The 63,645-nt window shown below is 42.0% G+C and overlaps 1 protein-coding gene across 1 annotated transcript; it reads right to left on the reverse strand.

Annotated features, from left to right (window-relative positions):
• Positions 1-15,736: 15,736 nt before the first annotated feature.
• Positions 15,737-45,323, reverse strand: LOC147629401 (uncharacterized). The gene is made up of 13 exons (XM_086812660.1): positions 45,017-45,323; positions 44,049-44,214; positions 43,863-43,943; positions 43,694-43,776; positions 43,494-43,609; positions 43,262-43,381; positions 43,021-43,133; positions 42,638-42,935; positions 16,980-17,060; positions 16,834-16,884; positions 16,638-16,715; positions 16,443-16,520; positions 15,737-16,341 (listed from the first exon to the last, which is right to left on the reverse strand). Exons 1-13 carry the CDS (start codon positions 45,024-45,026, stop codon positions 16,294-16,296), a joined length of 1,323 nt encoding a protein of 440 aa, XP_086668786.1. The 5' UTR covers positions 45,027-45,323; the 3' UTR covers positions 15,737-16,293.
• Positions 45,324-63,645: the final 18,322 nt, after the last annotated feature.

Below are 63,645 nucleotides of genomic sequence, written 5' to 3' on the forward strand. Positions count from 1 at the left end.
CAGTAATTTCAGCAAACCTTCTTTCCAAGAGCATGGCAACCATCCAACTTGCCCAACAATGATTTACCATAAGTAGAATTGACTATTTAAAAATATTCCAAAACGTTTGAAAGAACACTATCAATCCGTCCCAGCCTAGGGTCTTCCATTTACCTAGACCTTTTATAGCATCATCCAACTCTCCATCTGTGAAGGGATCATCCATGTTGTTAGCCTCCTGCCGTGTGATGATAGGCATAACCTGTAAGAAAATTTCTCGTGCATCAAAAGGCTCCGTGGAAAGTGCTAGAGGGGAAACAAACATACAGGAGAAGTATTCATGTTAAGCACCTACAAGCTGAGTTTTCATGCATGTCGAAATATCATCCGTTCTTTTGAGTCTTGCAATGCATTGTTTTTGTCTAGCCTTTGAAAATAGAATTTTTTTTCTAGAAAGAGACTTCTACTAAGTATGAAAAAGACATAAAACAATCACAGCTACTATAAGCACCTACAAGCTAAGTTTTCGTGCATGTTGAAATATCATCCATTCTTTTGACTCTTGCAATGCATTGTTTTTGTCTAGCCTTTGAAAAAAGACTTTTTTTTTCAGAAAGAGACTTCTATCAAGTATGAAAAAGACATAAAACAATCACAGCTATAAGCCAGAAAAGAATAGAATCACCCCAATATGTAAGGTGATTTCAACCACTGAGGAGTATCATAATGCCATGAAAGACGTATGGTACTAGAGGAAAAGAAGATGCCATGGTCCCACTCTCGCATAAATATCACACGCTTTACCTGCGCCGGCAGAATGAGAGGGCCCCTGAATACGAGCCCAAATAACCATAAGAGTATGGATGATATCACCCCATATAATAGTACTAATGCACTGAGACCCAAAAATCTGGACACCCTCAATAGCCTCCGTGCATCTAGCTCTCCAGATCTGCCATGCTGTAAAACTGGCAACAATCTCCAAACTGGTGTCAATCCTCTGTCTAGGGGGTGTATAATCAGAGTGAGGGACCTCCTGCAATAAACCATGCTGGGCAATACCTTTACTAATGAAAATAACAGAATCTGTACCATTACCCTCATAAAAAAGCTGCGGATTCGACTAGGAGAGCCAAGCAACTTCCGCCCAAGTCACATGCATGGCTCGCCACTCAATTTTCCCATAAGTTGGGCTACAAAACCCCAAATCTGTTGTACAGTGCTGCATCCCCATAAAAAAATGTTGTACAAGCTCAGAATCTGCCGCACACCTAGGGTAGGAAGGTGCTACACCGAAAACCAATCTCCACTACGATTGGTGGGGAGACCACCATGTAAGAATAACCAAAAAAAAAATGAGAGATCTGACTCCTGTATGAGTGCCAAAGTCTATGCCAATATTTGCGCTGTATCACTGGAGAAATATCATAGCTCTCCCAATGAGGCCTAAGAGTAGGGATCCTATGCATCTGTCGAGTGAGGAGAAGCCTAGCATTCCGAACGGTGAAACTAAAAAAAGGAAGGCTTTTCAAAGGATCGAAGGCATCAATCCACTCCCACTCTCCTGGATCCCACTGAAGATATCTGATAGGACTACCACCATATAACCACAAACACAAGAGCCATGAGTCACTATTTGAGGAGAAGGGCCAATGAACTAATGCTTCCCCGAACGACCAACAATCCTCACTAGACTAAGCCTAGTATCTAGGATGATCTCCTCCATACTACATCTCCTCAATCTCCCTCCAGGTATGATAGAGTAAATGATGCAATCTATAGCCTCCTGGCCTAGGAGAGCAATGACCTATAGAGGTATGCCTATCCTCAAAAAAACTTCCAGCCAACTCGGATGATAGTCTCCACATGAAAGGTCCCAAAGAGCCACTCATGCGGAATACTTGCATCAATCTAATGATCAATACGAATGCAAGAGCCCCTAAGATGCTGAATGGATGTAGCTCTCCGATCCTCCGAAAGACTCTTAAATGTCTTCAAAGCAAGAACTGTGTATGCACATCTCTCCCATCTTGACCATTGCATATAACGAGATGCACCAACAAGTGATCAACCGGCCTCATCCCTGATGAGCTCGTTCCACGTAATAGGTTGTCACTCAGCCTCATCCAAATACCTAGGAAGCCTTTGTCGCAAAAAAGATCTTGTGCTTCTCCATGCTCTGACAATGGCTGCAATAAGAGGGGAAGACGGTGCCCTGATATCAGCCGCCGCTGTGTGAACAAAAATCATGTGCTGAGCATCCAGTCTCTCTTGAACCGGGGGTGTACATCCAAAAATCTGAGACAAGAAAAAATCCTTCCAAGGCTCAGTGCCTGGTAGAAAACATCTGACCACAAGTTTGCAGAGCAATGCCCTGCACTGAACATCCGGATCCATAATATTCAAGCCCCCCTCTCGTTTGTGCTGAATAAATGTGAGCCAAGCTACCCTTACACGAGTGTCTTAGGTGCCATCCAAACCCGACCAAAGGAAATTACAGATCAATCTCCGCAATTGACCAATGCACGCATGAGAGAAGCACCAACAAGAGGCAATAAACTGAGGCAATCAATACCTGATTAGCCACCAAAGCTCTGGAAGCTAAATCTAATCTCCTGGAGCTTCTTCCGGATAAACATAAGTACCAGAGCAAACTAATGTGCAAGAGAAATATCAATACCAACCTGGCATCCCAAATATCTAGCAGTGCATCCTACTGATCCAAGTAAAACCAAGCTCTGCACCCCAAGCAACTCTTGGTGAATCACTAACCCAAAAACCAACAGATCTGTGCCAATTAATGAGTGCCCTTGCTGCCAAACAGAACTCCTCTAGTGCTACCTGGAAGGAACATAAGCATATATGTGAAGACTCCAAGAACATGGTCATGTCATCAGCTAACTGAGTCAACCAATTCCTCTTTACTATGAAGAGGCAACCTCAATCCAGAAATACCAGTGCAGTGGAGCAGAGAAAGATGCTTATGGCCTCTACAACTATGATATATAATAATGGGGCTAAAGGGCAACCCTGCCGTACTGAGTGAGAAATCTAAAACTGCTCTCCTCTATCACCACAAGTTTGAAAAAAAACTTTGACGAGCAGCCTTTCAAGTAATGGCTTCTATCTTGCTCTAATTTGCCATTTATTAAGCTTCATCATTATGGCAAAGGAAAATTTGAGCTTGTGTTAAGAGCTATTGTCATCATTATTCAGCTCTCTAAAATGACTAATTTCAGTGTACTCTTGCACTACAATTTTGGCTTGTTCTACTTGTCTTCTATTCTCTCCTAGATACCATCTACCGTAGTCATGTATCATAGCCTGCATTTGCTGTACAAAACTAAACCAAGCAATATCTATGTCCTCTTGCATATGCATGACAAGGGGATGTGCAATTGTACAAATTAGCAAAATGGTCAAGTGACAAATAGCTGCTGTTGTTAATCATCATAAGTAACCTTCTGTGAGGTAACAGACAATCATTTGTCAGTCATGCCAAAGTACAAGCCAAGCTATACCGGCGAATGACCAGAGAGGTGCAATGTGTGATCAATCCACATTATGTGTATGCATCATACTGAACAGCATTGAGAAGATACTGTCTGTCTAATACATCGCACCACAAGCTAATGACCATCCGGATCATTGTAAGCCAGTATAGGCTATAACTCATGCTTAACCATTATAAGAGTGCCAGAAAAATCTTGGGTTTCCGCATAGAAAATATGATATCCAGAGCATTATGAATTTTTTGGACCCAAAGAGGGTCTCTTGGATTAACTTTTGATTAGGAATGGACCAATAGGAAGAGGGCTGGGTGCACATTTTTGACTCTTTGACCCTAGGGGGCCTAGGCTTTGGTTTGTTAATGGGGCCTAATTACTATTCTTGTCCCCCTACCTCTTGGGCCCAAACTTAGAGGTCCCCCCACCTAGAATCGCACAGATTAAAAACCCTAAAAATTTAAAAAATTTAAATTTTTTTCCAAAAGTGTCTTTTCCCTCTCAAACTTCTCCCCAACATACTCTAGGTTTGGAAAGCTCATTTTGAACCTCTTTCTTTCTCTTCTAAGCTCTCCATTGCTGCAGAAACTCCATACCTCTCAAGCTCCCTCAGTCTCAAGCTCCCTCTCCCTCTTTCTTCCTTTTCTAAGCTCTCCATTGCTGTGTAGAAAAACTCTATCCCTCTTTAGTCTACTCTAGGTTCAAGAAGCCTATTCTCAAACTCTAACCATCTTTTAAGCTTTCCATTGCTGCGTTGAATACCCTGAACTTTCTCTCCTCTCCACTCCTCTGTTGTAAAACAAGCTTTTCTTTTCCCTTCTTCTTTTTTCTTACCACCATGGCCTCTTCCAATAATGTGAGAAGACCTAGGGAGAAGATGGAAGAGCTTGTGCTGCATAACACAAGAGATGAGAATGGAGTTTGGGCTCCAACAAGATTCAGGGTTGGGACTTGGGTCTACATGCAGCCAAGCTCTAAGGGACCATATCAAGTGCGTCAATTGGGGAATATGCTACATCATTGGAAGGGGTGGCTACAAGGCTTCAAGCATACTAAGAAAGAAGGACTGGTTAACAACATGTGTATACCCTTGGAGACCTGTACATTCAAGGCCAACGACCAAGGTTTCCTTAAAATTGTGAGTGTAATATAAACACAGCTTTAACAACATGCTAATATTGGATTTTTTGTTTCAATTTTTCTTATGATTCTCCATTTTCTTGTCTCTATCTGCAGATATTTTTCCCTCTAATTATGTTGTGAGGAACAACCACTCCAAAGCCTCACTGGAGTTTTCTATGCTATGCCTGCATCCATTGGAGAGGCAATGTTTGTATCTCAAAGCCCAAGTGATCTTGTATACAGAACAATAGCTTTTTTTTTTCTTACTCATATTTTGTAGATAAAAAACCAGGTTTATTTGGCAAGCTAGAAGAGATCCCTAACCCCCCTCTTAACAATCTCGAATGGCCCAAACCTGATGCTTGGACCATCTTATGCTTAAAGTTTAAGATGGTAAGTGATATCAAGACATCACTCAAGTTTTCAAAGGCATCTAGGTCAATAGGGCTGAATTGGTTTTTTCCTTTACATGTTTTTGTGCACATGTTCAATTCTATGCTAATGAACCAAACAAAAACAATGTATATTTGTAAGGAGGTACGGTTTGACCTCATTCAAGGATTACTAGGAGAGGGTTGGGAGGTTAATGAGGGGTCACATCAAGGTGATGTGTACGAGTGCAATGTAGTAGATTCTACAATGTCTTTCAAGTTCTTGAAGGCACGCTCTATTTTATACATGCATTTGCACTACCAAAGATGGATGCAAAAGCATGGGACATGGATCACTTCAAGCCTCAGAAGAAGAAATTGTGCCTATTGAGGTAGCTGTGATGATGTAAAATGGATGGATTAAGCGAGTGGTAGTAGCAAGCAAGCATTGGAGCCTAGCAGACCTGCGTCAACACTTTAGCATCATGGGCTTTGACAATGTGGAAGAGTCAAGTTTCAAGTTGATGAGAAGAAAGGTATATCTGATTCCACTACATGTCTAGAATTAACCCTTACACTTTCTGGTTATTGTGCCACTTTCTATATTTTTACAGATTGGGAAGCATAAGGAGGGGACAACCATGGTCTGCAAATGGGGGACCTTGAATTTTCAGTAGCAAGGTGCATAGCCCTACCAACACATAGTCGGCATGTGGAAGAGCTTGAAGATGAACTGGGTATATGGGAAAACAACCTATGTTCTGATGCACGTGAGGGGCAAGAGTTTCAGGATCGAGGTGAAGGCAATGATGACGAGCTTTCAAGTCAACAAGGAGATGGAGATCAACATGAAGTAAATGTCACAAGAGGTAAAAAATGAAGACATTATAACAATTTTAGATTAGATGACATGCTTGTAATTTTGTAGCAAGCTCTTTGTTAACCAATCTTTATTTAATTGAAATCTTAATATTTTTACAAACTGTGATTTTTTTGTCTAGCGGTCTAGTGTGAAAAGGCCAAACTTTAAATTTTAACTATAAATAGCCAAAGGTGTCTTCTTTCTCATTTTCACGCAATAGAAACCAAGCACGAGCTCACACTATCTCTTTGCATTTACATGGCTACCCACTTTGACAACTTCTATGAGTTCCACTCCACCACCCCGTGGGCCCGAGTAAGAGCGAGCTCTTTGTCATGTTCGCTCGTGTAGTCGACTTTGAAAAGTCGCTCGCTCTTACATCCCAACATTATGAGACACAGATTGCATACATGGAGCAATACTTGGCTCCCCACTCCATCTCCTTTTCCCATTGCCCCAATGATTGATGGGTGCCTGTTGAGCTGCTTAAGTACATTCAACAATATGCCTGCCCCTACATCTAGCGCCTTGAACGCTTCATCGACATCTGCATCCCCGCAGGAGCTTACTGTACCTTCAATTAAGCAGGAGGTGAAGGGGTTGGGAAAGGGCAATTTAGGAACTAGGTTCCTCTCGTGGCTCGCCACTTTTGCGTACCTCATCAGCGACGATGAGGATTCAGATGAGGAGGTAGAGATGCCTGCATTGCAGTTGGTAGGGTATTTGAGGGATGACAAGGAAGTGAAGGCACTGCACTAGGTACGAGTGCTGGTGTGGAAGAGCAGCTTGCATCAGAGCACTTTTTCCAGAGGGTGCACAATCTGCAGCTGAACAGCCCATTGTAGTAGACGATGTGGGGCCATCTTCCCCACACGAGGAGAGCAAGGTGCTGCCAGACTTGAGATCATTGATATCTCTTGAGCACCATTGTGGTGGAAGATTGTGGTGGAAGGTGAAGAATACTTATTTCTTCATGACCTTAAAAAGGCAGCTGGCTTGAGAATGGATGAATGCTTGGACATTTATATGCACGTGATGTGAGGTGGACCTTGATACGTCCAACCACCTTGGTCCTCACCTAGATAGTGTTATATTACCCCTTGGAGAATCTATCTCGCAGAGCAGAGACAATTGCTTTGGTCAAGGAAACTGTGGTTAAGATCGCGGAGCAAGCCCTAGTTCTAGAGGAGGAATTCACAACCTTACAAGACACGCTAGAGGCATAATTAGTATACTCAACTTCATTATAAATGCATTAGAAATGATCCTGAGTGGCTAGAGGAGAAGTGCTAGAATAGTGCAAATTTTGAGCCTGCACTGCCGTTGTATGGAGAGCCTAAATTCGCACTATTCTGGCATAGCTTCCCCAGTCTTCCAGGAGCAATTCTGATGCATTGGATGATAAACAATGTATTTTTACACATGATTAAAGATGTTTTTATCTTGTAAACTACTATTTCTCACAATTAGTTTATTCAACTTCATTATAAATGCATCAGAAATGATCCTGATAGCTAGGAGAGAAGTTTCTGAACAGTGCGAATTTTTAGCTTACATCGCCGTTCAGAGGTCAAATTTGCGCTGTTCTGGCACAGCTTCCTCAGTCCTCCAGGAGCATTTCTGATGCCTTGGGTGACAAACTAGCACATGATAGACACTCCATGTTAAACAAACATGATGACACCGAGACATTGTAAGAGAAACTTAAAATTTTAATTATTAGAAGGTTACAAATGAAAGCCAGATAGGCTTGTTACAAAGGGGGATTTGAAACAAAAGAGTTGCTTCAAAAAGAAGGTTAACATCTAAGATCTCTAGATCGTGTCTCGCTCGTGTCAAATAATATGCCAAGCTAGTTGCATGTCCTTGACAGAAATGGTAATCCTCTTTGCATGTATTGCAAGGAGGTTGATGTCTTCAAAAAGCCCAACAAGGTAAGCCTCGGAGGCTTCTTGCAATGCTTCAAGGGCAATCCCCTGCACATGGAACTCTGTTCCATATCGTTGGAGAATCTCCTTCACTGTGTGATCGAAAGGGGCTCTTCTTATCAGCAACTCAGTGTTCCTCTGATAAAACTTGATTTCTTGTAGAGCCCTATGCCCTTGGCACATCGCTCTCTGTGTTGTGTTGGTGCGTTGGCGAGGTTGGGACTTCCTTGGCTTGAAGGGCTTGACCTTTCTACGCTTGCGCGCACTTGCAAGAACCTCCTCTTGGTCTCTCTCATAGTCTGAATCCTTCTCCTATTGTTGCTGCTGTTGTGGTTCCTGTGTATCAAGTTCCTCCCCGGGGTAGGTGGGGGACCCTGTCCTGGTAGTAGGATTTTGCACCTGTGGTGCTGTGCAATGTAGGAATGTTTTCACCAACCCAATCGAACTGCTCATCATCGGCCTCTCTGTCTTGATCTCTGGGGTGGCTGCATTGTGGGGTCTTCTTTACGCGCTTGCTCCCACTAGAAGGGCCTGCATGTGTGTGCTTTGGTGTTGCTGTGGGAGGAGGGTTGGTGGACTCTGGTGATCCCATTGGGCGTGTCCTAGAATCCAAGGGGTCACTCTCTTCCGTGGTGTCGCCAGTATGTGGTCATTGGGTGCCTTGCACTGTGTTTTGTGAAGGCATGGTAACACGTGCGGTGTTCTTGGTGCGTGCCATATTGGGTGCCTACGTAGATCTTGAGCCCAAGCTCTCTAAAAAAGTGAAATGAAAATGAAGTGAGAGAAGGAACTATTAATAGTTTTTTTTTAAGGGCAAAAAAAAACCTAACTAAACTTATTTTCTTAGCCTTATTACATCTAGATTTGTGCTAGTACGTGCACAACCTCTTTTGCAAAAAATTCCTGGCAGAACACAAATCATGACTATTTTGTTTAAATCATTGAGTGCATAATGAAAGTTTATGTTACTTACTTTGTTGTACGAATCCTTTTCTTCCGTGCTCCACCTTTAAACGCAAGACATTCTATACCAGCCAATGTCTTTTTGCGTTCACGAAGCACCATTTAGCGTTGCTTTGAGTCGTTTGATAAGTTCCTCTAGCCTTTGAATCTTTGCATCCTTCACATTCTCTGCAAGGATCTCTTTCATTTTATCTAATGATGTTTTAAGTCCTTCTTGACATTGTAAAAGGGTGAATTGTGATGCTTGCAAGTGAGATTGGAGAATATGGGTTTGCCAAGCTCCACTTGTAGTCAATCTTCTACAGCAGTATCCTAACAAGCCAAGCTCTCCTTCACCAACAAATTGCATAAAAGATAATAAATCGCGGAAAGAAGGTTTGCTCTTAATGGAGGATCAATTGGATAGAGACACCCATCAACCCAAAGATTTACATTTTTCTCCTCAGCTATCCTACGAGCTTGGATAGATTGTGCATCAATAGGATGGGTTTTTTTAGAGCTGCCATACTCTTCAGAAATACGAATGTGTAAATCAACCTTCCGTTTTCTAGCTTCACAAGGGGCTACACACACAGCTTGCAAAGGCTCCATAGCTAAGTAGAGGAAGAAGCTAAAGCAGAGAGATTCTCAGAGGGGGAGAGAGAGAGAGAGTGAGTGAGAGAGACTGTCAAAGATTTGTTGTTGGAGGTTTAACACAAATCCATTTTTTTAAGTAGAAAATAATATTTTTGATATACAAATATACTAACATGGAGTTTTTCATCAATAAATGACATTTATGAGAAAAATTAAAAAATAATAATTTTTGGGATCTCCACAATTTCGGAATCTCATCGATGTAGTGGTTCCTAACAATTAGTTATGTTTATGGGGTTGTGAGGACCTGACAGTTAGTTATGGATGTACTGGCTCCCGACAAGCTTCTGACGTGACCCTTGAATTACAAGCTTTTTGGAGGAAAAAAATTATTTTCATCATACATATTGATTGGGTGGTGTTTTTTCCACCTCAAAATGTAAAAATTTAAATATTAAAAATTTTCACTTTTTGGGGCCTAACTAAATACGAGAATGTTTTGCTAATGTGGAAGGGAGATATGGTGGGAGTTAATGAGAAAGGAGATTTCAAACTGACAAGAAAGATTCAATTTGTAGAGAGTGAAGATAAAAATTCAAAAAGTAAGAGAAAAAGTATGAGAAAAGTCAAAAAGTAAGAGAGAGTATGAGAATATTCCCTTTAAAAAGTGAAACTAGGGGGGTATGGCTGATGTGGCAAGGCAAAAAATAAGGGTCATCATAGTCTTTGTCTCCCTTAAGCCCAGCTTTTTAAGCTCTAATCTCTTAAAATTAGGAATCGTTAGGAGGCCCTTTTTGGATCCAAAAAATTCCTAATGGAAGATCCCTTGTCTTCCAGCACAGCAAAACCGTGTTGATTATGTTCTTGCAAACAAACCACATGGGGATGCATAGTAGTTACATACGACCAAAAAAGCCTCCATTTATGTACATCACAGAGGTCTTGTATATTGTAAGTAAAACACTTGATTGGCATGAATATATTTTCAATACGGATGAAGGGAGATATGGTGGGAGTTAATGAGAAAGGAGATTTCAAACTGACAAGAAAGATTCAATTTGTAGAGAGTGAAGATTCAATTTGTAGAGAGTGAAGATAAAAAATTCAAAAAGTAAGAGAGAGTATGAGAAAAGTCAAAAAGTAAGAGAGAGTATGAGAATATTCCCTTTAAAAAGTGAAACTAGGGGGGTATGGCTAATGTGGCAAGGCAAAAAATAAGGGTCATCATAGTCTTTGTCTCCCTTAAGCCCAGCTTTTTAAGCTCTAATCCCTTAAAATTAGGAATCCTTAGGAGGCCCTTTTTGGGTCCAAAAAATTCCTAATGGAAGATCCCTTGTCTTCCAGCACAGCAAAACCCTGTTGATTATGTTCTTGCAAACAAACCACATGAGTTACATACGACCAAAAAAGCCTCCATTTATGTACATCACAGAGGTCTTGTATATTGTAAGTAAAACACTTGATTGGCATGAATATATTTTCAATACGGATGAAGGGAGAAGCTACACCTCAACTTGCATGGCAGCCTGGTTGCCTATGCCACCATGTAACCAACCAAGAGATCATCATCAACAGGTTTCATTTGAAAAATGACTTTCTTTTCCTTTCTAGAATAATACTTTTACCTTTTAGACGTACTATTGAGACATCTACCACTCCCAGCCTCCACCCCCCAACCGATGGGGTAGGTCTTCCCTCTCTGGTCAGCACAGTTGAAACACCTAAAGGAGAATCTGGTGTGTTCCTAGAGCGTTCTGGAGCTTGAACATCAACCGTACTTGTATGCAATGAGGTTTATGCACCATGAGCAAACAAAGAATCACCTCTCACTACCGATGCAGCCCACATCCTGCCTGCTCTTGTAATATTGCCAGAAGTGTTAGGCGCTTGAATAGTCGATCTAGATGCAGCATCTCCCTCTGTCCAATTGCGAGAGACGTCTAGGAGTCATTGTTTTTTTGGAGTCTGCCATGCATCAGAATCAAGTCTAACTTTATCTTTCGCATTTACCACATGGAAGCTTGGTGGCATGAAAATCACAAGATGGGGAAAATTCTTGGTGACTCCAAATGATGATAGGGCTAATAACACATGAACTTTAAGTATATCTCTAATGCTGGGGAATAGGCACTAGAATGTGAGTTGAAATTATGTGTACAAAACATGAAAATGTAGTATAGAAGAGGGGTTTTTCACGGTCGTGAAAATGCAATATATTTTCACTACTGCATTAAGTTGCATTATTCAAGTCAAATAATTTATTTTTGCACTTTCGTTGTTATATTCATGCTTTTTTATACCGTACAAATGTTCTTGGAGATTTTTTTTTCCATATTAAAGAGTTTTTGCTAAATGCCAAGTGAAAAAATGTACTTCCAAACGATCTAAAAAAAGATTCAAGAGAGGATGGTCAGATTCTGTAAAACATCAACTCACAAGGTGAGATGATATAGATTTCCCCCCCCCCCCCCCCCCCCCCCCCCTTCCCTTCTTTTAAACTATATTTTTTTCTCAATGCCTGTGTTTGATTAGAAGCAATCTTCAACATATATTTTCCTCAATGCCAATGTCTGATTAGAAGCTAATCTTCGACATTAATTTGGATGAGTCAAAATTTGAAGAAGGGTAGCCTTATGCTTATAAATGATGGCCTCATGGTAGTAGAGTATTGAAGAGAGGGGAATGATCAAACAAGATCCCATGCTCTGTAATGTTCAATCATGCTTATGAGCAAGGTGCAAGAGCACTCTTTTGCTATCTGTTTTGCAAGACCAAATGAAACAATCATATAAAGTGGTTGCCAAAGATGTTCTTGATCCTTGCTACTCTGAGAAAGTCCCAAATAGAGATGAAAGATCCTCCCAACAATAGAGCATACACTTACATGCAGAGGTGAGAATTCTTGATAAAATATTACATCTACACATAAACTATGCAAATTCTATGTCAAATGGAAATAAAGAATTTAGGGATATTGAGGCATACTTAATGAAATTGCTGTAAATCAAGGCAATTAATCTTTCCTCATATTGAATACTTGCTTGGTATCATTAAGAAAGAAATACGCCATGTCATTAATCAGTACTCTTAATTTCTATCAAGCAAGATACTTAAGCATCAAAAGCTCATCCTCTTTTGGATCAAGTGCTGGTTGGGCAACAGCTTCTAGAGCCGCTGTGTATGATAATTTTGGGGCTTCTGGAGTGGCTGATGGTGGGCCGAAGCACTTAGGGTTAACGATTTTATCAAGGGTGTTCCAGACAACATTTTAATTTTTTAGTTAATTAATTGAAGCTTTAAACAGACTTAACATTTAGGGCTTTGGATAATAATAAAGTTTTTAATTTAAATCACTTAAAACTTGAACTTCCCTTCTTCTTCCCCATAATCCCATCTTATCTTGTTTCCCCCTCATCTCCTCTTGTTTCCCCATAATTATTAGCATCTTCTCACCCTCCTCTTGCTAGCATCCAGAGGGATGCACACTTCATGGTTCTATATGCCTCGTTACAAAAAATTAAAAATTAAAAATCATAGGCACTCAAACAATTCATCATCATTGTCATATAACCAAGCCTACGATATGGGAACAAAATAAGGAGTTGAGAATAATTAGAAAATCTAGCAAGGTGTGCCACCCACTTTCAAGGAATAAATATACTATAATTGAAAAATGTACACAAATTTATTAAATATAATCACACACATAAGACTACCCACTTGCTCACGTCCTTTGCCAATGACAAACCAAACTTAGTTGATAACCCAAGGCTATAAGTCACTTGTGCTTGGTTATCCCAAATGCATCAAGTATCTTGCGAACTTATCTCTATTGAGAGACGACAATATGATGCTCCTACAAAACCCTGCTCCCTAAATAGTAATGCATCAACAATCAAAGGTTGATTATCTCAAACTCTATGAGATCATCTTGGTGTGTGACTTCTTGTATCATCCACATACATAAAACCACCACCATGCATCAGCCCCTTTCAAAAAGGCATGTTTCATCTCAAAGTGCCTTTAAATTTTGTAGACCTTATCCCCCAAAGTGGAGGATTTGAAATTTGGGGCTATTCCTCACACCCTTCCTCCTTGATGACCAACCACCAATTATTGTGGATGAAGGATTTTTCTTGTAGAAAGAAAGGAAGATTTATTAACGTCTTCAATAGGCCAAAAAATGGCCTATGAGACAAACCTATGTACATCATCATCATGTCTCAATGGACATCAAATGGATACAAAGGAAAGAAAAAAGTACAAATTACTCCATAATGTGGAGATAAATCACATACAAGGCTCTGGTTAACTACTCTGGGGTGGGTGGGTCGGTGGGAGGGAGGGGGGGTAAATACATCCAATAAAGCATCTAGCTTCAACCGGAGCCAATGGCGGGGTGTAGGATGTCATACATGGGGTTAGGGGCAAGATATCTCCCAATCTGTGCTAGATCAATCTGGGGTTTGTCCTCTCTACTATGTCTCCTCAAGATCTCATCAATCTACGTCTAGTAGAGACTTGGGGGCGAGGGCCAGGTGGGCGGGGGCATCTTCTAGATCGTAGCTCTCGCTCGGGCTGATGTCGGTGGAGACTTGGGGGGCGAGGGCCAGGTGGGTGGGGACGTCTCCTGGATCATAGCTCTCTCACTCCTCTACTAGTAGATGTAGAGATAGTGCATCTCCAAGTGACCCGGGTTTGGACCGAAGGAGCTATGCAAGATGTCCCACCACTGAGTGACTATTTCCTCACACACCTCCTTGAGGACCAACCGATTATTGTGGATGAGGACTTTTCCTTGTAGACACTAGCTAGTTACAAGACAACTGGATGAGGACTTTTTCTTGTAGACATGATCTAGTTACAAGATAACTAACCATTAATGCAAATCAATTGGCAAACCAATTATTGTGGATGAGGCACAAGAGCTAGTTACAAGCCAACTAACCAATAATGCAAATCAATTGAAAACCTCTAATTAATTTTAAAAATCCATTGTTTGCAAAGAACTCAACAGTATTAGGGCTTAGGATACACATGCACACGTGCGTGTGCATGTGCATGCATGCAAAAATAAATTTAGGGTTTTTTCAAGGTTAGTCGTTGTTGCTCTCTATATGGAGACCAGTGTTCACAAAAAACATTTTTCCCAACAATTCAAAAACCTTCAACCTCAAATTTTTATTTCAACCTCAAATTTTTATAAGTTTTTTCCTAAATTTTAAAGGTTTTTAGCAAAATTATAACTAAAATCCCTTAAAATTTGTAGGTTTTTGTAAATTGTTATTTTTCAAAATTTGCCATTCACTTGACACTAAACCTAGGTGGTTTTTTTCTGAACACTAATGGAGACAAATCTCTATGTTTCTTTAGACATGGAAAATCTTGGACACACTCTTATGTACTCTCTCAATCATGAAAGGGAGGTGACAGTGACGAGGCGAAGAAAGATGAAGCGAAGAACTAGAGGGAGTAGAGAGGCGAGAGGTCAAGGTTCCCCACCCCAACACCCCACAAAGCTCTTGATTAATTAATTGCGCACAAATAAATTTTGCCAAGGTTTGCCAATGTTCTGTGGTTTTTTAGACACAGAAAATCTTGAGCGCATTATTTTTATGTACTATCTCAATCTCATTCACACCTCAAGAAAGGGAGGCGGCGGTGATGCAGAGGAAGATGAAGGTTGAAGTGAAGCATATATATATATATATATTCCCATCCCCCCCCTCTCTCTCTCTCTCTCTCTCTCTCTCTCTCTCTCTATATATATATATATATATATATATATATATATATATATATATATATATATATATATATATATATATATATCTACTCCCTCTACGTCTCCCTCCCCCTTTGGTTCTCTCTACCAGCCTTGCCCACAACCGCCTCTACCTCGCTGTGGCACCAACTACACGTGCAACTAAGCCTCACCAACTCACGTGCAACTATTTCTCCATTTCTCTAAGATTGTAGCAAGACTTTCCCATTGGTAGTCTCTACACGAGACTTGCACAGGCTAGGATGGTAGCAAAGTGTGACCACATAATGGCATCATGTAGAACCACATGGCAGCTATGGGAGATTCTAGTGCCACACATTGGCATCATGTAGTACCACATGGCTATCATAGCTACTGTAGCTATTTTTTCATACAGCTTTTTCTTTTCTTTTCCATGGCTTATTATTCGCCACCCCTGAGTTAGTCAACACTTCATTCTACAAAGGTCAATCATTAATTTTACAAATGTCTCACTAATCTTACGAGTACAAATTTACACAATTTCACCGAATAGCATATGGCAGTCTGAACACTTGATAAATTAAACATTGCTAGAGCACCATAATTCAAAGCAAGAATGTAATTCAAATATTCATAAACTATATCAAAGCAGATGTATTGCAGTTCTTAGGGGCAAAGATTAAGGACGCCTAAAGGAAGAAAGATATATTTACGTTTACAAAGACCCGAAGGGCCCATGAATAGTACAATGATACCATGGGTAAACAGTGCCATTAAAAAACTAAAAAAGAACATGAAAACTGAATAAGATGGCAGAGTGTGGCTATGGTGAGGGTATGTCATGTCGTCAGATAGTAAAAATTGACAAGACAGTAAAAATTTGTTGTACCTTAAAAATGATGGAGCTTGCCATCACATACTCTACAGCCTGGAGTGTTGCAAAAGGTTCTTAACACAGAAACAACCCTCTATGAAAAGAGTCACAATCACAGCAATGTGTGAGAATCCTGTGTTCTTATTTCACTGCTGGCATGGCAATGAATCAAGCCATGTGAATAAATACTACACTCATCTGTAGTTTAGTGGGGAAAAAATACTACACTGCTGGCATGGCAATGAATCAAGCCATGTGAATAAATACTACACTCACTTTGTAGTTTAGTAGGGAAAAAAATAGTGGCCGCAGGTAACTATAATAAGCATTTCGCATATTCAGCTGAGCATGATATTTGTGAAATGATCAATCGCTGTCAATTGCACTTATCCCAAAATGGCCAACCTGGCAAGCCTGTTTGTGACAAATTGATTCAAGTGAAAAATCCATTTCTTAGAGCTCCAGAAAAAAAGGTACATTCCAGTTTACCAGTTTACCATAAATACACCACTCACATGAGCTTGAGATCTTCGATGATTCATGGTTTGTGTTCGTGCTTTGCTTAGAACAGAGTTGGGTGACATGTACATCCTCTGAAGATGGGAATAAAAAGCGAGTACACAACATAAAGATAAGATTTCTGAGATATTTTTACATGGCCAAAAACTAGGTAATAAACATCAAACTTGACTAAGTGACTATCAAACTACCTTCTCTTTCGATGTAAGTGTTTTTCGCTTTTCTTGGCGAGGAATGAAGCCAAAAACTTCGTGAAGTAGGTTATTCTCCTGAAAAATAAATCGATCTTAGTATCCAGCCAATTCTCCTGAAAAATAAATTGATCTTAGTATACAGCTAATTCTAGCAATCAAAAAGTTTTGAGCAGGAATCAAAGTGGAGTCTAACCTGCAAATGCTTCTGAAGGCCTTCTGCCAAAATGCCTGTTAAAAATTTGAGCTGCAAACCAACAAAGAAAATTTGAAGCTTCTTATTGCCTAAAGGTGACAGACAGCGTGCACAGCATTTATTCACAAATGAGCACCACAGCACACCTGGATCATACTAGCCCAAGAGTCCAGAATAAGTATATCTCCCTGTTGAAGTTTTAAAGACGTACCCGAAACAGCCTTTCCCTATTACAAAACCAAAAATGTATTGAGAGAGTGAGAGAGTGCCACAAATGATATGACTGACTTGGCCAAAATATGTTACATTCCTCATAACCCATGATAATTATTTGATCTTCATCATCTTTACTTAACCATCATCAAAAACAGCACACAAAGTCAAAGAAATTCCAACATACATCTATTAGAAGTCATCTCCTGTCTTTATGTTGACACCAGGGCCTTTTGTTGTGGGTGTGCCCGCCCTTGTAGGTGTTTACTCATTTTTCCTCACTCCCCGTATTTTTTTCCCCATTTTTTCCTATTTTTCTGTGGCTTGGGTGGCAGCCCCGTGGTGGAAGGAGGACACCTGAAGCTGACTGACTACATTTGGACATGTGCTGCTGGCTGTTTGTGTTGCTTCAGGTCCACGACCTTCCAGATGAGCTGGCCGACACCCTGCTGCTGGCCGACTGGTGGTGATGGCTGGTCGTGGGGGTTCAGGCCCTGTTGGCTGCCCTACAGCAGGCCCACTGCTGCAGGGGGGCCATATAAAATGGCCCCAGGTCCCTTGCCACATATTGTATCATTTCCGGGATCTTCTTTGTGTATATAGAGCAGAGTTACACGCCTCTATCTCTCTCTCTTGTGCTGTTATTTTCTGCATTGCGTTTTTGCTCTCGTGTTCCCAGATCTGGTCATCATCTCCGCTGCGCATTCTAACATGGTATCAGAGCCATAGGCTCTTGATAGTTCTTGGGATTTGTGTGAGCAAGAGGGGGACTGTTGTGTTGCTGATTGGTGGACTGTACGGGACTGTTTGGGAAGAGGAGAAGCAAGAGGACGGCAGGCTGATTTGCTAGACAGCCACTTGTAGGTGTAAGTTCTTCTTTGATCCCACCGACCCAACCTTTTTAAGAGTAAATCCCCGCAATGGCAGATCTGTTAGAGATGGCCGAGAGGCATGTGAAGATCCCTACACTCCCCACGTTCCCCGTGGACCGTCAGTTGGACGGGAACAACTACGGCATATGGAAGGTTATGACGGAATCTGTTCTGGAGTCTTACGACCTCGCTGATTTCGTCGTCGTTTGGGTTCCACGGCCGGAAGTAGAGGAAGGGGAGTTACCATCGCTCCGAAAGGCCCGGGAGGCACAGGCACAGATGTGGGATCGTGTCAACGCCAGGGCCCGTTCGTTTATCTTCCTCAACTGCACACCGCAGGTAATCAATCATGTAAAGCATATGACGCTGGCCAGAGGTATATGGCAGCATTTGGCTTCTCTTTACAACAGGGTATCGCCCATGAAGAGGATTTCCTTGGAAGTACAAATGCGGGTTATGAGCCCTGCAAAGTCGTTGACGATGTGGGAGCATATTAACAAGCTGCAGGCTCTTCAGCAGGAAGTTCTTCACGCTAGGAAGGAGATGTCGTCAGAGGACATGGCCATAACGTTGCTGTCGCACTTGCCCTCTCAGTACTCAAGCATTTTACTCGTCTTTGATTACCAGTGGTGGCAGGCTCAGCACCATCACGTGGGAGGAGCTTGTACCCATGATCTTGGACCAAGAGGGACGATTCACGAACCCTCCTCAGGGTGGAGGTTCGGAGGCCTTAACTGGCCAACGGTCGAAAGGCCGTAACACGGGCAAAGGGAAGGCTTCATCGGAGAAGTCTTCTGAGAAGACGTCCGTTACTGACCGCGAGAAACTAAAGTCAGAGAGGACCTGTAATGATTGTGGCGAGAAAGGCCACTATTGGAGAGTGTCCCAAGCGGAAGACCAAGAAGGGTGAAGATTCCTCAGCAGCAATCATAAAGACTCCGGCTTTTGTGCGCCTGGAGGTGATGGACACCGATGTTTCATTTTCTTCAAGCAGGGAGGAGGTTGGAGGACTCTCCGCTACGGATACTCGGGAGTGGATTCTAGACAGTGGTGCTTCTAGGCACATGACTCCTTCCCGTTCAAATTTACAGGATCTCTGCAAAGTATTCTGGTCACATTCTTTCTGGGGATACATCCACTATCCCAGTTCACAGTGAGGACAGGATGGAGATAGTTCCTGATGGCAGAGGGGGGAAGCATTCCTCCCAGGTGTTGTATGTTCCGTCACTTGGTTTTCATCTGTTGTCAGTGCATCAGGTTTGCAAGACTGGCGTACGGGTGGAGTTTGATGAGCATTTTGTTGCTCTCCGGGACAAAGCAACAGGCCAGGTGGTTTGGAAAGGCGGAGTGGAGAATGGAGTTTACAAGCTTTCAACACTCTCTCTCCCACGTCCTCAAGTTTGTGATGAGTGGTAGTCTGGTAATGGCCACTTAAGTGTGGATACGCTACAGGTGCAGGCTTTCACGGACAAGATGGTGGATAGCTTGCCAGTTGATGGCAACAGTTGGCAAGAACTTTCCAGTACTGATGTTGGTGGTTCTTGTGTTCGTCAGTCAGAGGAAACTGAACAGGTAGCTTATGCTCTGATGTCTCGTAGTATTCGGGACAAAGAAACTCCTGTAGATGAGGATGTTCTTTCCACGAGGACCTCTCGGAAAGCCAGGCAGGTGGTAGTTGATTACTTGCAGAAGGAGGTGGTTTCTCCAGGCTTTGTGGTTCCGGACTCAGAGGGGGTGTTTGACAAGTTCCAGAAGGCCTTGCGTGGTCTTCAACAGTTTCCAGGACTAGGCTTTGCACTGTAACAGGTGTTGATCCTTGTGAGCAGTATGATGCCTCTTTGACTCGAAAGCAGAATGGTTCATTGATCTGGTTGATGGACACCAGATTGGACGGGAGTTTCTTGATGAGGCAGTTGAGCTCATGGTTGCAGATGACTCTTTGGGAGGCAGGATTGCATATCTTGTGGTTTCTGCAGCATGCAAAGGATCATGGACTCTTTTACACAGGAGGGGGATTGATGGATGGAGTCCGACTCCACGGTTGGAGTGACTCAGTTTGGGGAGGAGATCCGGACACGAGGAGATCTACTTCAGGCCCAGGAGCAGTTTTATGGAGCAGTAAGAGGTAGTCATCTTTTGCCTTGTCGATAGAGGCAGAGTACCGGGCTGCTTGTGATGCTGCTTGTGAGGTGGTGCAGCTGCAGAGGTTGCATTGCAGGATTGGGCTTCCACTGGAGGAACCCATGGTCATCCAAAGGCACTTTGTTCGTGAACAGATCGTTGCTGATGACATCTTGCTAGAGTTCTGTTCGACGGAGGACATTACGGTGGACCTCTTCACGAAGTCGCTATCTCAAGATTTTCTCAGGCGGCACCCCATCTCCCTGTGGTTGGTTTCACAGCCAGGAGCTGAGAGGGGGTGTTAGAAGTCATCTCCTGTCTTTATGTTGACACCAAGGCCTTTGTTGTTGGCATTATCATCTCCAGATTGGGCATATATGTGCATATTTCATGCTGTATCTGGCCAGATTTATGAGGCCATGCATTCATATTATTTTAGATATTTTTCTGCTATTTTTGTCTATTTTTTAGACATTATTCTAGTATTTTTTGCATAGTCGGCCAGCCCACTGTTTTTATACTGGCCGACCAGCTCTTGTCCAACCTATAAATTGGTGGCTTGGGTTAGCATCATTAGCACTTCATTATTCAGCCATTGCTGTTGGTTGTATGCACCTACGGGCAGCCCTTGTGCAGCTAATAACAAGTCTTCTACTTCAGTTTTATTGCACACGTGTTTCTTTGCAAGATCTATTTACTGTTTTTCTGGGAGAAACAAGAGAAGTGGTGGTGGCGGGGAATATGGAAGGAAAAGAAACAGGAATCTGGGAATAAGGTAGAGAAACAGGAAGCTGGGAAGAAGAACCCTGTGAATTTGGGGCTTGGGATTGGGGAGAAGAAAAGAGAATCCCCGAGTGAGAAGAATGACTATGACCAGAAGCCATATCTCCGCAGAGCAAAATCCTCCTCTTCAACAGAGCTGATTAGAAAATCAGCAAACTCCTCCTCGAAAGCGGAGTGCAGCAAAGAGAAAGGAAGGAGAAGAAGGGATGGGAGGGTGGGAAACCAAAAGGAGAGGTAAGAAATGACTCCCCTGGGTTAAAACCCTGTTGTAGCACCAAAATACGGGGCTGAGATCTGAAAATGCAAATCTCAGGCTGAAAACGCAGCACCTTTGTGGAAAACGCAGCACCTCTGTGGAAAACACAGGTCCTCAACAGAAAACGCAGCTCCTCAGTGGAAAAAAAATGCAGCTCCTCAATGGAAAACGCAGGTCCACAACAAAAAACGCAGCTTCACAGCAGTAAACGCAGCTCCTTTGTAGATGTAGATGCGGTGGATCTTTGCCTACAGCAGTAGATGTAGAAAATGCAGGTCCCTTTGTAACACTGGGCTCAGATACCATGAAAGAATGGCTGTAAATCCTCCCACAAACCCTCATCCCAACCCCTTCCCATGTGCCATCCTATTCACCCCCTCAAGTGAGTGATTCCATGAAGCTAACTGCTACCAACTACCATACTTGGTCGTTTTATACGCAATTGCTTCTTGAAGGAACAGGTGTGTGGCCTTGGTGGATCCCGCGTTTCGTGGAGTTCTGGATGCACAGGCCCGTCTCATCATCATCCATTGTATGACACCATCTATCTAGGCACAATTCATATCTTCCCGGAGTGATGCCAGTCAGATGTGGAATGAGATTCAGAGGAGGTTCAGGAGAGTATCTTCCGTAAAGATTGCTAATTTGGAGGCGGATCTTGAGAAGATTACCATCAGTGACTCAGATAACATCATTGATAAGATTGGGGAATTCACAAGGATCAAGAGGCAGCTTGAGGAGTATGGGAGCTCAATCAACAACCCGATCCATAAACTGCTTGGTAAGCTGCCATCATCCTTTGACTCTTTCAAAGATCACATCTACTTCCGTGAGCCTCTCCCCCCTTTTGAGGAAGTCGTGAGTTATCTCCATGACAAGTGCATGCTTTGCGGAAAAGGCAAGTCAGAGTCTTCTTTTGTTGCCTCTAAGGGCAAGGACAAAGGCAAAGGCGGAAAAGGGAACTCCAACAACAACAAGCAAAAAGTCACCACAAAGTCATCTTCTGACGACGACGATTCTGACAGCAACAAGGGTTCCAGGATGAAGGAATCTTGTGAGTTTTGTGGCCGACTTGGTCATTCTGAGGCCAAATGTTTTGCCAGACAAGCTGCTTCCCGCAATGCTAAAGCCAAAGCTAAAGCAAAGCAGGAGTCCTCCTTCGATGGCTCAGACACTTCACCCACGACAGATGGTTCAGATACTTCGCCAACAACAGAGGAGGGTACGAAGTCTCATGCTAAGATGGCTTTTCTTGCTGTCTATGATCCCCCTGTTCTTTCATCTTCACAGAAGCAGGATGAGTCCATCCTGGTGGTCACAGAGGAGACTTCTGATTCAGAAGTCAATGCCCTATCCGCAACAGAGGATTATTTATGGGTACTTCTAGACCAAACAGTTACGTGACCATAGAAGGGAACCATATACCATAGAACCATCGGGTGTATGACCAAGTAATGCAAGTCTTACCCACCAACCAAGTAGCTGTTATGGAACGCAATACAATCCATGGTCTACCTCCCCTACCATCAGTTTTCCGTATCCTATAAACCATGGCGGAACCCCCATATTTCACCTACGTGAACCGCTCGAGTCTTATACCCTAGTTAAGCCTAGAAGTCTTTTTTATGATGAATAAGACTAAATACATTAGTCTCAAATCCTTGTAATCAATCTTGTCCTTGTAAATATTTGAATTGAGCAATAAAAGGTTTTACTTTTATATCATGAGTGTAGTAAGTCTTATGATCCTAAATTTAGTCTTCCAATGATGGCCAAGATAAACAATCTTCTCCTCCCAATGCGCTATACAGAGACACCCAGGAGAAGAAGCTCCTACTCAAATAGATGCAACCTCTCTCCTTTAAGGTTCAAAAATTGAGAAGGATGCCTAGATATAGATTGAAGCAATGGACGATTACTTCTAAGCCGCCGGTACCGGAGCTGCGAACCAATCCATGCTTTCACAGTTTCACCTCGCCGAGGACGCTCAGCTCTAGTGGAAGCAATGGTGCCACGATAAGGAAGTTCAAAAACCAACTAGGAAAATGGTTGTAGAGCTAGCTAATGGGAAGGACGTAGTATCTCACCACACTGTAGGAAACCTTGATTTTGAATTGGATAGTGAACAAACTCATGGCCATTTTACAGTCCTACCATTAGAAATTTATGATGGGATCCTTGGGATGGACTGGTTAGTCGCAAACAATGCTAGTATTCACTATAACCAGGGGAGTATCACTTTTAAAAATGAGCACAGCCAAGTAGTACTAGTTCAGGGCAAGACAAGTAAACCCAAGTCTAGGGCAGTCAAAGAAAAACATCTTCTCAAGAGAGCATGTAAGGAACAACAAGTTTTCCTTGTCAAGCTCAACAAAGCAGCTAAACCTAGTGAAGAATCAGAATCCTCTTGGCTCCAAGAATTCTCTGACATCTTTTTTGATGAGCTTACAGGACTACCACCCCCTCGAGAAGTCGACCATGAGATTGAGCTAATTCCTGGTGCTCAACCTGTCTCCGAAAGACCCTATAAGATGTCTCTCCCAGAAGCCATTGAACTCAAGGAGCAACTTTGCCAACTCATTGAGCAAGGATTTGTACACCCAAGCAGCTCTCCTTGGGGAGCACCCGTTCTATTCCAAAAGAAGGACGGCACTCTTCGTCTCTGCATAGATTATCGGAGGGTAAATAAAGTTACTGTCAAGAACAAGTACCCTATCCCTCGCATTGACGAGCTTCTTGACAGGCTTCATGGAGCCAAGGTTTTCTCTAAGATAGATTTAAGATCTGGCTACTCTTAGATCAAAGTCAAGAAAGCATATATACCCAAGACATTACCTCCTGGGGCACAAGTAACCGACTACAAGAGTCTAAAGTGGATCTTCACCCAGCCTAACCTCAATATGAGGCAGAGAAGATGGGTTGAAATCCTACAAGAATATGACTTGCACATCAAATTCCGCCCTGGAAGGATAATGTGGTAGCAGACGCACTTAATCGCAAATCTTTCTTAAGTGCAATTTTATGTCAAATGACCCCATACTGATCAAGGTGAAAAAAGTCTCTTTTCATGATCTTAACTACCGAAGGATAGTGAACCTAATCGAAGAAGGCGGAACCTCAGAGAAGGAGAAAAATCTAATCAAGGGTCACTTCACCCATGATGGGTGCCTCTACTTCAATCACAAGCTATGTATTCCTAAACACCCTTCCCTGAAGAAGCTAATCCTTCATGCAACTCATGATAGCCCCGTTGCAACTCATGATAGCCCCGTTACAGGGCACCCAAGCTATGCAAAGACCTTGACTGCTATAAGGAGGAGCTATCATTGGGCAAGCTTGAAAAATGATGTTCTTTGATACTTACGCAATCTCTCTCATATCAAAGAATCAAAACTGAAAGAGTCAAGATGCTTGGAAACCTTCATCCCTTCGATGTTCCTCAAATGACATGGGAATGCATTAATATGGATTTTGTCACAAGTTTCCTCACTGTACAAGGAGAATATGATTCCAATTTTGTAGTGGTGGACTTGCTCGCCAAAGTAGCTCATCTTATACCGGCAAAGAAAACCTTCAAAGCGTCTGATGCTGCCCGATTATTCATCAAGGAGGTCTTCAAGCTTCATGGTTTACCGAAAAGGATAGTCAGCGATCACGACACCGACTTCACTTCAAAGTTTTGGAAGTCCTTATTTCAGGCCTTGGTTACTCAACTTTGCTTCAGTACAGCTTACCATCCAGAGATTGATGGCCAAACTGAGAGAGTCAACCAAGTAATTGAAGATATTCTCATAGCATATTGTGAGCGAGAGCCAAGAAGATGAATTCAATACCTTTCTCTAGTAGAATTTGCCTATGATACATCTTATCACCACAGCATAGGGATGTTCCTATTTAAGGCACTCTATGGGCAGGAATGCTATCTCCTCTAAATTTCTTTGATCCAAACTTAAGAGTCGAAGCCTCTAGAAAAATAATCAAAGAGATGGAAGAGTAGACCAAGGCTATCCAAAAAGATATTAAAGCTGCTCACGATCGGCGAAAACATTACGCTAACACAAGGAGATCTGAAAGGATCTTCAAGGAAGGAAAGTTCTTCTGCGGATGCAATCTAAGTGTAGCTCTCTATCACTTAGGAAATATAAGAAACTCAGTCCAAGATATTGTGGGCCCTATACAGTCATCAAGTGTTTGGGAAAAAGTACCTATAAGCTACAGCTTCCAGCCCATGTTAAGATCCACAATGTATTTTATGTAAGCTTGTTGAAGCCTTATGTATCCAGTCTCAATCATATTCTTGGTGATGAGCAAGTTGTAATCCCAACTTAAGAAGTCCTTGAGTTGCAACCTAGTAGAATCATAGGTTCTAGAGAAAGACAGCTCCGTAATCGAACCCTTACAGAATATCTAGTGCAATGGAAAGACTTCCCTAAAGAGAATGCAACTTGGAAAGATGAGGCTACACTCTTAAGAGATTACCCCGAATTCATGACGAGATAAGGACATCTCGATTTCTTTAAGGGGGAAACGATGTAACATGCCCATTTTCAATAATAATATATGTCCATTTAACAGATGAAATTATGGTCTTTTTTATAGTATGAAAACATCATTTTAATAATTGAGCTATTTCTACTAGGAATCTTAAAATTCTAAGTTCAAATTTGAAATCTGTGCGTGATTTTACCCTAACATAGGATTTTACAACACTCAAAACGAACACCGAAATAAGCCTCTACGTAAATTTTTAGTTAAATTACAGTAAACTTCCGACCTTAATAAATGCATGTCCAGGTGTCCGATTGACAAACAAATAGCACCCTTGCGGCCAGGAAAATACCCCGGACAATTTCACCGAAAAAAATTTAAACAACCGTCTACGCGCCGGCACGCATATCGAGACTCGTGTCCCAAAAAAGTCCCGTCCCAAAAGATGCCTCCTTGGGAAGCATGCATTAAAGGACCTTACCCCCGACTCTACACATACCAGAGCGCCCACACTAACGGCCGCACACGGACCAAAAACCGGCCGCCCTAATGTAAGGTCTCCCCCAGCCACCACGTGGACACCCATACGACCACTGCCCTAGAAGGCCCATGCGTACCCCACCTTTAGCTTGCTTACAGGCACCACCCTTCCCGTAGGCTCATGCAACCACAGACCAACGTACTTTCACGTACATCGTCCTTTCCACCCCTCTTTGCTCTCTCCTTACTCGTATCTGTACCACACCCAATATAACCCCCTCCCTCCCACCCCAGCCCCAATATCCCCCTCTATGCCCAGCAGTGGAAGCTCTCCCGACAACCCTCTACAGCCAGCCTCCCAGCAGTCCTCTTCAGCCAAGCTCTTTCCCCCCTCCTCCCCCTCTTTGTGTTGTGGAGGGGGTATCCTTCTGTCAGAATACGCAGCGGAGATGATGACCAGATCTGGGAACACAAGAGCAAAAAACGCATGCAGAAAAAATACAGCACAAGAGAGAGAGAGATATGGGCGTGTAACTCTGCTCTATATACACAAGAAGATCCCGGAGTATGATACAAGACTGGCAAGGGGGCTGGGGGCCTATTTATATGGCCCCCCAACAGCAGTCGGCCTGCTGTAGGGCAGCCGACTGGACACAGAAATCCTCCACGACTGAATAATCACAGTCGGCCAGCATCAAAATGGGTCGGCCAGCATCAAAAGAGTCCCACGACTCATGCAGTGCAGTCGGCCATGTCACAGATGCAGTCGGCCAGGCTCAGGGTCCTCCTGCCACTACTAGACTGCCTCCCATGCCACAGAAAAATAGGAAAAATAGGGAAAAATACGGAGAGTGGGAAAAATGATAAAACACCTCATAAGGGCGGGCACACCCACAGCAAAGGCCTTGGTGTATAAAACTAAACCTCTGCATCCTCACCACCTCACAAGCAGCATCACAAACAGCCCGGTACTCTACCACTGTCTGCAACAAGGCAAAAGATGACTGCCTCTTACTGCTCCGAAAAACTGCTCCTGGGCCTGAAGTAGATCTCCTCGTGTCCGGATCTCCTCCCCAAACTGAGTCACTCCAACCGTGGAGTCGGACTCCATCCAACAATCCCCCTCCTGTGTACAAGAGTCCATGATCCTTCGCATGCCGCAGAAACCACAGGAAACGCAATCCTGCCTCCCAAAGAGTCATCCGCAACCATGAGCTCAACTGCCTCATCAGGAAGCTCCCGTCCAATCTGGTGTTCATCAACCAGATCAATGAACCATACTGCTTCTGAGTCAAAGAGGCATCACACTGCTCACAAGGATCAACACCTGTTACGGTGCAAAAACAAGTCCTGGAAACCTGATGAAGACCATTCCAGGCCTTCTGAAACTTGTCAACCACCCCCTCTGAATTCGGAACCACAAAGCCTGGAGTATGCATCTCCTTCTGCAAGTAATCAACTGCCACCTGCCTAACTTTCCGAAAGGTTCCCGTGGAAAGAACATCCTCATCTACTGGAGGTTCTTTGTCCCGAATACTAAGAGACATCAGAGCATACGTGACCTGTTCAGTTTCCTCTGACTGACGAACACAAAAACTACCAACATCAGTACTGGAGAGTTTCTGCCAACTGCTGCCATCTACTGGCAAGCTATCCACCATCTGGTCGCGGAAAGCCTGCACCTGCAGCGTATCCACACACAAGTGGCCATTACCAGAGTGCCCACTCATCACAAACCTGAGGACCTGGGAGAGAGAGTGATGAAAGCTTGTAAACTCCATTCTCCACTCCGCCTTCCCAAACCACTTGGTCTGTTGCTTTGTGTCCCGGAGAGCAACAAAATGCTCATCAAACTCCACCCGTACACCAGTCTTGCAAACCTGATGCACTGACAACAGATGAAAACCAAGTGCCGGAACATACAACACCTGGGAGGAATGCTTCCCCCCTCTGCCATCGGGAACTATCTCCATCCTGCCCTCACTGTGAACTGGGATAGTGGATGTATCCCCAGTAAGAATGTGACCAGAAAGCCTGCAGAGAGTAAACCGGAACAGGAAGGAGTCATGTGCCTGGAAGCACCACTATCTAGAATCCACTCCCGAGTATCCGTTGCGGAGAATCCTCCAATCTCCTCCCTGCCTGAAGAAAATGAAACATCGGTGTCCACCACCTCCAGGTGCACAAAAGCAGGAGTCTTCATGATTACTGCTGAGGAATCTTCACCCTTCTCGGTCTTCCGCTTGGGACACTGCCTCCAATAGTGGCCTTTCTCGCCACAATCATTACAGGTCCTCTCTGCCTTTAGTTTCTCGCGGTCAGTAACGGTCTTCTTCTCAGAAGACTTCTCCGACGAAGCCTTCCCTTTGTCCGTGTTACGGCCTTTCGACCGTTGGCCAGTTTACGGCCTCCGAACCTCCACCCTGAGGAGGGTTCGTGAATCGTTCCTCCTGGTCCAAGACCATGGGCACAAGCTCCTCCCATGTGATGGTGCTGAGCTTGCCACTGGTAATCAAAGACGAGTAAAATGCTGAGTACTGAGAGGGCAAGTGCGACAGCAACGTTATGGCCATGTCCTTTTACGATATCTCCTTCCTAGCCTGAAGAACTTCCTGCTGAAGGGCCTGCAGCTTGTTAATATGCTCTCGCATCGTCGACGACTTTGTAGGGTTCATAACCCGCATCTATACTTCCAAGGAAATCCTCTTCATGGGAGATACCCTGTCGTAAAGAGAGGCCAAATGCTGCCATATACCTCTAGCCAGTGTCATATGCTTTACATGATTGATTACCTGCAGTGTGCACTTGAGAAAGATAAACGAACGGACCCTGGCGTTGACACGATCCCACATCTGTGTCTGAGCCTCCCGGTCCTTTCGGATCGACGGTAACTCCCCTTCCTCTACTTCCGGCCATGGAACACCACCAACGACGAAATCAGCGAGGTCGTAAGACTCCAGAACAAATTCCATCATAACCTTCCATATGTCGTAGTTGCTCCCGTCCAACTGACGGTCCCCAGGGAACGTGGGGAGTGTCGGGATCTTCACGTGCCTCTCGGCCATCTCAAACAGATCTGCCATTGCGGGGATGTACTCTGAAAAGGGTGGCTGGGTGGGAACAAAGAAGAACTAATACCTGCAAGTGGCTGTCTAGCAAATCAGCCCGCCGTCCTCTTGCTTCTCCTTTTCCCGAACAGTCCACCAATCGGCCACACAACAGTCCCCCTCTTGCTCACACAAATCCCAAGAACTATCTAGAGCCTAGGCTCTGATACCATGTCAGAATACGCAGCGGAGATGATGACCAGATCTGGGAACACGAGCAAAAAACGCATGCAAAAAAAATACAACACAAGAGAGAGAGAGATATAGGCGTGTAACTCTGCTCTATATACACAAGAAGATCCCGGAGTATAATACACAACTGGCAAGGGGGCTGGGGGCCTATTTATATGGCCCCCCAGGCCTGTTGTAGGGCAGCCGACTGGACATAGAAATCCTCCACGACTGAATAATCACAGTCGGCCAGCATCAAAATGGGTCAGCCAGCATCAGAAGAGTCCCACGACTCATGCAGTGCAGTCGGCCAGGCTCAGGGTCCTCCTGCCACTACTAGACTGCCTCCCATGCCACAAAAAAATAGAAAAAATAGGAAAAAAATACAGAGAGTGGGAAAAAATGATAAAACACCTCATAAGGGCGGGCACACCCACAACAAAGGCCCTGGTGTATAAAACTAGACAGGAGATGACTTCTAACACCTTCACCTCCCCCCCCCCCATGTGAATAGACTTAAGAGGAGACCCCTTCTTCTCCCCCCACCCCTCTGGTCCTGTTTTGCGACGTTAGCGAGACCCGAAGTCGACCCAAGGTATCCCTTCTATCATTGGAAAGTTGGAACTCACCGGTCTAGCAAGAGTCATGGATGCTACCTAGTTCTGCGGGCCCAAGCTAGTGTGGTGAATAAGCCCACCCTAGTGCATAGACGTCTCTCTGAGGAGTGGGAGGATCAAGCGACGAAGCCTAAGAGGAGGACAAGCCGGCTTGAGTCCTCACCGGCTACCAAACGATGAGGTGTATGGTTCCCCGTAGGGATTGCCTAGTCTAACTGGAAGGCCGAATTCTACATCATCAGCGGAATAAAACATGAAATAAGAGAGTCTGGATCTGGCTATATATATATATAAACCTAGATGAATCCAGGAACATGTCCAAATTCACCTTTTAGGAACGTGCATGTTATATACTCATGGTAGTCAACCCACAAGACTATATAACTATCAACTCCATTATGCATAGTATGGACTAGATACTACGACATCCCTACTAACGTTATCAATGCCCAATACTGGATATAGAACTCTGTATCATGATATGCTAGTTGGATTTGAACCTTTGTAATTATTTTTAATTAAGTCCCTTGTTTTCTAGTATTGTTGTATCATTGTTCTAAGTTAAGTGGTTGTTCTAATGAACACCGTGTAAGATTCCTAATTAAGGAACTTGTCTATATATGTCACATAGTGTGATAAGATTAATTAGAAAACAAAAATGAAGAGTGAGTTGGGTGGAAAGTGGGAGGTTGGATCGCCCTAACGACACCCTAACGACACCATCCTATGGATGGGTGGACCCGATTAGTCGGTAGCTTTCCAACAAAATTAATCAATCACACTACACTAGGTAAATAAGTCCCTAGGCAACAATACTCTAGAGGACTAGGTCAGCGGCCGTGCCTCGCATAGATGGCGAAGTTGCTTCTAGGCTATTTAGGCTTTTAGGCATCGCAAATTCACAAAGTGTTGAAGGTATTCAAGGGCCAGGACAGCCAAGGGAATTCCCAAGCAAAGGTGAACTTCAAGGTCAAGAGTCAGGCATCTCAGGCTGCCAGCTTGTGCCTACAGACTTCAGTCGCTTTTCTCATCATTCAATAAAGCAAACACGCCATCCTTGGTGGGGGCATTTGGGACCCAATCGGGTGCACTGTGTCTTTATTGTGCTTCTCCTCTTTCTCTCTCCCCCATTTCTGTTACATTGTGCAATCATCAGGAACCAAAGTGCTGAATATTCGTTATCCAAAGTATAATCCTGTTTGTTTGTAAGCTTCCGGAAGCATGTTGTAGTGGTATCAAAGCCTTGCCTTTGGTAAAGAGATTCAGCCAAGAAAAAGAAGAAGAAGAAAATCACTTTGTGTGGTTGGTTTTCAAACACCAGTTGCACTCCCATTTCGGTGTGACTCCCATCTTTCGAAGGTCGATTGGTTTCTAGCCTCCGAAAGTAACCGGAAACGTCTCCCACACACATAGTGGATGGTATTGTTGCATTCAAGGAAAAACTTGACCACTCCCACTATAGCGAATTCTGACCTTATGAGAGAACACCAGATCCCAGCAGAAACTGTTTCTTCAACAGCGACTAAAGCCTGGTCATCAATGAGGACACAAGCGCCATGTTCCAAGAATTTATGCGCATCATAGCGCAACAAGGGAAACACATGCAGGCATGTACGGCTTCTATAAAGGCCTTGGAGAAACGAATACCTCTTCAAGAATCCTCGACACCTATTCACACCCCCCCCCTCCGCCAATCATCACCAAGATCCCTTCCCAAATCCATGATTCTCCTATCTCCCTTGAGGAGTTAACACAGCATTCCCATGCATTACATGAATTACAGGTACGGGAGGTAGAGCTTCGAACACAGGCGGCAGCCCACACTACCGCACTAGAGGACCAACGTCGACACACACAGCACGAGCGATACCTTGCAATTCTCGGCGTAAGTGCAACACCCACGACTTCTTCGACTCATTTTCACAAGAAGGTGAATTTTAGTAAGTTTTAATAGTAAACTCGATCCCACAAGTCTATATTCTTGGATTCATCAGTTTGAAGCCTACTTCGCTGCTGGTAGGAAGTTAGACAGAGAGAAGGTGGTGTTAGCTAGTTGCTACATCTAGGGGGAAGCCATCTCATGGTGGACTCATTGGACCTAGGTCAATTCCAATTATGGAGTTATTGACTACCCGGGGACCAATTTGTCACTGACCTCATGAAGCAATTTCTACTGCCTCATTATCTTGAGCGGCTTGAGGACAAGTATCAGAGACTGCACCAAAATGTGCTACCTGTTCTCCAATTTGGAAATAAAGTCACTCATCTAGCTTTACAATTGCAGAAATCAGATGCAGACAAAAGAGGACAATTCCTCTATGGTTTGGATACGCAAATCCAATGGCATGTGCGCATGTTTGAACCTGAGACTTTTACTCAGGCACTTTCGCTTGCGCAGAGTGCTGCCAAGATGAAGTAAAACAACGGAAAACCTAAGACCTCCCAGCCCAGAGTAGCCAAGGTACCCACTGCCTTTGGCAAGGGCCAGAACCAGACCCCATTAGGGTCTACCCCGGGAGCCTTTGGGCTCCAAGAACTCGAACAACGGACCTCGCTTTACTAGGCTCTAGCCGGCAAAACAAGTGGTAAGCTTAATGCCGAAGAGCATAAACACTACAAGGAGTAAGGGCGGTGTTTCTTTTGTCATACAAAAGGACACACTTCTAACGTTTATCCTAAGAAGACCCCTGCTCAGACTACCAACCCGGTCTCCACAGCTTCCGTGGTGAGCCAGCCTTCCACACCGACCCCCAGATTGTCGTCGATAGTCCTCCAGATCCCACTCCTACGTGTTAGAAATTGTGTTCTCAATGTATTTGGGGTATTGCCTATTTATAAGATTTTATCCATTTATCTCCTTTTTAGTAGGTCGTGGGCAGTCGGCCAGCTCTTAGGGGTAGCTCCCTTGCATCACTATAAAAGGAGCCCTTCCATATTCACTTGTAATCCATCTAACCTATTCAGAGGCACATGTTCTACACCATCTGCTGGCTAGTATTGCCATTGTAAAAGCCTCTTGCTACATAACATGATGTTCCTTGATTGTCAACTGGGAGCTTGAAGATAAGCAAAAAAGCAAAAATGACCCGGAGAATGAGCGAAACAAATTGTTCAAGACTTTTGGCTACATAGGTGGCCAAAGAATCGTTGTCTTGTTTGTCAGCAACAATACAGAGAACATGATTACAGAATAGGCCGCTCGACGAGCCCGTTTTTAATTGACCTCGGTAGATAAGAAAGTGGAGAGATTTAGCACGGCATGACAACAAGAATCAAGTTTGAAGCTTGCCGAGCTAAATTAGTCATCCAAGGCACAGAATTTGTGTGATTTCATGGTTGCCCCTCTTGCAGGTGCAGACATAATCTTAGGGATCCAATGGTTTCGTAAGTTCACCCAAAACATTGATTGGGACCAACACATGTTTCAGATTAACCGAAATGTGTTAAGGCTCTCGTGATCATTAAGTGTGAGCCAAGGAAACCTAACTTTCTGATCATTAGCCACATCCAGACTAAACGAAAGATTTGGAAAGGCGCACAGCGTACGGTGATCTATTGTTCAAACTACTGAGACAGTGACAAGTGCTTTAGAGAAGTACCTGGCCCTACATGACCGGTTCCAGAAGATCTTTCTTTAGGACAACTTGTCTCCAAAAAAACCCCATCTAGACCGGAGGACCATAAAATAGAGCTCCTCCCAAGTTCTGAACCCCCTAGTAAGTTTCCATACCGCCTGAGTAAGGCCATGGAGACGGACTTGGACTGCAGTCCGGTTTCATACGATCCAAAGTGTCTCCATTCGCAGCCTCGATCCTCTTTGTGAAAAAGAAGGATGGATCCTCCTGGCTTTGTGTAGATTATTGAGCGCTCAACAAGCTGACGATAAAGAGCAAGTTCCATATGCCTCGGATTGATTACACCTTAGAGAGGCTGAATGGAGCAAAGGTGTTTTCAAAAATTGACCTCAAAAGTGGCTACCGTTAGGTAAAACCACATTCCGAACTAAACTGTCCCACTACGAGTTCATAACATGATGATGCGGGTTTTCAAGGACTTGACAGGAAAGTGTCTTCATCTTTTTAGACGACATACAGATTTTTTCAACTACAGAAGAGCAACACAACATTGACGTCGAAAAAGTGATGAAATTGTTGAAAGAAATTGGAATTTTATTTATACGAGGTTCACTACCTTCAACATATAATTAGTGCTGAAGACATCCAATTGGCCCGACAAAGATGGCAGAAATCCTTAATTGGGAGATTCTAGAAACAGCACATGGCATTAGGTCACTTGTGGATATTTGCCGGGCATATTCCACCCACATCAACAAGTTTTCCGATGTCTTGGCAGCTCTGACTGATCTACTTAAAGGCATCAAGACTCGGAGGCAACAAATTACGATGACCCCTCGGGGTTTACGAATATGCAAATGTTGATAAGGAGGTGTACTCTACTGGTCCAGATGTTGTGGCTACATGGCCTTGGTCTTGACTCCGTTACCCTTGGTCTTGGCTCCACAACCTCCAACTATCAATGCTTCAAATGACCCTTGACCAATTTTTATATAGGGATTGTCATAGCAAGTCGTACTCAAATCGGCCAGCCCTTTTCAAGCCATAAAAAATCATCAAAGGCACCTATAGGGCTATCAGACCTGCTGCAAACTGCCCATATACGGTTTTAACTTTGCCTCTAAAGCAGCTACAAGAAATAATCACATCTACTGGCACCGGATTAAGGTGTGCATGTAGCAGGCCACTTGCACATGTCATGTCCAAGTATGAAAGCAGGAGCTCACCAATACTTCATTATTGGCATTGCCCATATGCACGCTTATAACTCTGGTGAGCCAGTCTAATTCTTGAGATTAAAATTAAGTGGAAAGACAAGGAAATTGAGAATTCGACTTGGGAGTCAATTAAGAACATTCGGCGCAGTTTTTCTCCTTTTCATTACAAGAGTGTAATGTTTTGAGAGAGGGGAAGTATGTTATGTGCACATTATATGTGCATATACTAGGAGACTAACCCACCCTAGGCATGTGAGCATGGGAACATGCTCTAGTGGGGCAAGGGTTAGACCTAACCTTGGGTTGAGGTTAGGGTCAGGCAACCAAGGATTAAACATGGAAATGGAAGGCCAAGAGTCACTCTGGAGTCTGGAAATGGAAGGTCAAGAGTCACCTTGGAAATGGAAGGTCAAGAGTCACTTTGGAGCTCTCCTATAAATAAGAGCATGAGATACTCTCATTTTGTGTAGAGCATTGTGTCTACTCTCTTGTCATTTCATGCTAGAGCTATGTGCTGCTAAAATGAAGTCATATCTCTTGGTGGTATGGGACACCAAGGTAAGGTATGTGGTACTTCATTGTATTTATGTGTGGTCGGGTGGATGAGTATATGCCTAGTTTATGCATGTTTATGCATAGTGATTAACTAGAGAGATCTTTAGGGTTTTAACAGAATATGTTATGTGCACATTATATGTGCATATACTAGGAGACTAACCCACCCTAGGCATATGAGCATGGGAGCATGGAAACATGCTCTAGTGGGGCAAGGGTTAGACCTAACCTTGGGTTGAGGTTAGGATCAGGCAACCAAGGGTCACACATGGAAATGGAAGGCCAAGAGTCACTCTGGAAATGGAAGGTCAAGAGTCACCTTGAAAATGGAAGGTCAAGAGTCACTTTGGAGCTCTCCTATAAATAAGAGCATGGGACACTCTCAAGGGAGGTACTCTTGTGTAGAGCATTGTGTCTACTCTCTTGCCATTTCATGCTAGAGCTATGTGCCACTGGAATGAAGTCATATCTCTTGGTGGGATGGGATACCAAGGTAAGATATGTGATACTTCATTGTATTTATGTGTGCACCCTTGGGCTCGGGAGTGGTCGGGTGGATGAGTATATGCCTGTTTTATGCATGTTTATGCATAGGATTAACCAGAGAGATCTTTAGGGTTTTAACAGTGGTATCAGAGCGGTCTCTAGTTAATTTTGGATGTTTTTTCTCCTCTTAATTCTCTCATTATACCAATTTTTTGCTATTTTTTTATAGTAAATTTTAACATTTACTAAGCAAAAAATGTTATTTTTTGGTTTATTTTGGTGTCTGACGCATTGGAAACGTGCTTCTCGACTTGGACGGACGTATCAACGATGCAAGGGAATGACGTGAGTGTAAATGCTATTTTTCTCTCTTTTTCATGGGTAAAATAAGCATTTTTTATCGAAGGTTTGCACATGATATTGCGGATAATTTTGGTAAAAAGGTTCCCCTTACATCTCATAAAATTTTAGAAAAATTTTTCTTAAATTTTAAGACATTTTTTGACCATAGAAATGGTAAATTAGGCTTTTTTAGTGGTTTTTTGCGAAAAGCCCACATGCGTGTTGACTGGCATCGTGCTTGTATGTCGTGTGGAGCTTATGCTTTCCCTCCTCTTATGTGTGTCTGTACACGAATTTTATTATGGCACACGCATTCACAGTTGGTGAATGGGATGGTGTTATGGTTGATGTAACTCGCGGCGGGTGCCCGGGGGACTAGGGCCTTTGACACACTTGTTGATACCATCAATGCATATTAAAACACTTAAACATGGCCACAGTCTTAACACATATCCATCATCACTTTGCATAAAAGTTGGACAAAACATCCACAAATGTTGAAAATGGAGCTTGCACATGTGACACCACATAGAGGCCGGAATGGGCCGACCCCCCCCCCCCCCCTTGGAGTATTTTATTACCCAAGGAGAATAATATCATGTACAAGCTTTGAGGGCCTTACTCTCCCTACAAGAGATGCCGGATTATCCATATACAAATGTCATAACACAGCCCAACACGAGGCAACCAAGCCGGAATATAGGCTGTAGAAATGCCGAGCCAATAATATAATCCATATACCTCCGTGTGGGTACTGATTCTTCCCCAAAAACCACGGGTCTTCATGCAATAGAGCTGGTACAGCAAGTACAACTCTCCATTCAGCCGGTACAACAAGTACAATGACTGGTACAGTCGGTACGTTGGCTGGTTCAAGTATAGTAGATACAGCAAGTACAAATGCTGGTACAGCATGTGCACTGACTCGTAAAGCAAGTACAGTGGCTGGTACAACAAGTACAGAAGCTGGTACAATCCGTACAATAGCAAGTACAACAAGGACAAGGATTGGTACAGCCAGTACAATGGCTGGTACAGTAAGTACAAAGGCTGGTACAACAAGTACAATGGCTAGAATCATAATAAATGATTAAATACCCTTGCCTTCAGTATTTCTTTGCGATGGAAGCCTCCAAAACAGTCCCCAACAGCCGGTATTCTTCATGGGCAACCTTCAAGAGAGAGAGAGAGAGAGTAGCCATCATTAGGGCAGCCTGTAACGGTGGTAGAGGCTAGTGTGCAGCAAGAGAGTCTCTCTTAATGAAGAGAGAGGGCTCCAATTTATAGATTTGGGCCTCCCATGAGCTAAAATGGCAAAAGAGAAGGCTACAATGACAAGTGGAGAGCCACACAATAGCTGAAGTGACAAGTGTGAGGCCACTTGTCTCACTTTGATCCACTTTCTAACAAGTGTCAGGCCACTTGTCTCACTTTGGTCCACTTTCTTGCCACATGTCCCAATCTAAGAGATGGGTCCTTCCATAAACTTTATCTCTAAAAATATCCCAACTGGTAGACATTTTGTCATAGGCACTTTGCCAACTCTTGGTATCTGCTCAATTCCAGATGTAATGACGCGAACAGAATTTCAATCGGAGTCAGGACAAAAATAGCAATTCTCCTAAATTTTAGGAGAGTGGTCCTTTGTATTCTAGGATAATCCCCCATTCCCAAAGCTTGTACTTTCCAAATATTTAGGCATCCTGGAGTCCACCAGACCCCTTTCATACTGGGAAATGTCCAGGCTAGTGACAGTTGAACTTTGTTTGATTCCATTGGTCATGTGAGTTAATTTTTTCACAATTTTCTTTCGAGTTTATCTCGTGTGGAATTCTTTCTTATTGGACATGTTCCTTGCTTTCTTCGATAATGGCTGGAATCTGCATTCCAAGAGTGTCTCACCTTTGACACTTGTCCATGATAATTTATTTTGCACTTGTTTAAGTGTGGTCTATGCTTAATTTCCTAAGCCTAAGACAAATTCTATCATGGGTTAGTTGATCTAGTTATTTTGGTGGATTTTATTGGATGGTTTTCAAGTTTTATATGGACTCATCAGGTTCTGCCTAGATCACTTGCATCCAGGGGTTTTTAATAAGTGCTGCACACATGTGTTTCACTTGCTTACTTGGGAGTTCTACTTGAACAACACCATGCTATTATACTCCGGATTGATGAGTTGGCCGCCAATTTTAATGCTTCTTTTGGCATGATTAATGACCATTAGATGGCATGCATTGATTTTGATGGGTCTTTTACCAAACACTTCCCATCTTCAAATTCAACCTTTAAACCTTGGTCGTTTATGGCTGAGACGAAGAGCAGATTTTTCTTTATCCCTGGAACATACAATACATTTTTCATACATATATTGGCACCATTGGCTGCAATAAGTATGACATTACCAATTCCCTTTACTGGATATGTGGTATGATCTGCACATGATACAGTGCGGCCTTTTGAAGCATAAACCAAGTGCTGAAATACATCTTTGCATGAAGTGATGTGGCTCGAAGCACCACTATCAAAATACCATGATGCATGCTGTCTGTCAGATGCAATGCAAGACATATCAGTGTCTGAAGCACTTGGTGTGTCACTAGTGCATGTGACCAAAAAAGTGTACTCTTCCTGGATTACATTAGCTAATTGCTGTGCTTTGTCATCAGAAGAGTCTGCTACTGCATTGCTTGCTTCTTTCTTTTTCTCTTTTGCAATCCGCTTCCTACATTCACTGATGTAGTGTCCAGGCTTATGGCAGTAGTGACATTTGCCCTTCTTTTTGGGCTTGTTTGCATCCCCTTTGTCAGACTTTTCACCACTAGAAGAGGGCTGTCGATGACCAGCCTTGCTAGACTGTTGTCCCCCATGCCTAAAGCTCTTTGTTTTACCCTTATCCTTGGTTGTAAATGCCTTTTCTCCACCACGGTTGCTCGATATGTTTGCTCTTGTTTGCTCTTCCTGCAAGAGTAAACCCACGAGCTCTTCAAAAGTGACGGGATCACCACCTCCTCTCATTGAGAGGTTGAGAGAGGTGTGAAAGCCCAAGTAGGAAGGCGGTAAAGAATGAAGAGTGTTGGTGACCATCTGTCTGTCTGGGATAACCTCATCAATGTTGAGCAATTGTTCCTGCAAATCTTTCACTTTGGTGAGATGATCTGCCATAGAGTCACCCTCATCCATAGAAAGAAGATCCAATTGCCTCTTCAAGTAGGCAACTCTTGCCTCGTTGCGTACCTGATACATTGCTTCCAATGTGTCCCATGCAAGCTTCGATGTCTTGCATGAACGAATGTGCGGAATAATAGTCCTTTTCACTGAAAGGGCTATCAATGACATGGCCTGTGCATTTCTAGAGTCCCATCTTTTCTGCTCTTGTGTGGGAGCAGAATCTACATCAGGAGCTCTTTGAGCACCTCCCCTTTGAGGCGTGGCTGGCTGTATGGTAAGTGGGCGTGTGTCATCACCACACACGATGCCCCAAAGCCCTTTGGCTACCAGCAAATTACGGATCATGAAACTCCAGAGGGAGTAGTTAGATCCATCTAGCTTGTCCTCCTGGGTGAGCACACCAAATACATCTGTAGCATTCTGTGCCATGTCAACAAAATATATCTGCAAGCAAACCAAGCACCAATGTGCACTGCCAGGCAACCAAATGTCCTATGCAAATGTATGCCTGCAAACCAAAGCAAGTGTAAACCTGCACCAAATTGTCCAATTACACACAATGTGTATACATACGCGACAAATCGCAGCTGTAATGCCCAATTACATGCTCGAATCTGAAAATCCCCAATTTTTATGCACTCCAATCGCTTCAATGTGCATCTAATTGGCCAATTTTCACAAAAGCCCCAAATTTCTGCAAATGTAAGAGGTTCAATTTGCCAATTTTGACCTCAATTTTGAAAACCTCCAATTTGCTGCAAATGAAAGAGGTTCAATTTGCTGATTTTGACCTCAATTTCAAAAAACCCCCAAATTGCAGGCGAAGCAAAATGCCCAATTTTTTCAATTTGTCCTGAAATTGATAAATCCCCCAAATTTCTTGAATCCTGTATCACCTGCAAATTCAAATCTTCCTGGCAAACCCCCAAAATTTGTTGAATCTGCCTGCAAACCTTATTTTGTTTACTGAAACAAAGGTACCTGGGCAGCAATGATGCACAGCCGGGGAGACGTTGCAAGTGGAGACTCAACAATGAGAAGGACACGAAGATGGAGGCTGGTGCGTGTAGCTGGCAGCAAGGTGGAGGCGGATCCGTGCAAGTGTCGAGGAGAGCTGCAGTTAACGGGCGCTCAGGACGGAGGGTGCAGGTGACGGGCGCTCAGGTCGGAAACGGAAGCGGAAGCGGAAGCGTAGTCGGTGGCGGGAGCGAACGGCGCTGTAGTCGCTGGCGGGAGCGAACGAACGGCCGGAACGGAACGTCGACGACGGGCTCAACGGGGCGGAGAGGCGACGCCAGACGCTGTCGGCCGGAACGGAACGACGAGCAGGTCGGCGACAGCGACGAAGGCCGGACGGGACCAAAACGGATGGCGTGGCGTCGACGGCTCTGGGCAGCCGGTTGGGGGCGCCGACGGAAAAACGGCGGCTGGGCAGGAGCGCCGTCGGAGGTTGGAGAAGCGCCGCCGACCGCAAAGGCGGACCCGCCCGCGAGGCTGGGTGAAGGTGGTGGGCTCCCCACGTGCCGCCCGTATCTGGCGGCCAGACGGCGGAGCAGCGATGGAATCAACGGACGGACGACGACGGAAAAACACGACGTCGACGGAAAAACGCAAGCGACGGACGGAACGTCAAATTTCGACGGAATTTCGCAGGATTTCTTCCAGCTGCAAATTTCCAGGGCCAGCTCCCAGCTCTGATACCAAATGTTGGGTGTTGGACTCACACACTCACACACACAAACCTGTACATTAGGGTTAGGTGCAGGGTAGAGAAGCTCACACACAGAAATGAGAGAGAGAGAGAGAGAGAGAGAGAGAGAGAGAGAGAGAGAGAGCCAAAAGTGTGGTATCCACAAAATGCAAGTCAACCCTTGCATGTGTGCCACACCCATATAATATAGAAGTACAAAATATTATATGTTAGAGTGTCCTTTCACACTTGGTGTCCAAGGGGAAAAACCACATGGGAAAAAGTGCCCTTGGTTAAGCCCTGTTCACACATAGCACTACCATAAGTGAGCATATGCCTACAGATTGTTGCCTTGCTTACATCACTTGGCATGTTGACCCCAACATTCAAAGACAATCTCATTTTTTTACTTCACTTGAAGTTGTAGTGTAGGTGTTCTCTAGATAAACTTCTTTTATCTATAGCCTGCATGTTTTCATGGGTGTAATCTCGTTCGGCATTTTCACTTGTTGAAATCTCTTTCTTTAGAGTTCAACGAGTTTATCTTATCGTGTTCAGATTAAGAATTTTTGGATTCTTTCTTTGTTGGCATTTCCTTCTCTAGTTCCGTCCTTTAGGTGATTTATACAGTTCACCTCATGGTTTACAGATGTGCATATGTGACTCATCGAGATATTGATGACTCCCTATATTGATATATGTAACTCAAGATGCCGATAATTCCCTATGCAGATGTGGGTATGTCGGGCCGTCGATGTATCCCTGATTCCTGCCATTATAATGCCATGTCTTCCTACTTTATTCCGAATGGTTTAAAACAAGGAAACTACTTTTGAGTATAAGTTCCTCTAATCACCCGCAGTCTGATGGGCGAATAGAGCATGTGAATCAGATTGTAGAGGATATGCTTCGTGCATATGTCTCTGGAAAACCATCGAGTTGGGAAAAATATCTTCCAATGATAGAATTTGCCTATAACAGTTCTAAGCATACAGTTACTGGTTATAGCTTATGTATGGGTATCAACCCAGGGCACCTGTTGATGTCGGTCTTAAGGACATTGAGCTTGATGCATCGAGGGATTTCTTTATGCAAGAAATGCTGACCCAAGCTCAGGATTCTATCAGGGGTGCTCAGGATAGAGCACGGTTTTATGCTGATAGGGGACGCTCACCTCGACCTTTTGAGCCACGAGCGTTGGTTTATTTGAAAGTTCCTAAAGATTCTCAGAGCACCTTCCTCAGTCTTCTTTACTCTCTCATGGCCTAGTGCTCATAAGTGGGCTTCATAGTTGCCCTAGCAGCATGTCACAAGTCAACACTACTTTTTTGAAGCTTTATGTTTCATCTTTGCAAAAAACAAAAAACAAAGAGCTGTAAAAGTTTGTTTGGGGTTAGCATGGTCAGCAACATCATGCCAACATTGGAAAAGGATAGCCCAAATACAATAAGCTCAACATTTTAACACAAAAGATATGCACATTGTACTGATGTGCACAGTCAAATGCAATTCCTCAAAAAAACTATAAGGTTTTGATAACAGCACCAAAAAACAGACGCCCAAGAACGCAGCAAAAAAAAGCAATAATAAATCAGGCTAACATATACAACATCAGATCACAAGGGTAGATCTCACGACTCAGTCAAGCACGAAAAAGCACCTCAACAATTGAAAGAATCTCCTTGAATGCGCTGCGTTGAGATTTCTTATTTGCTTGGCCCTTTCCACCAGCCTCTAATGCCAACCCTCTGACCTGTTCGACAAGCTGTGCTTCTTTTCCATCAAACTTTTTCTTGTAAGGTGTAGACGCAAGTTCAGAGCTTGGATCTTCAAAGGTTGTGGTGTGCTGGGACTCCAAAATATTCCTCGTTTCGAAAAGGAGAGCAACTGCTTCTCCAGCAGAAATGCGCAGAACTTGATCTTCATTCTCAAGCAAGGACAACAACGTAGACGAGCACCTAAAGTAGTCTAGCATAAGAAGAATCTAGAATACAAAAGCTCTGGAATGCAGTAGCCAAAATATGAATAGCTCAAAATCCTTACTGTGACATGTGATGACTGATGATGCGATTTGTCGGGATATCAGTCAAAAGAAAGGCCCAAGCTGACAAAGCCGCAGCTCTAACTTCAGATGATGGCTTGTTCATCCCCAAAGTCTGTGAAAAAAGGCCAACCACATATAGTAATTGCAGAAGTTTGACAATTCACACAACACAACACAAAGGCGAAATGGGGAAATGGCGGATATAACTCTTGCATATAATCAGCATTAACCACAACCCACCTGATCCGAATGGTAATTTCCCTTATGTTTGCTAATCTGCCAAAGCACACCCATCACCTCCTCTGTTGCTTCATAGTTGGAAGAGCCAACGAAACATGTCAAAGCTAGTGCTTCCAATGCCTGCCAAAGTTAAAGTATAGATCAGGTAAGAGCCAGCAACACTTGAAAGATGGAAGTGCCCAGAAATGATAGGTAAATGCTATAAGAAGAATATATATTATATATAACATACCGCAATTCGTGCTTTAGAATCAGACCCCAACTTTGCAGCTTTAATCAAATGAGAAGAAGTTTCAGATAAAACTTGCTGTGCTATATCTCCAGCTCCACTTGTTACAGCGACCAATCCTGGGCCATCACGGCTCACTCAGTACTCACACAAAGTAAAAGGCATTGATTGAACATGGAAGTTTCCATAAACAGTTTTATTACCGATAATTTGAGATGCAAAAGCGATCTCGGTGCCTGCACCCTTCTTGACTGAGCCAATGCACAGGTGAAGAAGGGTTTCATACCTGATTAAACGCACACAAGTTTTAAAACACACAGAATACCCAATATTCACCCCACACAGGTACAGCAATATATATTGAGGTCTTACTTGTCATCCACAAACTCTGTCAGAACATTGCTCTTCAAGGCATTTACTAGGCCCTTCAACCCTTCTTCTCGGGTCTTTGCCCTGCATGATGACAATAATAAGCAGAACATGCACCAGTTACAAATACTTTTCATAAAGACATCTATGAAGCCTTCTATGTTTTCAAAAGAGAGAAAATTTACAAACCTCTTTTCATAAAGAGTGTCTATGAAGCCTTCTAAAACAGCATTTTCATCTCTTTCCTCCTCAACTTCTTGTGTTAACGTAACATCTGAAGATGTAGCAGTAGAGCCAGTACTGATAGTATCATCATCTGTGTCATCCATTCTCATACTTTTCCGTTGATTCCTACCTGCTTCCAAAGGTACAAAAACCCTTAAAACCTCGTCTAAAGCCTGCTTATCCAGTTTTGCTATAACACCCTTGCCAGCAAGAATCATTTTAAGAATTGGATCATTCCAACCTACTTCAAAAGGTCATAGACACTTGAAGTCTCTACATTCCATGCAGATATATCTTAAAATTTAACACTCTATGAATTAGACCAAACTCCTTCCATTCCTACAGAGAAGGCCAGGGAAAATTTCAACCTGCGGCCCCAAAAAAACACTAAACTCCGGGAGCCAACACAAAATGCACTAAAAGTCGAGTTTTTCTAGCACTAGAAGTCACGTCTTTCTAGTAGCACTGAACGCTTCGAAAGAAATAACACCAAAAGGACACCGCATGGTCTTACACAGAAGAAGGCCATATATTACCAAAGCGTTTAGCCCCAGCATCCTAAAGGCCATAATCGCCATGAAATAACCCTAAATACTGTTCTGCAAGATCACTAAAGGCCATAATTGCAACGAGTTAGACCGGATTCTGATCCAGAAAGGCTCTCAACAAGCACTCAGGCCAAGATCAAACTTGAGTAACAATAGCTTTAAGTTTTTTACTGGTTGGTTCAGCCGTAATTAATAGCCCTCTAATGGTCCTAAACACAAGACAAGAAAAACCTCAACGGAAATTAAGTATTAAAATCCAGTCCAAATGATCCCTGGTAACCGATTAGCTCTAATTTTCAACCACAACTACGCAGAGTAACCGATGCTTACCATAACAATTAAATTCATGACAAATTGAATGGGAATTTTAGGGTACGAACTTACGTCTCCCCATGACTGCAAAGTCGGGGCGAGGAAGAGTGGCGTTAGCGGAAGCAGTCGCAAGGCGGCAGGTGGCAGCTCCAAGTAGGAAGTTTGTGCAGAAAACAGTGTGTAGAAGCAGTAACTATCGAAGAAGAGCAGGAGAAGCAGCAGTCCATTGCAGAAAGGAGGAAGTTGTTTGTGTTGGATTAGGGGCAAGAAGACATAGACAAACAAAAGAGATGGAAAGGAGGAAGGATGTAGGAATGGCGACACGTTATTTTGAGTGCGTGTATGCTTACGCTTGGCCCCTTCTCTGCCATTCCAAAACGAATATGCTTTTGGTATCATCTCCCTACATTAAGGGTAATGTTTTTTTTTGGGATTAATTAATTAGATTGCGGAATATCTCATTTTACAAATGTTTTTAAGCCTTGGGTAAGGTTGTAAGTATTTCTCAAAGGTTTGGGAGGGTGGGTGGATATATATTTAGTATGTTTGCCTAAGGTTTTTCCTTTCATGGCATTACCTCGCCTCTTGGTGGCATTTTTGTGTATGCCCCACCCCTTTTGATTTAAAGGACTTTTTCTTGGTCATGCAAACAGTCAAAAACCTCTTTAACAAGCCTCCCTCTTCCTTTCTCTACAACCACACTCACAAGATCCAATTCAATCGAAAAAAGTGACCTTACGTAGTGGAAAAAACTCACTTTTAGAATTGCAACAATTAAATTTGGCAAAACTTTAAAGTACTTATTTGTAGAACCTTTGATTGCGTTCTAATTTGCACGTATTCTAAAGGATAAATCTATAGTGGCAAAAAAATAAAATAAAAATTGAACACTTGGGTTACCTCAACTTATTGCACACCTCAACTTATGGCCTAATGAGATTGCACACCTTGACTTACAGCCTAATGAGATTTCACACAACCCCTTCTAAACCAAACCTCAACTTATTGCACACCTCAACTTATGGCCTAATGAGATTGCACACCTCAACTTATAGCCTAATGAGATTTCACACAACCCCTTCTAAACCAAACCTAAGGAAAACTTATCAGGTACATTAAACCTTATCTTTGACCATTTACACACATAATCGTGTGATTGGTAGGATCATGTGTGAGTTGGTAAAGTATTGTGGGCCAACAACATGCTAGCTCGGCAATTCATACATTATTTAGAGATTGAGAGCACCAACACCCCTTTGCATGTTCCTCATGTTCAACAATGTGCTAACTCAGCGATTCGTGCATCCTCTAGAGATTTAGAGCACCAACACTCGCCTACTACTTAAATGAACATCACACTATTATTTGAAAGGTCTTATCATGCACATGACTACACTTCTTGTTGTGTCTAGAGCACATCATTACAAAAAATTGAAAATGAAGGATGATGTCTTCCACAACCACAACCAACTCTCAAATCACATGTTGCCTTCAAACCAACCATGTACATGAGGGAAACTAGAACATGCTGACACACACTAATGTATTACTCTTGGTTCCTCTAGAGAAAGAGAGCTTTTCAAAGTATGCTCCACAAATGCTTTTTCTAAACTATGAGGACTCACCTCCAAATAAGAAGGGTGGCACATCCAAGGGGGGGAAAATGCAAACAATGAATATTTACCAAATCTAAAACAAAATTATCTCAATGTAGATTGAACTTCCCCTTTTGTTATGATGCCTTGAAAGTACATTACATTTGATATTAAAGTTACTAGATTGAACTTCCTTTTATGTGATGGTGTCTTGAAAGTAAATGCACATTGCATATGATTTTAAAGTTACAAGATTGAACTTCCCCTTATGCGGTGGTGGTGCCTTGAAAGTCAATGTACACAATATATGAAATTAAAGTGAACGCACGTTGTTCGGTCAATCATAAAATAAGAATAAAATTTGTGGCATCCTATTAACTGAATTTGAACAAAATAAGTTTAAATTCCATTCAAATGAACTTTCTTTTGGTGTAATTGACATTTCACAAGTTTAACCCAACCACACAATGGTAATGTCCTTTGTTGTGATTGATTTTATATAAGATTTTTTTCCACATTGGATTAATTCTACACCTCAATGATTTTTTGTTCAAAAAGCACCTTTGTGTGGTTATAAGATGGAAAAAGGAAAGGTGGTGGGCCTTACCCCGACAATTATGTAGACACACCACAAACATGCACATTGCATTGTTTGGTGTCAATAAGAGGGTGTATTTTAGAATCAATAAGATATTCTCATTTGAATCCTTGAATTATTGGGATATAAAGGAAGACAAATGGCGTGGAGACTAAGTCCTAGAACTTAGGGATGATGAAGAATTCCTAAAACCTAGGGAGGATGCAAGAAAAGGTTATTGCTAACCAAAAAGATTTCCATTGAAGCATAAACATGAGGAAATACAAGATATGGTTCAAAAAGATGCAAATACCATTAAAAGGGTGCTTCTATTTCACTAGTATAAGATGTGGTTCAAAAAGATGCAAATACCATTAAAAGCGTGCTTCTATTTCACTAGTATTAGATGTGGTTCAAAAACACACAATACCATTAAAAGGGTGCTTCCATTTCATTGGTAAAAACCAAGCCACCAAAGTACATCTGTTGCATTGCCCATCATAAAGACACCAAGATGAGGGAGGAGAAGAGAGCTCTTGTTCAACACCCAGTCGTAGAGGGGTTGTGGATAGGAATCCACACTGTCGGGCTTATGTAGTGGCTTGCCTGCCCACACTTGCTCGACTGCCTGTGGTCCTTTGAACATGCTCTCACCCTACTCACAACTTACACATACAACCCCATCTTCTTTTACTCATCTTCTCAACTGGTACAGGTAGTTGGTGAGCAAAAGGCTTCCTTCTATGATCACACAAACCTTCTTTCTTCTTGTTTTGCTCCATTTGCCATCACCTTCTTCTCCTGCAATCATTGCCACGGTACATATCTACCTCCTCTTCTCTTGATTTATCAGCCAATTGATCTCAGCAGAGCGGAAATTCATCAACGTTGTGTGGACAAAAATAGAGGCTGATAATGTGTACATACTGTGCAGAGTACTGAGAGTGTCAGGAAATATGTAATTAGTTTGGGTCAGCTCTGAGTTTTGGTTGAGACTAAATCTGCTGAGTGAGAGAAGTGGAGGCATAACCATCAGTATGGATGGAGATAGCGGGTGCAGGTACTAATGGCATGTGGGTAAGAGATAAATGGCATTAGTGGGATGTGGTTTGAGACGGTGTGAACAGCCTTAAACAATAAAAATTAATTTGAGGATAGAAGGCTTTAAGCTTCTAGAAAAATGAGCAAGGGGTGACAGTTACCAATAGTATCCTGGCAAGTCTAACTGTTCACATGCGCTAAAGGGATGGAGGAGGCCGTATGTCAAGAGCAAATAAACTTGTTGTATGAGGTGGGGCCAATATGATATGTATATGAGGAGTGAGGAATATTCAAGAAAAGGAGGGGAGCATAAAAGGAAGGTGATGAGGGAAGAGTAGGTTGGAGTCAACTGCAGGTAGAGAAGGGGAGGAGAAAAGAGGTGACGACGGTTGGTAGCGAAGAGAGAGAGTAGAGTGAAGGAGAAGAAGGCGTTGACTGGTGTGAAATAGAGAGAAGCAAGGTGATGCCGACTGCAGCGAAAGAATGCAAAAGGAACAGAGAGCATTAACAATAGGAAAGGAGAGGAGAAGCACGACTGTGGGTGACGACCAGGATGTGTTCGGTGTGAGAGGGCCGCCTCTGGCGTCTGTAGGCCGGGACTGCAGAGAATTAGAGAAAAAGCAAGGCGTCGACTGAGGAGGAAGAAGTGAGCATCAACAGCCACGTAAAGGTGGTGGCATCCATTGCAACAAAAAACGAAGAAGGAGAGGAGATAGGCGTGTATCTTGTTAATATGGCTGTCTTTGAGCACAGGGTTTTCTATGTTATTAAGAGGTGTAGTTTGATTGTGAGCAGAGAGAGGTGAGTTGTTTATACCTATTCTCTGAGGCTGGCGAGGTTTGAGGGAGTTTGGGTAATTCATGGTCTTCAGTTCGAGGATGTTGAAGCTGCTTATGAAATCTCTATACTTGTGTTTTCTGGGAAGTTTTTTGTGTAAAGAACCAAAGCTGGAACTGAGTTCTTGAATTCATGCTTGGAATAAAGTGTTGTTTATGCTCTTGGATCTGGTGTTCTGGGTGTGTTTGTATCTGAGTATGGAAGTGTGACACTCTATAAAGGCGTAAACAGCTTTACCGCTTCCGTGTCATCACTTTTTGGTGCCTCCACAAAGGAAGAAATTTCTTTCGGTTTGTGAAAGAGAACAGGGGTTTATGTGAAGAAAGATTGGGGAGATGGCTCAAGATTTTCCAGAGTATTGGGGATTGCCACAGGAAAGTGCAATCAGGTTTCTGGAGAAGATGGAGTTTACAGCCTTGATGAAAGACGGGGCAACCCCAGAGATCCTTTCTCAGATTTTGACTTATTGCTTGCAGGGTGATGTAAAAGCATGGCTACAGATGTTTGTGACTACACACAGGATGTGGATCAGTATTATCTGATAGAGTTTGGTAGACTGTGGAGTCTATGGTGTGAGGCTTTGATTCCTGAAGTACCCCCGCAGATGATAAAGAGAGATCGGTTTGTGGCTGCCAACCCTCCGTCTGAAGGTGGAGCTGAAGAACCTAGATAGCTTTGAGGAGGCTGTCAGAGTTGCTCGAGAGAAGGAGTGGAAGGTGAAGCGTCTGAGGCAGATGGGAATACAGGAAGAGCCGAAGAAGTTTGTGAAGATGCCAGAGATTGAGAGTATGCATCCTGAAAGAGAAGCTGTTGTTGTTCCTGAACAGGAGGACACTTTGAAGAGAGACATTCATGATGCAGTGGAACTCATGAAGTCTCTAAGTTTGAATTGGATGGAAGCAGGTGGAAAGGGAAGAAGCCGAGGTGCACCAAATAATAGAAGCGACAATATGTCAACAGGTGAAGGAAATATGGGAGGATCAGGGAGAGGACGGGGCTATTATTTAAGCAATGTCCAATGCTGGAACTGTGGGGAGCGGGGACATATCAGTCCTCAATGTGATAAACCGCCCAGAGCAGGTGATGGAATGTATCCCGTGATGCAAAGAACTAATGATAGATCAGGAGATCACAGTGTTGAAGTAAAAGATCCAAATCAGCCCTCTACTAGTGGAGTTAAATGGGAAGACAAAGGGAAGGGACCGGCTCTCAACTTGATAGGAGTGGAGACCATTCCAGAGATCATGCCTATGGTGGCCAAGAGGACAAGAAGTACAATGGCGGATTATAAAACTTCAGATTTGCATATCGATCAAGGTCAGGAGGAATATACATTGATGGGAGACTTAAAGGGAAGGGCAGCCAATATAACTTTCGCCCAATTGCTTGGATTGTGTCCGAAGCTCAAGAGAGAGTGGAAGAGGTTGGCAAATCCGAGGAAAACAAATGAGCAGGAGCCCACACAAGGTGAAATGGAGCTGATATCTGTGGAAGACCTTCCTGATATTTGTCCATCGGTTGATACTTGGTGTGGAAGTGTGAGTGTTGGAGAAGCATATGTAGATGGCGGTGCACAAATCAGTGTAATGACTCAGTCCTGTATGGAGAGATTGGGGTTAAAGCTGAATGCTAGTTCAGATTTTAGACTCCGTTTGGCCAATCATGCAAAAGTGAAGTGTCTGGGTATATGTATAGAAGTGCCAGTGTGACTGCTTTTGGTGTGGTTTGCAGCATAAATTGCCATATTATGCCGGCTGGTTTGGGAGCTTATCCACTGATTTTAGGCAGGCCTTGGCTCAGACAGGTGGGTGCCATCCAAAATTGGAGAAGGGGAACTATAACAGTACATAATAAGAGAGGAAGAGCCAAGAAGTTCAATATGAGTAGTAAGCGGGAAATGAAGAGTGAGCCTGAAGAAACAAGTGCTGATGAGTATACAGATAGTGAAACTGAGGAAGAAAGTTCTACTTCTGATGATGAGAGCCAGGTATCATTTTTAGTGAAAGAAGAAAATGAGCATGTAATGCAAGCTGAAGAGGAGTTAAAGGAGGAAGAAGAGAGCAGACTTGAAGATATGGACAGTCTGATGCAGCCTTCGTCACCCAGTACAGAGAAAGAGAAGCTATTACAGGGTATGCTGAATCCCAGATTGCAGCCAGTAGAAAAAGAAGAGTATATGAAGGTAATACATAAATTCCCAGATCTATTCATTACTTCATATGAAGAGATCCGAGGATTCAAATGTGAATCAATGCCTATAGTATTAAAAGAGGGTGTGAGGCCAGTGTTTCAGAAACTGAGAAGAATAAATAGAGAGCTATTGCCTGTGTTAAGAGAGGAGTTGAGTAAGTTGTTAAAAGCAGGGTTAATTTATCCAGTAAGATCACTCAGATTGGGCAAATCCAGTGGTCAATTTAAGAGAATTCTAATTTGATATAAAAATTCTTTATGCATCTATTTATGAATAAAAATCAACTTTAATGAGAATAACACTTTTATATAAAATAAAAAGAATATCTTTATGCATCTATTTATGCATAAAAATTAATTTTTATAAGAATAACGCTTTTATAATTTAAAAAATTTCTTTATGCATCTTTCTATGCATAGAAATCAAATTTAATAAGAATAACACTTTTATAATAAAAAAATTCTTTTATGCATCTTTCTATGCATAGAAATCAAATTTAATAAGAATAACACTTTTATAATAAAAAATTTTCCTTTATGCATCTTTCTATGCATAGAAATCAAATTTAATAAGAATAACACTTTTATAATTGAAAAAATTCCTTTATGCATCTTTCTATGCATAGAAATCAAATTTAATAAGAATAACACTTTTATAATAAAAAAATTCCTTTATGCATCTTTCTATGCATAGAAATCAAATTTAATAATTAATATCAGTGATATCCATGCATATTCATAGGTGAATATGTACATGGAGTAATTAGAATATTTCTTTTAGATGTAAAAATGGTGGGAATTACTCTTTTGGAATAACATAAAAACAAACTTTCTTTTTCACAAAATTCTAGAAAATTTTACCATAACCTCCTTTGTATGGCTGGCCATTTCTCATTTTTTATCTTTCTCTACATAATTTAATTAACCCAATTTAAAATTATAGAACTCTAATCTACACAATTTTCTAAATTCAAGAGAGTAAACAATAAGAAGAGTTTAATTAATCGCATAGTTAATCTTTCTAGGATTGAAAAAGGTTGGAATGTAAAGAAGAGAAGGGGGTGGCCTTTTTATCAAGGCATAGCATTTGAATTTAATTCAAACATTTGAAAAACATAAAAATCAAGAAAACCATAGATTTTTCATAAACAAAGTAAGAAAATTAGCTTACATAGAGCTTGTAAGCTCTCCTTTGGCTTGAGGGATTGAGGGTTCTACTCTTGTTTGAAGCAAGAGTGGCCACCAATTCAAATTGGAGAGGATTAGGCCAAAAACAATTGAATTATTAAAAAAATCAATGTAGATGGCTCAGGACAGGAGTAGAGTAACAGTGTATAAACACCATTAAGATTTTACAAAGGGGGACGCTTCTATTTATAGGAAAAAGTGAGCCTCTAACCAAGCAAACTGATTCTAGAATTTTCCAGATCAGTTTGGTCAATTTTTGACCATTTTTGGGTCAGTTCAGCTTACTTTTTGGATCTAGTTTGAAATAGGAGAGAGGAGAGATGAAAATATCTCATTTTATTGATTAAAAATTGGGGATAATGATGAGAAAAAGGTGCCTACTTCATGAGGAGAGATCCCCACACAGGTGTCAAAATTCAGTTTTTTTGATTCTTTTCTTTGGTCCTTAGTCCACTCTTCATCTTATGTGAGCATTTACTCATTTTTGGGGGGTTTTCTTTTATTCTTTAATTTATCTCCTCCCTACACTTGGATTGATCCTATTGGCCCATAGGAACCTTAATTGGACCATAATCCAAAAATTTCTGAAAATCTAGATCCTTAGGCTAAGGTCCTTTATACCTATTTTCAATTAATTCCAATTGCACATTGGAAAGTTCTTTTTTGATTTCTGTTTTAGGGGAACCATTTTAGACACTAGGAGGATTTTTATATCCAAAAATATCTCAAATTTGAATTACCTCCCTCTAGACATTTTCTCTCTCCAAGCCAAAAGAGGGTAAAACAGGATCTTTCTTTTATTTCAGAGAGGGGAATAATTATAAGATCAGAAGGGGAGGTTCTTACATTTGCACACCCCAAAAACTGGAGAGAGGAATCTTACAATCTAATTTCCTTCAATGCGTGGAACTAGTTGGGGAAAACCCCAACTCGTAGGATACCTCTTTAAAGGTGAAAAGTATCCATGGTATGAATACCAAGGTTCTTGGGCTGCTACAAATAGAGACATATTGTGATGGCAACAAGCACCTAGTGGGAGACTTCTTGGTTATGCCTACTATCAGAACATTACCTGAACCGGTAATACTTAGTCGCACATGGATGAAGGCTGCTGGATGTATGATTGATTTGTCAACAGGGTGTGTCTCTGTGGGTGAAACCATGACTGAACATTCTACTCATAAACCCTTGCCACCTCTCACTCTTGTCGAGAGTCACCAACGAGGAGGAAGCTTCAACATTTACAAAATCTAAGGAAACCCCCTCCACTTTAGCATCCCCATTGTGAATACTTAATTGCCCTTGATAGTACCAATCCAAACAATCCGGGTGCGGGATAGGGTCCCTCGTATCAATCCATGAAAAGTCCATGCTCATGGCCTGTAGTAACAGCACAATCATACTTCATTCTCTTATTTTGATATGTGCTCTTTCTCGTCATTTTTGATATGTGCTCTTTCTCGTCATTTTTTTCCTTCTTCTTCTTTTTAATTGTTAGTCAAATTTTTAGTATGTGTATGGGTGATGTATTGTTGTACATGCTAGTACAAGCTATATTATCATGGGTTAGCTTTCTCCAACAGGCTCCCTCTTGATGTGGACATAAAATTGTCAGGGAGCAAAACGTGGAGGGTAAAAGTAATGATATTAGCATAAGCCCCCCTTCCTACTTTCTATGATACCTTGATCTCATGAAAGGTATTGTAGGTTTTTTGTAACAATCCCTTCCAACCGTACTCCATCAGTGTTGGCTAGGAGCACCCTTTGTTACTTGTTTTACGACATATCAATTTTTAGCTTTAAGGGTGGTAAGGGGCTTTCATAAGACTAGATAAATCTTATGGGTTCTCCCTTATAGATGAGCAATGGGGTTTACACTTGCAGCAAGGTAATTTATACTTGCATAGTGGGTCGCTCCTCTGGGAAAAGCAATGGGGTTGGGGCTTAGATAGCTAACAATGGTTTTGTAACATTTTGTGATGTAGAAGTAGCTTCACCATCAATCACCATGTCTCATGTGATAGGCTTAGATAGCTAACAATGGTTTTGTAACATTTTGTGATGTAGAAGCAGCTTCACCATCAATCACCATGTCTCATGTGATAGGGTTTCTCTTTGGGATCCATACTTGTGTGGGTGTGGGTGGTGAACATTCCATTACAATAGTCTTCACTTTGTTGGAGTTTGAGTTACCGAATCTTTTGTCCATCCCACTGAGGAGACTTGGGCATTTGTAAGTGGTAGCAATAGTGAGGCTAGTGGTATATATTTATGTTTTGGTATTCCAAATACAATGGCTAACCCTGGTAGTAGCCTTGAGCTTTCAATAAGCATTTGGGTATCTATTTTGGGGTAACTTGTAATTTGGATTTCCTGCACCGATTATTATGTTAAGTCAGTTGAGGTGGTATAATGGAGAAATCTTGGGACTCCATTTCAAGGTAGATTTGGGTTGCCACTTTAAACCCACTCATGTCATTTTTATGCACCACTAGGGGAGCGATGTTATGAGTGTCACATGTTGTCTGTAGCGCCCTACGTATGTTGGCATTGTAGAACCCATTTTAGGTGCAATGGGAGTGAACTCTTGTAGTCCATGGTAGAAGAGACACCACAACAACATGATGATGTGAGTGTACTTTACCCAGTGGGAGGACCCCATCAAGTAAGGAATACACATGAAGAGCTTGTAGAGCAGGGGAGAAGGGCAAGAGCTTACACACTTACACCATCATTCTATGAATAAATGTTCCCGACTCCTTATCCCTTCTAGAGCATGGTGGGTCGTTTCCTAAACAACTTAGCTTCTAGCAGTAGCTACTTAGTACACTTGCCTATAAATGCCATATCACAATGAGGATGTACTTAGCCCATTGCCTCGTACACGAGAGGAGGCATATATATTAGAATCAAACCATGAGAATAATGAGCTTAGTGACACTGAGTCTGACCCAACGTATGGGTTATGGCTATTTGATGATGACTTGTTGCGTAGATTTTTTAAGGTTCACAGGAAGCATAAGAAAACTTCTCAACATTCTAAGTACAATTTGCAAGACCGACTTCCCAACCATCCAATTAACCAAGTGTATTCTAAATCCATCCTCAACTAATGTTTTTATTTTTATTTTTAATCTTTTTTATAATTCTCCATTTAATGTTTATTTGAGTGCTTGCTTACATCGTTCTATCTGGTGTATTGCTTTTCTAGTTATTATTTGGATAACCAATTAGGGTTTGGTCCTAATTCAATCCTTTTTGAGATCGGCTTTAAAGTATGCCAAGTACTCAACATTCCTTAGTGTGCCCTCTTTAGTTTCAATAGAGCCTTCTAGGTGAATTGTGAAAGTGAAAGTAGTTCAAATAAAAAACCAAAAACCAAAAAACAAGCAAAAATATTTTTTTTTAAGAAAAAAAGAAAAAGAAAAGCCCAAGGAGATAACCATCGCCCATGTGTGATCTAGATAGGACTTTTGCCTCTTAGGATGGAGCCTTGGGACCGTAGCCTTAATCTCCATGGGATGGAACCTTATTGCTAAAGACCTACTAATAAAGGGCTTTAAAATTTAATACATAAAAAACCATCATTGTTGTAGAGGTGCTTAGCAGGTTCTTAGATACTCTTATATGAGGTCTCTGGGCCATTCCTTGGGTCTCTATAGGGTGGTGCCCTACTTCTACATTTTTATCTTCTTATTAAATAATAATAATAATAATTCAAAGGTGAAGCTTGTAATAATCACTTAGCATTTTCATTTATGAGACTAGATAATAGCGAGAGATGGTTTCACTAAAGTGATAGTGTGTAGAGATTAGGGTTATAACCCAAGGCATGCTCTTTGCTCCATCTTAGTCTAGATCGAATTTGGACCAACCTTAATATTACCCTTGTCTTAACTATAAAATTTTGACCACTAATCACAACAATATTTCCTCGTTGCTTGATTAGGTATTTGCATTCTCCTTAAATTTTAATTATCTTCCACGAGAACACCTTACTAATTATACCATGTTGCCTTGTAGATCTTACAAGTCTCTGACATTTCCAGCACCAACATCATCTTCATCGACATATTCTGAGGACGGAATCTACATCAGGAGAAGGAGGGTATGTTAACCATTGTTCACCACCTTTGGGACACAAGTTCTAGAATGTGCGGAATTTAGTTGAAAACCATGTATTGTATATTTTTCGTGTGTGCTCGTCGCTTGTCTATTAAAGGTGCACCACATGATTTTAGGTAGAGAGTACTATTTGTGGATTAGGTGTTACACAAGCTAGAGTGGCCGAATGAGCCCCTCAAGGGGTGCATTACTAAGAAATCCTATGTATCACATGCATTCAAGGGGTATTTTAAAAACCCCTTACCTGTGAATTTTTCATGAATAAAATGACCCCTTTTTCTTTATGGACTTACAGGTTTTTTTAAAAATCGATAAAAAAACCCTTTTGTAAATGTATTTCTGTAAATTTAATTAAAATTTTGAATTAAAAAACCCCTTCATTTGAACTCACGTGCTATACTTACATATTTTTAAGTGAACCCCCCGAGATGAGCCCTAGGACCTAATTTTTTACTTTGGGCTGCCCAATAGTGTAAACCTTACTACTATCTCATGCTATTGCTTGTTTGAGCTCTTATATGTGGTTGCTTGCTTGCAACCACATATAAGAGCTCTTATTTGCTATTGCTTGTTTGAGCTCTTATATGTGGTTGCTTGCATGTGAGAGAGTGAGTTTGAGAGATAGTCCAAGTGATAGTCACCATGGGGTACAGAAGACCTATGTATTAGTTAAAAGACAATTCTATTGGCCTAGTTTGTTTAAGGACATCCAAGACTTCATGCTAAAATCCAAAAAGTGCCAGGTCAATAAGCATGAGCATCTCAAAGTAAAAGGTTTCCTCCATCCATTGGATATTCCCAAAAGAAAATGGGAGAGTATTCCCATGGATTTTATTCATTGGGTTACCTAAAACGAGTCAAGGATATGATTTAGTTTGGATGGTGGTAAATAGTTGTCTGAAATGGCCAAGTTTATTTCTCCTAGAAAGGAGGTTAAAACTCCTGAGCTAGCTAAATTGTTTATTGAGCATCTCTACAAGCTATATGACCTGCCTTTGCAAATGAGATAGGAAGTTTGATAGTCACTTTTGGAGGGAAATCTTCAAAAAGTTTGATACAAACTCTGAGTATAAGTATGGCCGACCATCTGTAGTATGATTGTCAGACATAAAGAGTCAACCAAGTGCTAGAGGACATGCTTTGAGCACATGTCAGTAGCAATCAAATTGGGAGGAGTACCTACTCGAATCTACTTATAATGGTTCAAAACATTCGGGAGCACTGGATTTAATCCATTCATGTTGATGTATGGTTTCCAGTCGAGTTCTCCTATAGCCATAGGGATAGAGAAAGGGAAAATTCAGTCTACCAAGGATTTCCTTGAGGACATGTAAGATATGCTAAAAATAGCAAGAGATACTATTTATAGTACACAAGATCATGCAAAAACGTATGCTGACAAGAGTTACAAAGAGAAGTGATCTTTGAAGGGTGACTTTGTTTTCTTGAAAGTCCCTGTGAAGTTGGAGACTCCCAAGACGAGAAAGTGTCAACAGCTTTCTCTTAAATATTGCGGTCCTTTTAATATCCTTAAGAAGATTATTAGCGTAGCATACAAACTTGAGTTGCCAAAGAGCTCTCAAGTACATGAGTATTTGATAAATGAATAATTAAATACTCTAAGAGAGAAATTTCTATCGTTTTATATTCACATGGATTGTAAGAAGAAAATTCAAGAAATCTATCGAGATCGAAATATTCAGATAAACGATTAGTTTATTCCTCATTGGAATTCGTATCTAATTTAGAAATCAGTTAAGTGAATATTCAAAGAAAGAAATTCAGTAAAATAGTAAAACTAAATTATCAAACCTTTTCGAGAAAGATAGTTCAGGAAAAATCTTACCCGACTCGAACCTTGAATCAGACTATGACCAAGACCAAACTCTTTCGTCAATTTTGAGGAAAGAAGGTGTAACTAGTTTAGAAAAATACACTCAAAACTTCACCAAATCTGAAACTAAGTTTCAGACCCTTCAAATTGATCTGTGGATCAAGGTTATAGAATTCGAGGAATTCTAGTTTGAAATTTAGAATTTAGATTAAGAAGTTTTGGGGATACTAATTCAAGAAATACTCCTTGTATTCAATAGAAAAATCAAACTGAAAACTTGCATAGAAACCCTGTTTTCTTAAAGGACTGTCTTACGCACCAAAATGGATGGATGAGATGTGATGTGAATAGATGTGATAAGATGTCATGTGAATCAGATAGATGTGAATGAATGGATGGATGTGGATGTGTATGTGAAAGAATGGATGTGGATGTATATGTGAAAGAATGGATGTGGATGTATATGAAAGAATGGATGTGGATGTGTATGTGAAGAATGGATGTGTGAAGAATGGATGTGGATGTGTATGTGAAAGAATGGATGTGGATGTGTATGTGAAAGAATGAATGTGGATGTGTATGTGAAAGAATGTGATGTGATGTGACATGAATATATGTGGATGTGAAGTGATAGATATGAATGTATAGATAGATGTGGGTAGTCGTACATGTGAATGATTGGATGGATGTGGATGAATGAGATGAGATGTGTATGAATGAGATGTGATGTGATGTTATGTGGATAGAATGTATGTGATGGGATGGTGATGTGAATGAATGAGATGTGATGTCATGTGAATCGGGATGTGAATGAATGATATGGGATGTGAATGGATGAGATATGATGTGATGTGATGTGAATCGGGATAGATGTGAATAAATGAGATGTGATGTGAATGGATGAGATGTGAATGAATGTGATGTGATAGATACGAGTGGAGGATGAGGATCTGATGAGGATAAATGAGGAAAGATGTGATGAGATGAAAATAATGTGATTGGATGAGAATGGGAATACATATGAAATGGATGTGGATTGATGTGGAACAATGTGGAAAGACAAGAGTTCGTTATAGAAACTGTATTTATGCCCTGTTTTTAAATGACTGTTTTATGTCAAGAATGCTGGGGAAGCATTTTGATGGTCTTGTGAATAAGGTCGTGGCCTATTTTTAAATGACTGTTTTATGTCAAGAATGCTGGGGAAGCATTTTGATGGTCTTGTGAATAAGGTTGTGGAGACCTAACTGATAAAGTTGCAACTGCTGATGGAGAGTCAATGGAGGATGTCTCGCATAGCAAGGTCGACCGGGGTCTTGACCAGCCTCGGTTCGATTTAAATGGTGAGCTTCCGGTACGGTGGATGAGGGACCAAGGAAGCGGCCTATGAGTGAAGCTAGGTGACTTACGAAGAATCCTAGATGGTGCTGACCATACGGTGCTCGGGCTCTGGGTCGCCAAAGATACCCACACGTGCGTCGAGGAAGATATTGGAACAAGGAGTAAGAGTTGTTTTCTGAATTCGGGCATGGATCTGGTTGATTGACCTTGCTGGTCCTCAACGGATGAGTCCATGGCTCTTTTATATGAATCTGTTGGTTGATCTTGCTTATCTTCAACGGAGATTCCATTTTAATTTTTATAAGTGAAAATATTGCCGGGTACTATTAGCTAGGAACTATCGAAAAGGCCTGTGTGAGTGGACAAGTGGTGAGCGTTCTGGTTTGCCAATGGTGCCATAGGTACACCAATGAAAGAAAAATTAGAAATTAGGATTCAATCGGATATTTGGGAGGATTATGATCAGTGATATTACACTTTCATTAAAAGATTATTTTAAAGATAGCTGAATCTGTGAAAAAGGCAATTTCATATTGGGTGTGTAAGTGGTGTGACTAGTTCTAAGTTTGCATGAATATTCGGCTAGGGGGCATGGGAACTCTTTTCCCTAGTACCCGGGATAAAACCTAACCAAATTCTTAAATGGATCCCATCACTACAGTGGTTAACCCACGGGACTGGATGAGGTTAGGTTGGACTGATGGACCCCTAAAATGAGACTCAATTCTGTTATGGTACGATAGATGAAGTAAATCCCGGATAAAAATTGTTCTATGGAAAAGAATCAATGGCTGTGCCTCTCAATGAGAAAAAAAGCATTGGTCTCTATGATCCAAGTGCAAGTCTTTTCCTTGATCTGACTATGGGACTTATTACGGGTTCGGTCAGATCAGTTCAGTCAGTTAAGGCTCTTGACTACGTTAGAGTAAAATTATCCTAGAGGAATCGCCTGTGCTTTTCGGGCGAGGGAAGTTTTTCCGGGTTCGGTTTTGGAAGAACCGAGGGATTAGTCTCTTGTCCAGATATATGTGGGCGAGGCCCCGAGTGAGGGACCCTGCCCTGCACAAGAAGTGCTACTTCCACTGCTAACACCCTAGAATTCGTTGCGCGGTGGGGACAGGGATCTTTTGTAGATTGTGATTAGCCCCTGTATCAAGCAATGCATTGTAAAGCACTTTACCATAAGGGTTAGACAATTGAATGGATGTTCGTAGAGGTGCTATGTGCTCCTCTATGTTTACTTCAACTTCTCTCACAAAGGCTTGTGTGGATCCTAGAATAGCTTCTCGCCTCGTTTGCTACTATCGGATTTGCCTACCTTTAGCCTATTGTTGAGCTTGAGCTTTCTTTAGTTTCGCTTTCTCCTTAGTTGCCTTCTTATCATGTGTGACCCGCAAGGCTTCCTCGGTAAGAGGACCATAATATTGTTCTAATTTACTACTATTAAAGAAGCCAATGATTTTGACCTCGTCAAGGGTTTCAATATGCGTAGTATCTTGAGGTGTTATTTTACAGACTCAAAATGGTCCTTTATCAGTATACTTAGTTTCTTTTTTCGTTGGACTCCGATACATAATTACAAGGTCTCCCTCATTGATTTCCTTATCCTTGAGATTATTATTAAACTGCCTTTTTTCATCGATCATTTTCTATTAACATGTTTTGCACTGCAATTTATCTTTCTTTCTCTAGACGTTCAAGAATGAATAGCCAGTCAGCCAACGTGCTACCCTCAAGTCTCTCAGTCATGGGCACCTTTAAAAGTTGGGTATCATGAATTCCCTGGGCATTACTGCCTTAACCCTATATACGATTTTAAATGGTGGGTAGCCAATTTTGCAACTTTGTAAGAGGTTTAGTAAGCCTATAGAGATGCTGTGAGCTTGAATTCCCAATCATTGCATCGAGCCTCCATAGTTTTTGTTAATATGGAAATGAGGACTTTGTTGGTGCTCTCAGCTTGTTGACCATTTGCTTGTGAGTAGTATGGAGTAGACTTGCAGTGTGAGATCATGAATGTTATCGTCGTGAGATGTTGGATTACATCATTTATAAAATGTTTTTGTTGGTCACTCATCAGCTCAAAAGGACAACCAAAGCGGGTAATGATATTTTCATAAAGAAACTTAGTTGTTGCCACAATATCTGCTTTTCATAAAGCTCTTGCTTCAGCCCATTTTGTGACATAATATGTAACTATTAAAATGTACCTTGCTTGGGTGCTACGTGCAACCAGACTGATGGATCCCACAAAATCAATGCCCCATTTCATAAAGGGTTCCATAACTTTAATAGGATGCAAGGGCATTATGTCCTTATTTTGTGGTTTAGCACATCATTGGAACTCGTCACATCCTCTAACAAATAATACATAATCCTTGAAAAGCATGGGCCACCAAGACCTAGATTGGAGCATTTTTCTTACCGTAACATCTGCTCCAAAGTGTCCACCGGCTACCCCTTGGTGAGCTTGTTCGATGATGTATAAGTATTTATCCTCCCTAGGGCAGCACCTTAATGTGTCATCCTTAACTCTTCTATAAAGATTTCCAGTAGTCAATGGTAAGGTTCTGCTTCTTTAAGCAACTTCCTTGCTAAATCTTTCCTTAGCTTCTTTACCTTTGGAAAAACATTAGCTAGTCACTCCACTCTAATATAGCATCAACTTTAAACAGTGTAGCATCAAGTAGATCATCATCTATTGTAGTTGGTGCTTCACCATGATATAGATCATCATCTATTGTAGTTGGTGCTTCACCATGATATAGATGATCAGCCATGATATGTTTCTTGCCCGACCGTACCGCCACTGTGAAATCAAATTCGAGAAGAATCAACAACCACCTAGTGATTCTTCCTATGGAGCAAGGTTTACTAACAAGGTATCGCAGGGCTTGATAATCAACATTAAAAATAAATTTATTAGCTAGAAGGTAATGTCTAAATTTCTTGCTACATATACCATTCCTAAACCTTTATGCTCTTTTATTTCTGCCTCACATAACTGTTGACTCGCAAAACTTATGGGATAGTGGTGGAGCTAGGACACATCCAATTGCAAAGTTAGAAGCATCAATCTGCACACGGAAGATAACATTCCAGTTTGGCACTCATAGTATGGGAGTGTTACGCTTGCTTTAACACCATTACTGTGGTACCCTTTGCACGATGACTGGTAGTAACGCATTAGACTCATCACCTTCAAAGTATTGTCCCGGTTTATTAAGTGGAATTTTAACCATAGATTTGGCATTTTCTTCTTCCACTGATACTATTGATTCAAGTTCAACTCGAGGTGTCTCCATTGTATTGTGGCTTCAAACAATTCAAGATCTATTGTTGTACTTGTTTGTGAGGCCATAAAGTCCAACAATTTGGGGATGTTTAGTGACACATTCATGACCTCCTTTCTATAAACATGTGTCGGTGAGTGGAAAATTCATCTTTGAGATGGGCTCAAGGTTTCCATATGGTAGTTGTATCAAGGATCAAACTATGAGTGGTGGAGGCCTTAGTTTCTTCCATGATGACACTCAGCACATCTAGAGGTTTGTGAATCTCAATAGTAGACATTAGGGTACTAGGGTGTATAGCTCAATATCCTTATGAGGGTCAGGATAAGAGCCAAGTTTTATCATGTGTGATCTAATTTCAAGAATTACAGGTTCCCATGGGATCTGCTTCCCCATGCTCTTAGTTTTGGAGGGTATTTCCCTACCAAGTATACTATCGGCCCTCGAGTCCTCATCTAGGTCCCTAATGGAGACTGGCTCTTAAGGCATTCCCAGATTTATCCTTTTGGTTTCCTTCATTTTCCCATTCTTACCGGACTTTATCTCCTATGGCCCTTCTTCTTCTTAGACTCTACTACTATTGAGGCCATATATCGTTGCTCAAGAACATGTTGTTTTTGGGCTTGTAGAGCTGGGTGATAGCATTCAAAGGTGTGATCTAGATTTTTCAGGATCTACCT

The sequence above is a fragment of the Cibotium barometz genome, chromosome 18 (genome assembly GCF_041138505.1).
Source record: "Cibotium barometz isolate CiBa-2024 chromosome 18, ASM4113850v1, whole genome shotgun sequence".
Taxonomy (NCBI): Eukaryota; Viridiplantae; Streptophyta; class Polypodiopsida; order Cyatheales; family Cibotiaceae; genus Cibotium; species Cibotium barometz.

Bases quoted from the DNA above. Each gene is read 5' to 3' on its own strand.
- LOC147629401 (XM_086812660.1), bottom strand. The intron at 43,777-43,862 runs GTAAGACCTCAA...GCGTTTAATCAG, and splicing joins ACAGAGTTTGTGGATGACAA to GTATGAAACCCTTCTTCACC. The intron at 43,382-43,493 runs GTATGTTATATA...TAACTTTGGCAG, and splicing joins ATTCTAAAGCACGAATTGCG to GCATTGGAAGCACTAGCTTT.